At 43.1% G+C, this 72,089-nt stretch overlaps 2 protein-coding genes across 3 annotated transcripts in view; both read right to left on the bottom strand.

The window, feature by feature from the left end:
• The window catches only part of naglu (N-acetylglucosaminidase, alpha), a 23,651-nt gene extending 18,654 nt beyond the window's left edge, over positions 1–4,997 (bottom strand). The window contains exon 1 of the mRNA XM_080873893.1: positions 4,468–4,997. Coding sequence (XP_080730019.1) covers positions 4,468–4,880 — 413 coding nt within the window. The 5' untranslated portion in view covers positions 4,881–4,997. The remainder of the gene's footprint in view (positions 1–4,467) is intronic.
• Positions 4,998–11,513: 6,516 nt separating this feature from the next.
• On the bottom strand, positions 11,514–66,157 carry LOC308390777 (signal transducer and activator of transcription 5B-like). Of its 2 annotated transcripts, XM_080873048.1 has the most exons (19): positions 65,986–66,157; positions 59,427–59,561; positions 59,009–59,165; positions 53,704–53,793; positions 52,644–52,821; positions 42,429–42,559; positions 41,202–41,353; positions 39,746–39,901; positions 38,525–38,704; positions 38,344–38,431; positions 36,447–36,569; positions 36,237–36,329; positions 35,537–35,743; positions 19,946–20,040; positions 19,606–19,748; positions 19,177–19,332; positions 19,033–19,084; positions 17,783–17,890; positions 11,514–16,677 (listed from the first exon to the last, which is right to left on the bottom strand). In XM_080873048.1, the coding sequence occupies exons 2-19, from the start codon at positions 59,552–59,554 to the stop codon at positions 16,554–16,556; spliced, it is 2,361 nt and encodes a 786-aa protein (XP_080729174.1). In that variant the 5' UTR covers positions 59,555–59,561; positions 65,986–66,157; the 3' UTR covers positions 11,514–16,553. The 2 variants fall into 2 exon arrangements, with proteins under 2 accessions (XP_080729174.1, XP_080729175.1); XM_080873049.1 differs by lacking the exon at positions 59,427–59,561.
• Between the last annotated feature and the right edge of the window lie 5,932 nt (positions 66,158–72,089).

Here is a 72,089-nt window from a genome sequence, read left to right as displayed (position 1 = left end):
TGATGCCATCGGGGGCTGTGACTGCAACAGGTCCACTCTGTGGAGAGCAGTTCCCATGAACGACTGAGAGGAGCTGGTGAACATCCAATGTAACGGGTGTGAAGTGGATTTGGTGGGAAAACATTTTTCTTAGTTATGTACATGTGAACTGTAATTTCATCTGACAGCAGGACTGGGATGCTCTGTAACATCACCAGTGGTGAACCTCCCAACCAGCTGTCTGTGACTACATGGAGCTTAAACCTGAACGGGAAAATGTGACATGACATGTTTGAGGATTTTTGTTTGTTTTTTTAATCCAAGTCTAAAATATATAGTGAATTAAAAATGTAAAAACTCCAGTAAAGTAAAAAGTGGACAATGGCTGTGTCAACAACAAATAAAGAACTGACAGACTGAGATTTGTTTACCTTCCTGTTACATGTTAATGGAGCTGTGACACTATGAGTGCAGCGGCCTAAAACCTCTGTCCCCCTCTGTAGGGACCAGGGCCCGTATCCCTAAAGAATCTTTGTGCAAAAAGTGGCTCCTAGCGGCCAAATTCTAAGAAAATTCTCAGAGTCATGACGTTTTCTTAGAATTTCCCCTAAAAGTGACACGACAATCCCAGTTAATATAAAAGCTATTCCTCAAGATTCCTAGCGCTTAAAAGGGCTCCTAAGGCGAGATCTGCTAAGAGCAGGGAAGAGGACTTTTAGTGGCTTAGGAGTTCCCCTAAGCAGCTGCACAAAATGGCCAACAGAAGAGGCAGGAGAGATGTCCTGCAAACACTGGATGACAGGGAATTATTGAGATGCTACAGATTGGATCGTGCAGGAATCATGTTTGTGGTGGATCTCCTTAGAGATGCAATTACTTCACCAACTCGACGCCACAACGCTATTACACCGGAGACGAAAGTAATCACAACCCCGAGGTATTTGGCAACCGGGAAAATGCAACAATGCAGCAGTGATGACTTGGGTCTGCAATCACAGACATTGCTAAAAGCTGAGCCATGTTACCCTCGTTAAGACCACACTGGACTTGTAACGTTGTGATTTCTACTTCATTAAGGACAGCCTCTTGAGATAGGCCATCTTGTTTTCAACGGGGTCCATATGGGAGTGAAAGTACAAAATATGCCAGCTAGGATATTAATATGAGCAAATAAGACACGAATCATTATTTGAACAGGGTGTAATGAGTTTAAGTTTTCACATATTTTAGATTCTAATGGCTATAACCCCTACAGCTTACTATTCATTTTCCAGATATTTTCTTGAATGTGAAATATTATTTACAATTACAGTCAGCATAAGATTAGAGTATATAATATGTTTATTGATTTGAGGGTACATCCTTTGCTCATTATCACCAAAAGCTCATTTCCATCAAACTTGTAGGATCAACCAATCACGGCTTTTGAAATGATGACTCATACCTAGCAACGGGGTCAACCACACCTCCTCACTAAGATAGGATTTTCCATCCATTCCTTGCTCAGAGTTCACTGAAAATGTTCTGGAATCACTTCTAAGCTAAAACTCCTGGCAAGGAATTTTTAGGTTAAGTTAGGAGCTCTCTGAGAGGATTCTCAGAATCTTTAGGGATACGGGCCCTGGCCATTATTTTGGGAAAACTAAAAATATTTAAGTCACGTAGCCAATGACCTGTGAATGAAATAATGTTTTATAGCTTCTTATACTCTCTCTATACTCTCACTATAAGGCTTTCAGGAGCAAAGTGAAGGAGGAGATGAAAGCAGCACAGAGGGAGGTGAAACGCTGCCTGAGGGAAGCAAAGGACACCTACAGGAGGAAGGTGGAGCAGAAGTTGGAGAGGAACAATATGAGGGAGGTCTGGAATGGTGTGAAAACCATCACAGGCCACAACACCAAGAAAAGCACAGTGGGGGGGACTGTGGAGAAGGCAAACGAACTCAACAACTTCTTCAACAGGTTTGACCAGCCCACAACCCCCCCACCCTCACCCTCACCCTCACCTTCACTACAAAGTCCTCTCCCCACTCTCCTGCCTCCCTCGCTTCCCCCCCTTCCTGACACCATGACACCCCCCTCCTCCAATCCCTCTCTCAGCAGCAAGACATCTCCCCCCCTCCCAAACATCTCCCAGTGTCACAGTGGATCAGGTCAGGAGGCAACTGAGGAAGCTTCGCCCCAGAAAGGCAGCAGGCCCAGACAAGGTGTGTCCTAGGATGCTTAAGGCGTGTGCTGCTGAACTTGGGAAGCCGCTACAACGAGTCTTCAACCTCAGTCTGCGACTGGGGAGAGTGCCCACCCTATGGAAGACATCCTGCATCGTCCCGGTCCCTAAAAAGAACCGGCCCAATGAGCTGAATGACTTCCGACCGGTGGCACTGACGTCACATCTTATGAAGACTCTAGAGCGGCTCTTCCTCAACCTCCTCCGACCACAGGTACAACATGCCCAGGACCCACTACAGTTTGCATACAAGGCGGGTGTCGGAGTGGAGGATGCCATCCTGTACCTCCTACACAGAGCCCACTCACACCTGGATGGGGGAAAAGGCACGGTCAGGATCCTGTTTCTTGACTTTTCCAGTGCCTTTAATACCATCCGGCCCTGTATGCTTCAGGAAAAACTGAACAGGATGGAGGTGGACCCCTGCCTGGTGGCCTGGATCTCCGACTACCTCACCGACAGACCACAGTACGTCAGGCTGAAGGACATCACGTCTGACACTGTGGTCAGCAGCACAGGAGCACCACAGGGAACTGTGCTGTCCCCTCTTCTCTTCACCCTGTACACCTCTGACTTCTGCTACAACTCTGAATTATGCCATATTCAGAAGTTTGCAGACGACACAGCCATCATGGGCTGTATCTGGGATGATCAGGAAGAGGAGTACAGAAGTCTGGTGAGGAACTTTGTCGCATGGAGTCACACAAACCACCTGCAACTCAACACCTCAAAGACTAAGGAACTGGTTGTGGACTTCGGGAGGTCCAGAGAAGGTCCACTACCGGTTCAGATAGAGGGGGAGGAGGTGGAGGTGGTCAACAAGTACAAGTACCTCGGGCTGTGGGTGGACAATAAACTGGACTGGTCATGCAACACAGAGCACCTGTATAAAAAAGCCCAAAGCCGACTGTACTTCCTCAGGAGGCTGAGGTCTTTTAACATCTGCAGGAAGCTCCTGAGGATGTTTTACCAGTCGGTGGTTGCTGGAGTACTTTTCTATGCTGTGGTGTGCTGGGGGAGCAGCACAGCAAAGAAGGACTCATCCAGGCTGGAGAAACTGATCAGGAGGGCTAGCTCTGTGGTCGGCATGAAGCTGGACACTCTGGTGACAGTGGCAGAGAAAAGGACATTAAAGAAACTGATGGACATTATGAACAATGCTGGGCATCCTCTGCACACGGCCATTAACAACCAGAAGAGTCTGTTCAGTGACAGGTTGCTTCTCCCCAAGACAAGAACTAACAGACTTAAAAACTCCTTTGTCCCACACGCCATCAGACTGTTTAACTCCTCTCTGGAGGGGAGAGGGAGGGGAGACAGGAGGACAAAGGAGGGGGGAACAACTAAGCTGTAGTGCCTCTTCACCTCACTGTGCAATACCTTGTGCAATACTTTTTGTAAATAGTCAACAGTGCAATAGACTCAATACTTGAAATGTGCAATTCACTTGTATTTTTATTTTTTATTCCTATTTATTCTATTTATCCCCTTTGTATATTTTATTTATATTTGTCTCTGTATATATATATATATATATATATATATATATATATATATATATATATATATATATATATATATATATATATATGTGTGTGTGTGTGTGTGTGTGTGTGTGTGTGTGTGTGTGTGTATATATATCAATTCTGTAACTGTAACTTCGGTCGTTGCTGTGCTTTTTGGAAGTCGAATTTCCCAGAGGAACCCACCCGAGGGATTAATAAAGTTCTATCTTATCTTATCTCTTATCTTATACTCACAAAACACACACTTCTAGGAGTGAGACAAACATTTCACCTTTAAAATAAGAATTCTTTTAAAATGCATGTTTTTTTTTGTTGCGGTTTCTTTGTTTTCCTTTTGTTTTGTTTGTTTGTCTCTTTTTTTTCTATGTGGTTGTATTTTTTTTTTGTACCACGTTCAAAATAAAGATTCAATTCATGTAGCAGATGTTGCCCACACTTCAAGTTCTGGGGGTCTAAACGCATTACAGCTGATCCGATGTCTGTGTGGGGAAAGCACACACACTTTCTTTCCTCCTGTTGTTTGCTGTGTGTGAGGTCAGGAAGTGTCAGTTTGTTGTCTCTGACATGAAAATGAAACGTGAGCTGCTCACAGTTTGGACACACGGTCTAACCAGGTGAGACAGTCACAGAGGGCTTTGACACCAACCTTTGTAAGGACTTGGCGCATTAAACGGGTCCCTCGCAGGTCTCTTGTAAGCCTGCAGAAACCTTTGTGAGGACGGTGCGGGTCACTGACCTGTGCGGGGTGCTGATGCGCAGGACGCCGGTGAGCTTTGGCAAAGGTCTGGGCAGATCCAGCTGACTCCCGGACCAGGAAACGTGGCAGTTGCAAAAATACTTCAAATAATTATAAATCCCGGAGGCCACGGCCACCCCGGTGCTGCCTGTGGCGACGACCTTGTTGTTTTTGGTGGACCTGAGCTCGCACACGTCCAGGCTGTCGTTGGAGAGGCTCCCGTTGATCGACACGATGAACTCGGCCGATCTGTTCCCCAGCAGCCGCCTCAGCAGCTCGGTCACCGCTCTGCCCTGCGCTCGGTCGCTGGCTCTCGGTCTGATGTGGTCCAGAGAAGGAAACCTGCAGCGTGCGCTCACACACAGGCTCCAGACGAGCAACAGAGCCAAGCAGCAGCCGCTTCCGCCTGACATTTTGAGCCCTGTCCACGGGAGACACTTTCCCACCGTTGCATAAGTTTAAAAACGAGTTTATTTGTCTATTTGCGGAGAACCCGGAAGCGTCGCTTTACCAAAAGCCTGCTGGCCAATCAGAGAAAGCGCTGCGGCCTCCGTTGACTGTCAGCCAATCGAGTGTTGTTTCCTGAAAGCTTTTTGGCACGTGATCAGTTTGTCACATGACAGTAAACTTAGAGAAGTGTTGTGCGAGTTACTGTTAAACTGTTAAAGCCAGTGTTACCGACGGCACCGACGCTTTAAACACAGCTCAGCAGACTCACAGCGGTCATAGCAGCAAATATACAACAAACATCAAGCACTCAGAAAATCAGTGTAGAAACAGATATGCTGGATAAATAGACAAGTATAGAGATATAGGTGTAAATATAAAAAGAATAGTATGTGTCGTGGTGTACAGTGACAGTGGGCATTGAGGTGTTCTTAGTTCTGTTCCAAATGTGTGGATCTGACCCAAGTGGGTGAATTAAAGAGTCTGATAGCAGCAGAAGGAACGACTTCCTGTAACGCTCCCTCAGACAGCCAGGCTGAAGGAACCTGTTGCTGAAACTGCTCTTCAGATTGTCCAGTGTGTTATGGAGGATGGGAGTCACTGTCCATGATTACCAGCAGTCAGCAGTCTGTCACCGATCACCTCCTCCAGGGTGGAGAGCTTCACGCCAACAACAGACTCGACCTTCCAGATGAGTTTGTTCAGTCTGTGTCCTTTGCTTTGATGCCTGTACCCCAGCACGCCACAGCAAAGATGATGGGGTGGCTGTAGCTCAGGTGGCAGAGCAGGTCAGCCACTAATCAGAAGGTCGGTGGTTCGATCCCAGGCTGCCTCCTGCCTGCATGCCAAATGTCCTTGGGCAAGAGACTAACCCCATGTTTGCCTACTGGTGGTGGTCAGAGGGCCCGGTGGCGCCAGTGTCCGGCAGCCTCGCCTCTGTCAGTGCGCCCCAGGGTGGCTGTGGCTGCAATGTAGCTGCCATCACCAGTGTGTGAATGGGTGTGTGACTGGGTGGATGACAGGATGTAGTGTAAAGCGCTTTGGGGTCCTTAGAGACTAGTAAAGCGCTATACAAATGCAGACCATTTACCATGGTGCTCTCAACAACAGACTGATGGAACATATATCAGCAGCCTGCTGCACCATGCAGGGAAGAGCAGCGTGTTGTGATTCATGAGCTGAATCATCATTAATGTGTACATGAACACTGAGTTGAACTTTCCATAATGATTAGAAATTTGTTTTGACATGTTTCAATTTATTTTAGTTTTTTAGTTATTTATTTTATCTTATCTCATTTTAATTTTCTTTACTTATGCTTTTAGCATGTACAGAACTTTGTGAACTCTGGTTTTATGTTAAAGTGCTTTATAAATAAAGGTGGTATGGTATGGTATGGTATTAGTCAACACAATAAAACATGCTTCAGCTTTTCATGCAAAACAAAAAAGCAGCATTTTTGAATCAGAGTGCAGCATCAAGGCAGTTAAACGTGCGATACTGATCTGCTCAGCAGAGGCATCACCTGTAATGGTGTAACAGGTGGAGGCCTGACACGTTTCCCCTCATCTTTTCTGACATAGAAATAAATAATCACCAGTTTTGCATTTAGCTAAACAGTGAGCCCAAGGATATTTCAGCAAAATAGTCCACGTCATCAGCTTTTTACTTTTCAGGATGTCTTTGAATTCTCTCTGTAGGTTCATCATTTTCATTTCCATCAGTCATAGCCAGTCTGCATCAGCATGATACAGACATTGAGATCTGATGTATTGTCAACGTGTTCCTTTCATTTTTTTGAGCAGTGTATTTAGAAACTGGGTGTTCTGGAGACCCACATTTATAAACGTGGCTGTTTTAAACCTCTTTCAGCTGAACGTTTTCCTGCCTCTGTTTAGTACATCAGGACTTGGTAGGGTAGCTCAAATAATTCAAAACATATCGACCATAAAGTCCATTACACAGGAAGTAAATGAACCGGCTGGGTCTCAGCGGCTCCAGCACTTTGGGTCAGCTTCTGTTTTAAATGTGTTATTTAAATAAAACAGAGTAATAACAAATGGTCTTTCTATTCAGACAATGTTCATAATTCCTGTTTGAGGTATATTTATTAAACACAACTTAGTGGGCTTAATATAATATCTGAGTGTATGAATATCGTCTAAATGTAATCGACTCAAGTTCAAACACAGCAGAATCATTTCCTTCCACAGAGTAAGGTGATCCATATTTGACCATGATATCTTTCAGAACATGAGCTGCCAGCTAGTGCTGCTTGTTTTTTCAGTAACGTTCAGCTGGTTGACGTCTTAGCTTGGTGATACTAGGAGGCTAACATATGCTGGTTAGCTTATGAAACAAGCGTAACTTTATCAACCGCCAGCAGGCTAACACTCAGTTACTATCACTGTTCAAAGGTTTGTTATCATCACACAGCCATCAATGATTCTCCAGTGTTGTTTGACCTCAGCTCGTTGTGTACTTAACACAGACACACATGGACAGCTCAACTCTGAAAGAGAAAACAAGGTCAGATTTGAAGTCGTCCATTTAAAAAGAAAGAAGTCGTATGAACTCTGGAGAGGATCAAAATTAACTCACCTTACTTGTGGAGGTGAAAAGAGGGCGTGTCAGACAGTCAGGAGCCAATCAGGAGAGGGAGAGAGGTTACAGAGGGAAGGCACAGACGAGTAAATGAATAAGAGTCTTTACTTCGATCACTGTCACCTCAAATATGACTCATACCCCGTAGTTTTGCTTTCTCTCATCATGACTGATGTAACAAAAAGTTTGGGGATAACTCCGACGTGGGGACGAGCACAGCATCTGTCTTACCTGAAAAGACTGATTGTTGTGCAGCCATGACTTTTGATCCCAAAAGCAGGTCGAGCAGCCACAACGTGTCACTATGACAGTAACACAAGTACACACAAACAGCTAACCACACACAAACACTTGCGCAGCTCTGGTCCATATCAGGGAATCTCTTGGTGAACTGAGTCATTTGACTTGTTGTAACTGCTCAGAATCAGTTCAGACTTTTTTTAGTCTCCAAATTTTCTCCAACAAAAGCAAATCTTGTCCGACTGTCCAACAGCAGGAGACGATGGAGGAGCTGCTGTTGTTGCTGACCTCAGTCTGCACAGCTTATGCTCAGCACCAAGGTGAGCGAGCCGGTGACTGAAGGTAACGAGGACACAGGTTCTGACTTTGTACTTTTAGTGCTGCACAAAATAATGAGAGTAAGAATGGACGCTATGACGTTTGAAGAATATTTGTAACAGGTTTTCCTCACTTTACAAGCTACAGTTACCACTTTAGATTTTTATCTACAATTTTTTTGTTTCTTTATTGATTCTAATAAAAAGAAATAATCTCCGTCAGATTCAAACAAACACAAAAAGGACATAATGATGTACTTCAAATGCTGAACATTGACAGTGCAACATAGAAAGCTCATCACAGGTTTAACAGAGAAAATGAACCGTTTGAAGCAAAACATTTAAATCTGAGGGTCGGCAAACAGCAGGCAAAGACATCCTGGCGGCGCTGAACTAACCCTCTGAAGCAGCGGGTAACGTCTAACAGTAGCATTTGTCTGGGTAACATTTCAGTCGTCTGCTGCATCCCAGTGTGCGCCTGAAGTTGGTTACCATGGTCCCGTCGTTACCAAAGTCAGACTCCGCCCCACACACATCACAGATAAACTGAAAATGTGGATTGACACATGTGAGAAAATTCCACAGGAGGCACGCGTGTTTGTTGCTTTGAAGACAGCATTTCTTTTTGAATGGAACTCCACTCGCTACGTGGAACTCAAACGGGATGACAACAATGTGAGTCAATGGAAAGCGCAGCGACCGGAAAATCCTTCAGCATCACTCTGACCCGCTCTCCGAGTATCATTCTGGGTCAAGATCAAGACACTTGCGGTGGAGGCTTCAATGCAAAACAGTCCTTTGTAGGAGACCTGACAGATGTTCACCTCTGGGACAAGGAGACCTCTCTGTGTGATGTCAGCTCTGATATGCAGGGTCACTCCTTCACTCCTGGTCAACTGGAAAAACCTGCAGGACCTCATAAATGGCACTGTGTGTGGAACACAGTGACTTTGGTACCCTGTCCTGTTAAGAGCAGTGTTGGTCAAGTTACTTGAAAAAAGTAATCAGTAACTAATTACCGATTACTTCCCCAAAAAAGTAATCCCGTTACTTTACTGATTACTTATTTTCAAAAGTAATTACTTAGTTACTTAGTTACTTTTTAAAAACACGATTTACAACCTGAGTAGGTGATAAAGCGATAGATCTTTCAGCCCAATTCTACTTTTTCTACATAATCCATCATACAAAATGTAATCAAATGGAAAAGTCTATTTTTAAAACTTGTTTTATTAGTTTTAAGCTTTTAACTTTATGCATCAAGCAAAAATTTAATTATCTGCAACATTCTCTGACTGGAAGAAATTAGTTTAACATTTAAACCTATTTTCTGCACATTCCAGCACATAATTTTTTTTTTGTGTGTGTTTACACTCAGTCTTTCAAATAGATGCAAATAAAACACAGCAGAAAATAAATAAAGTCACAGTCTCAGCGGTCCTGTTGCTCTATTTTCACCTGTAAAGCAGGAGTGGGGCAGGCGGAGGTTTACCCTGGTGCAGGTGTGCCGCGGTCAGTGGAAGAATCCGCGAGTTTCTCTGTGAGTTTCCCATTACGTCGTAGCTACTCGGTGCTTGTTGGAAGTTTAGGGGTTTTTCGCTGTAAAAAGAAGTTTTCTTCCCACGCACAGCGGACACTAATGTTTTTGTCACTTTGTATGGAATCAAACTCAAAGTAAGGTCAGTACTTCCACGCTTTAAACGCTGCACGCTCATACTCTCCCACACTCGATATATGATCCATTGTTGATCTGCACACAGCTGTTGTCACTAACAGCGCACTCGCTTACGTCACTGTCGTGAGACACTCGCAAAAAAAATCACGGTTTTAGTAACGCAGTAACGCAGCGTTCCTATGGGAAAGTAACGGTAATCTAATTACCGTTTTTGCATTAGTAATCCCTTACTTTACTCGTTACTTAAAAAAGTAATCAGATTACAGTAACGCATTACAAGTAATGCGTTACTGCCCATCTCTGGTTAAGAGTGCAGTCAGCCTGCACAGACGTGCTGCACGGTGACTGAAATCCAACCAACCCCTCGCACTCTCACTGTCAGGCTGTACACGAGGACCTCTCGCCCAGCTGGGACAGAAACCCTGATACGTGGAAGAGGATGCATGGACTGAAATCTGTCATCAAACTGCTTTTCATCAGTTACCAAGGAGTGACGTGCCATTTAAAAAGCAGTGTAACATTTCTAAATAACACATGATTAAAAATGACTTTCTTCTTATTGTGCAAATTAATTGCATTATTATAGATTACATTTTTTCTGTTTCTGTGTAGCTCGAAGTTCCATTGAGGTGGAACATTAAAGAGTTATTGTATTGTATTAAGCACAAAATAACTTGCTTTGCCGCAGTACTCAGAAGCTGTTCAAAGTCAGAGAGAGTCAATATGACTTAAGGGGAACAGATTTCTTTAAGAAAAACAAGATGAGGACAAATATAAAGCAGAGATGTGTTTAGAGGAGTTAACCTGTGGAATAGTTATGACAGTGATTTAAAAAGGTGTAGTTCTATTTTTAAACATATTTTTAAACAAGGAAAATGAAGTATTTTAAAAATGTAAAAATATAGTATTAGAAAAATATATAAATCAAGAATGAAAAGACCAAAAAAACAAAACAAAAAACCTCTTGATTCTTTTGCTTTGATGTAGTTACTTCTCTAAGGTGGAAAGTTTTTTTTCTTGTTTGTTTGTTTGGTTTTTGCTTTGTTTTATTCTTTGCTTCGAGCCCTGTGTACAGGAGCTGCATGCAAAAAGATCTTTTGTTAAAGGGTTGGCGTAATAAGCAAATGCTTCAGCCAGTACCTTTTGATTAGCCTTGTCTCGTGCTTTCTTGCTTTGTGGCAGATCTTTGTTCTGTCTTCACTGAGATATTTGAATGCTAATCAATAAAATCAAATCAAATCAATCAAAATCAAATCATTGATTTATCAATAATCATGATCCAATACTACAAAGTACTGAATATAAATTTGAAAAGGGTCTACATAATAAACGCATGTAAAAATCCCGTGATTAGTTCGTTATCTCTAGAAACATGAGACATGTTGAGGACGTCATTGAGCCATTGAAATCGGCTGTGTTGGTTTTAAAGCACGGCGACTTTCTCCTCTGTGAACTTCAGATCTCTGTGAAGCTTGAACACATCTAATGGTAATGTCTTTGCTGCTGCCATTGGTTAAAACAAATAAATACAGTCAGATCTACTCCACGCCCTCATCTTTTGACTGTGACCCATCTCGTAGTGACTGCGCTCATGTTTCTGCCATTTTTTTCCACAACAGAATCAAACAAGAAGCCACAAACACTTTATTTCCCCAACAAACATTTTGGTCAAAAAACACTCGTAAGAGGCCAAATCATTTCATCAAACCTGCACACAAACATCTCTGATGTGTGCCAGGACAAGAACAGAAAAACACGACGGAAAGATTCATTAAAAAAAGTTTATTGTCATATTTCCAATCCCAACATCAAAGTTCCAGTAAACTGTAGGACAAATTCAGTAAAACAGACAGAGCACAGAGCTAACAGAAGCCAGCAAACACACAGACAGATACACTGATTCAGGACGTTGGAGAGACTGTTGCATCAGTGATCAGGCTCAACCACACTGACTCACGTGACTGATCCAACTAACGTGGACTCGGCTGAGGTTCAAACCGTTTCAAGAACAGCTCGGTGTGGCCGGTATTTCTGCAGAATTATATAACAATCTAACACAAACTAAGGTACGACTCAGTGCGAGTTGAACATACCGAGTCGTACCTCACACTGTTGCCCCATAAAGAAAATGAAGACTTCCCAAAAGCTACCTGGAGTCGGACGTTTCAATAAAGCAACAGTGGTCCAAACTGAAGAGAGGCTGCAACGAAACAGTGACCCAAAGCAAACGAGTCAAGAAGAGCGACCTGTGACAGCCTGAATGCTCTCCACACATTTTAAACACCCACAAACACCCAATTTGTTCTTGAAGCTTGAAAGAGAAAGGCAACATACGAGAGCTACAACATCTGAACAGAAACTACGCACACGGTTAAAACTGCTTAGTAACAATCCGGGCAGTTCATCATCTACCTGGGCCCGCATTCACAAAGCTCTCCTGCTCTAAAACCTCTAAAGTTTATCTCTTTAAAGTTTGGACTGAAACCTGGGAAGAAGTGAGAATAAACTGTGACAAGGTCTGAAAGAAGAAACACTTGGGAGTGGAGGAGACATGGCGTGAAGATGGAGCGCACACCTACACTCGACAACATTCTGCACGTTCTTCCCTCGCAGGGGAACATGTATGCATTCGGTATCATCTGGGTTACTCACCTTTTTACACTTCAGAGCATTCAATAATAACTGAAGGACGACATGCCAGAGAGCAGTCTCGAAACGTTGGAGCAGCTGCCGATTACCCGCCAGCGCCACGGGGAGTTTACTTCTTCCTGCGACGTGTACAGCGGCTGATGGACACGTGGATACACTGAGGACTCGTCTGCTTGTCCGTCTAACATTTGACTGCGTGCTTGTAGCCTATACAAACATCATACGATAAAGGCAGCGATTAACTAACTGTGCATGCATGCACATGGGTGCTGCACAGGTCCGATATTTACTGGGATAACATTTCTTGGGTTCTCATTCTAGATGCAGTGAGCTAGAGAAATGACAGTGAGCGCCACGCCACTAACACGTCACTAACACGTCACTAACACTCCAGTTACTGTGACAAACAAACATGAAGAATCGGTCAGCGTGAGAAACGGAGCGATTTACAAATAATCAGCTAGACGAGGTGATGGTGGGTAAGCATTAGAGAACTATCAGCCCTTTTCAGATGAGTGTGCAAGCTTACTTATGGCTTTTTAGATCATTGTACAGAGACGCACATCACATCAGATAATATTTAAAATTATATGCCTAAGAAAAGTTTAACAGTATGAAGAGGTCGGAGAATTTCACCATCCATCCTTCTCATTGTCACAAATTTATAATGAAACAGTACATCTCACACACACACACACACACACACACACTGAGGTAAGAGTAAGTTTTGTCCCTTCTTTGCTTTCAGGTCCTCGGTGAATGTTCCCAAATCTACGAGTCGTCTAACAGGACGGCTGCGATGGTTGTGATTACGAGCCGTGGTCGTAACAATCACTACGGTGGCTTCACTCTCTACATGGGTACCGTTTAAACGGGGACTGAAAACACTATTCATGTGAAAACATCAGATATGTAAAGAGCAGGCCTGAGTACCAGTTGCTGAAATAGCCCTCATAGAAATGCTGTCCAATCAGAAGCCGACCAACACCTTTGACACGGCACAAAAACGTCCGTTTTCTTCGTCCACAGAAACACAGAACGTCTCCACCATGGAAAGAGTTTGAATCGCTGTTTTTTCGGACGCGGCTTCAAGGCCACCACACAGAAAGCTGCGTTTAGCACACATTAACATGTGTGTCACTGATTAAACGTCAGATGTCATTAGTTAAACATGCCAACGTGCTCTAAGGCTACGAGTTTGTTACAATGAACAGATCCGTGCACACCTCCAGATATCAGTCCCAGTTCACACACTGTGAGAACTTTATCAGCTTTAAGAAAACATGCTGTGTGACTGCCTACATGTATCTTACAGCCAGAGTGCTATTCAAACCCATGCTAAATGGCACAACTTGGTTTATAATTAGACAAAGGCACTGGTTAGACTTGAGTGTGATCAGACCTCCAGTTTGAAAAAGGTGTTGGGCTGGAGACTCCAGCTCATACAGCCAACATGTTGTTTGTGTCACTCACCGCGGTATCCTCTGTGTGACAGTACAGTGGCCATCAGATCTCTGAAATATGGACAACTGTTTTCTCTGATTTATAATTGATGAATGCAGAGTGTGGAGAAGCTGTGTTTGTGTGCAGCAGGAGCGTCTGTGATGAAGTTCACTCAGGGAGACGTTTCCATGGACGGGACAGAGCACATTTTGCTTGCTGATGGTTTAAAAATGGTAAATGGTCTGTATTTGTAAAGCGCTTTACTTGGTCCTAAGGACCCCAAAGCGCTTTACACATCCAGTCATCCACCCATTCACACACTGGTGATGGCAGCTACATTGTAGCCGCAGCCACCCTGGGGCACTGACAGAGGCGAGGCTGCCGGACACTGGCGTCACCGGGCCCTCTGACCACCACCAGCAGACAACGGCTGTATTGTCCAAGGACACAACGACCGAGACTGTCGGAGCCGGGGCTCAAACCGGCAACCTTCCGATTACAAGACGAACTCCCAACTCTTGAGCCACGATCGCCCACGATCGTTTAACATACATGCCAGGTGTACTTTTGATGAAAGTCAAGCTGAGCAGATGAGGAGGCACAAAGTGAAACAGAGACACATACAGTCCACATGAAAGACTCGCTGCTATTCGCTCACTTTGTGAAACACGTGGCTGCTTTAAAGCCTTGATGGCCCGAACCTGCATCCCAAACATGAACCCTGCCTGCAGGCTGGACTAGTGTCCTGTCATTAAATCCACCAGCCTGGAGGTGTGGAGATGCTAACAAGATGTTTTGGAAAGTAATTGTTATCACCCTTTAAATATGAATGAAAGTGGAAATTACCACAAATAAATTTGCACTGTTGAAGAGCTTTGGGTAAACAAACTGTTTCTTATTCAAATGGCATTAAAGTTCTCAGGGGTCTCAGGCCACTCTGTACATTTAAAACAACAACAAAATATCATAAAAAATAAAATCTGTCTGTGTTCATCTCATTGCTATAATATAAAACTCCATCTGAGAGAAGACAAACAACAAAATTCAAAGCAGTGAGCAGTTATAGTGATAGCACCTAAGTGCGCTGTGCTGTAAGGCAGCTCGGTTCAACGTCGTCACAGAGAAACAGATGAATTGGTAGAAATGTTTTAAACACGCCTCTTACAGTTTATTGTCAGGACTTCGAGGAAGACCAAGTAACCTCTGAGGGAAGAGATGCAACAAACCAATCGACATTCACAATTTAGAGTCGGTGCCAGCAAGCCCCACAACTACCCCACACTACAGGGTCACTTTACTAACGTTCAGTCTGCAGCTGCTCTCAGGTGTGTAGCATGTTACAGAAACAGCAGCTGTTGCAGGTTCAACCAAACACTGAAACAGCTGCGGCCCACAGACGCTGGCTCACACTGAGCCAACAGGGAGCTTTAGCCTCGTGAGACCCGAACTCTTCCACAGCAGCATTTTTAATTTCTCTTTGATATTTGGTCACATTGTTTTTACATTGATCGGGCCCCAAAGAATTACCAGATTTCTTTTTTTTTTTTTTTACCTTATTTTTGTTTTTAAGAAACATGAGAGCCACATATGAGGATATTCGTTTAAAATGTTGATAGATTAGTAGCAGTATAATGTCCTCGTGAGTAGATATCAGGCTCCTGTACAGCACAATTCAATATTTTGGTCTAGATAACCCAAAATGTGATGTCCACATATGTGGACGGCAGGTCCTAGGAGGGTAAACCTGTCCTCAAGCTTAGGCCACAGCTAAGCTCAGGAGCTAATTATAAATAGGTACCTTACTAGGAGACAAGTTTGTTTCCTTCTGGCTGTCCCTTTCTACTTTAAGCTATTACTCAAGATTTGGAATAAGTTACATCGTCTTTCTTTAAGTCTTGATTGGAAATCTTCTCATTTTTCTTGACAATAATAAAGAAAATCATCTCTGTAATACAGAAAAGAATACATTTGTTAACTATGCGTCACAGTAACCAGTACTGCCTGTGTACTGGGAGAGAGAGCTCCTCACAGTGATATTAAGGCCCTTTCAGACACGCAGTGAGGTGTAGCTGAACTTCTCCACAGTGAGATCAGTGTGTGAGACAGCTTCAGGCTTCCTGATTGGGAAATGCATCAGTCTAATCATACTGTAAAATAGAAACAGGCGAGCAACAACAAACAGGTCCAGGACACAGAGTCATTCCTCCAGCTGTGCCCGTGTGGATTCAGACGTTACTGTAAATGAGCCGGCCCTTAACATCACAATGCAACAGAAAAGTGAGTGCGTGTCTGAAAGGGACTTAAGCTGTGTGTTATCTGTGTCGTGCACGTCTCCTGATGCTCAGCGTGCGCATACAAAGGCAAAGCTTCTGCTGAGAACGACCCGTCTCAGTCTTTAATAAAAATCCAACTGAAGCAAACTGCCTCCAGACAGCAGCAGTGAGAAACTACAGGAAGCAGGAGAGGATCTAAAGCTTGTTGAATGGCAGTAACATTGACTTTACTTCTTTAAAAAGTCTTGGGCGAGTAGACAAGGATTCGACACCAGGTGTATTCTCATTTTGGACACAGCTAAAGAGAAACCTGAATAACAAAATGTGACGCAGATCTGCCCGACCACCTGGACTGGTTGCAGTCCAGGTGGTTTTGCAGGCGTGAGTGTTTCCAGATGGAGATGACCTCGGGGTGTGCCGCAGGTGCGGGTGTCTGGTTTAGGACTGCTGGCTGTTCCACTGGTTGGCCATAGGCCTGCGGAGCAGCTCCTCCACATGACGAGCCACATCCATGGTGTCCTCGAGATCAAAGTCCCCATCGGGATCCAACATGCCGTCAGCCCTGACAGGACAGCAGCGAAGATGGTCAATGGAAAACAATGTTATAGCATCATCATGGATGGTTTACATTCCTGAATGAAGCAGTGACAACAAAGACACCCAAAACCAGTATTGATAGTTTGCATTGTTTACAAACTGTCTGGACTAGGCTGCAGCCTGTAATTCATTATTATCAGGAAGTCCTAAAAACTCACTGAAAAGCCTTCAGCTAATCCAAAATGCTGCAGCAAGAGTCCTGACAGGGACTAGAAAGAGAGAGCAGATTTCTCCTGTTTTAGCTTCCTGTTAAATCCAGAATTCAAAATCCTGCTCCTCACATACAAGGTCTTAAATAATCAGGCCCCATCTTATCTTAATGACCTTGTAGTACCATATCACCCTATTAGAGCACTTCGCTCTCGCTCTGCAGGCCTACTTGTTGTTCCTAGAGTATTTAAAAGTAGAATGGGAGGCAGAGCCTTCAGTTTTCAGGCCCCTCTTCTGTGGAACCAGCTTCCAGTTTCCACTCCTGCCTGAGTTATGCTGCATTATGCGTAGGCTGTTTCTTCTTCAGTCACCTTTTTCACTCACTACGTGGTTACATGCCACTCTGCGTTTAATCATCACCATTATTAATCACTGGCTCTTTTCCACAGCGTGTCTTTCTCCCGTCTTCCTGTAGATGGCGCTCCTCCCAGAGCCTGGTTCTGCCACACAGGTTGTTGGTTCAATCCCAGGCTGCTCCAGTCTGCATGTTGCAATATCTTTGGACATGATACTGAGCACCAGCTTTCCCCTGATGCATTTACTGAATGCCAATATTGATCATGTATAATATATCCATTACATATCTATTATAAATATTATTGTTTTAAATATCAGCATGATGATTTTTACCACAGAATTTTGTTGCATGAAGCAATGATCATGTGTACATGCTGTGCTGCCAAACCTCAGTGTTCTTGGTGAATCTGACTTAAGAACAAAACGTTTCCTGGATTTATGAAGGTTATGAAGTACTACTGCACAGCACAAATGTCAAAGGCATTCTGACTAATTTTGTGTTTTCACATGTTTATAAGAGTTTTATTAAACATATGCACACGTGCAAAAAGAAAGCTGCTTACATGGGAGGGTAGACGTTGAAGTTGTTGGGGTGGGTCACAGAGGGAGAAGCAGTCTGGTCCATGAATGCAGTAGCTCCTGCACTGGGTTCAGGGTTCGGGGTGGTGAATCTATCAGAGACATGCCACACTTCACTTTAGCCTACTGCAGCATTACTAAAAGAGCACATTTTACAATGATATTCGTTTTTATTTATATTACTAATATATTTATATTCAGGTTAATATTCAGATAATATTGAGTTGAGTGTTTATAAGTTTTGAGTGCAGATATCAACATTATTCTTATTTTGACTGCAAAAAAAGAGCGAGTGGAGAACGGAGAGAGAACAACATGGTTAAGAAACAGCTGCTGCACATCAACTCTCTTCCACCATCTTCACAGCCAGCAAGCTAACGCCAAGCTAGAAAACCAGTGATGTTACTGGTGCAGTGTACATTTTCACCACTAGATGTCAGCAGACTACAATCCAGCTACTGTAGCTGCTGTTCACCTGTAGTGAGTGCAGGCTGTCAGTCAGCTGTCAGCATATATCCTATTTACTGTGGTGGACGCTGTTAATGTAAGAAGTTTGATACTGAGGTGAGCTGCTGAGGAAATCCTGAACTTCAGGTGTTGCTGTTCTTGCTTCTGTTGAACATGACAACCGTGCTCTAAGGTCACATTTTGCCGTTAATGCAACTTTTTTTGATCTAACATTGTTTGGCTTGGACACTTAAACAACAAACTCTCATACGAGGTGAATGTAATCAGTGTCTCGTTGCCAGCTGCCCAGCAACAGCAGGGACACATGTCTAAACTGGAGGTAATTAACAACAAGTAACGGTAACGGTATGAAGATGTTTCTGCACGGTTTCATGTGTTAGAGCCTCAGGTAGGCAGGAATAACACGGAGGTGTCAGTGAGCGAGGAGGCAGGTGAGGAAAACGGAGACATGATGTCATAACTATCACTGTGCAGAACTATAACTTATATTTAAACCTAGTTAAGTAACGTAATGCATTAAAGGAACGTTTAAGAAGATTAGTTTTACATTAAATTATAGTGTTAGCGATCTTTATAGCTGCTAGTAAAGTTATGACTGACACAGAAATACTCTGCTGGGTCGTAGCGTTTTCTGCTTGAAATTTTAATCCTGCTCAACAAAAATAAGGAAAACAAAAGGTGCAGATACAAAGCTTCACATGTGGGAGTGACAAACTGACACAAAGGTAGCAGATTTCCTGTGGCAGTTTGACACAGAGACACTTACTCTGGCACGACTTGTTTGATCTGTGGTTTCACATATCCATCAACTGCTTTTGCTGGTAAGAACAAAACAAAAGATAAAATAAAACAGTAGATATGTGTTATGGTAACAGTGAAGTGTCGATGTTAAAAATGAGCTGACACATACAAAGTGGGGGGGTGTAGTACTTGGCGAAGACTTCGTCTTTGGGCCGGTCAGGATACAGATACAGGAGATGGTTCAGGTCACTGATGCGGTCAGCCAGCGAGCGAATAGAGAAGTCCTTGGTTGTGTAAGGCAGCAGATTCCAGACCAGCCTCTCACCTACACAAAAGAACCGAGGATTGCAGTGATCGCATGCAAAAGGACGGACGCAGAGACAGCGTCTCATAATCATCAGTGGGCTTTGTGCCACGCTGAGTGTTTCTGTGTGGACATGACACTCAAGGACAAGTTCACAGGCTGTGACTGACAGAAGAAGATCAACCTGTGTCTCCAGCAGAGCAAAAGCTTCATGTGGACTTTTTGAAAGTGTGTTTTGTGTGGCAGCAGTGCATTGTATATGTAACAGAGCCAGAAAGCAGAGCCACTGCGTACCTGATTTGTTGGGGTTTTCTGCCACCCAGGCGATGGTGATGCCTCCAATCTCAGAGTCGCTGAACCGCAGCAGGAAAGTGCCGTTGGGTTTGGACATCAGCATGTCCTGTGCCTGCTGCTTGTTTACAAAGCCCAGAATGGCCCTGCGGACACACACAGTTACACACTAAAACACCACCGGTGCACTGTCACAAGTGCACTGTGCTGCCCTCACCCCACCAGCTCTGCTACAGCACAAAGCTCGTTTAAAGCTGACAGTCGAGATCATTTTTCAATCTATCATGCAAGACAAATCTTCATTCCAGATTCTCGCAGAAGGAACATAAATAAAAGTGATTACCCATCATTCCAGTGAGGCTTCAGGTGTTTCTTCATAAGCTCTACTACTCCATCAAACCACTGCCAGAAGGTGAAGTTGCGTCCAGGTAAGCTTTCCTGTGTAAAACACATTTCTTCAGTGGGTTCATATGCACACTGCTTATGACCTTTATGTTTCCAATGATATGATGCTGCTTCCTGATTGTCTCTGCAGCCTTAAAAAGGAAACCTCTCCAGTCTAAAACTATGGAAAAGTCCACTTTTACTTAGGAAGTAAGAGAACAAGTAGCAACCAGGTGCTGCTAATCAAATGTGCGTGATTAAGTGATGACCAGAAAGTGTGAGCACCTCGACAAAAGCAGAAGATTTGGACGTATGCTGGTCTAGAGCATCAGGGTGTGTGCTAATACAAACACAATCTTCCCAGGAGCGGATGTCCAATCAAATTCACACCAGGCCCAGACCACGCAAGAATCACAAAAACAAAACAAAACAAACCCAGAGCTACGTGTCCGTCAGCTTGTTGCTCCAACTCTTTTATTTACACGTAGTTTACACTGTAAATATACTTTTATTCTTTGATTTCGCTCGGTTGTGTTCTCATTCGTTTTGGCTTCTAAACAGAGAGTGTTTTACCTTGTGTGAGCACGTGTGCTGAAATTATAATAAAAATCCTCGTATCCTTGAATCATGATGATGGATTGAGGCAGCTTTTCACAAAAGCGCACGCACGCACACTTTAAAGCAGTGGTTCCCAAACCTTTTTTGCTGCGCCCCCCTTTCTTTTCAAGAAAAATGTTCGCGCCCCCCGCCTGCACGTGCGCACGCACACATCCTCCAACCACACACGCCCATATTTTGCTCCATTGCGGTTTATTTCACACCTCAAACATGTAGTAAACAATTAAGCAAATAAAAGTAAACTGCAATAAATGACAGGTAGTAATAAAATAAACTACCAACTCTTTTACGCTGCGTCCGCACCTACACGGGTATTTTTGAACACGCAGCTGTTTCGTCCACGTAAACGATGTTTTGAATCACCGAAAATGGAGGTTTTTTTAAAAAAATCCTTTTTTGCGTTTCCGTGTGGACGAGGAATACAGAGTTCATCACGCAACGTCAAAGGTATGCGCCTTTATTCACATCACGCTGTGGCCACGTTATTGTTTACAGGAGATGAATCGCAGAATGGCAGATAGAGACCAAATACTGTTAATCTGACTGTCTGCAGGTTTTACACGCAGTTACTGTCCTTCCATTTACAAAGGCAGTGTGATTATTTTACCTGTAGTTTTTTTCCTGAGTAATAATGTTCAACATTGCATCAATACATTTTTCAAAAAATGCCTCTCTGTGCAAAATGGGTTTAAAAACATAAACAGCTGTGGGATCCTGTTTGTCTGTGATTTGAACAATCGTGGCAGGATCAGCCTGATGTTATTTGTATCCCGCTGTAACTTTACTGTATAAAGTATAGTATAGTATGTATATCTCCAAAATGTCAGGAGTAGTTAGTCATTACAAGAAGTGTTTGTGAACTAAATCAAGAATGTGGGATCCTGTTTGTCCGTGATTTAAACAGCCCAGCGCTGCTCCCGACGCAGGGAAACCAACCCTGCAGGGAGACCTACCTCGGCACCTGTGCAGGTGAAATCAAAGGGCAGATTTGCTTCACCATATCTTCTAGTCTTTGGCTTAGAATGAAGTTGGTTTGGAAACATATTCAGCGATGCTTCATCTCCTGCTTTGCGTTTCTGTAGGCGCCCGTGCTAGCAGTGTCCAAGCGTTTTGTCCCCCCCCCCCTTTTCATCCCGCGCCCCCCCTGCCATGGCTTTGCGCACCCCCCCCCCCCCCCCCCCCAGGGGGCGGGCCCCACACTTTGGGAAGGTCTGCTTTAAAGCATGCTGAAGTCTGTGCACAAATGAGGGTTGTCTGCAGACCCATGCATGCCATGACACGTGTGTTGCAACATGAAACTACAGATTACATTTATAATGACGTTAATTTATTAGAATAAATAGCTAAAAAAAAGAATCACCTTCATTGCCGAGCAACCACCATTACCTTTGACCCCCATCGTCCATCAGCACTGCCCTTGGACAGAGTGGGGAACACCTGCATTTAACTGCTATTTTATACATATCGACACATCAGACACGTCAGAGTGCGCCGATGCCTGCAACCCATGTCCTCAGTGTCTCAAACAAATACGCCTTACTAAGGTCTGTGGCTGGGAAGTTACTACAAACTGCACTAAATTCTACGTAAAAACATTTCTTACTTTGTGCACATGGGAGATGTTAAGTAATTAGCACAGGTGGCTCTGTGCTGTGAGCACGGTGCCAGGATTCTGGCTCTGTGCTGCAACTCATTGTGAGTGTTCAGAGCCTCACAGTAATGCTGGGATTACGCCGTGCACACAGAATGACCTTTGTGCTTCTCTCTTTACCTCCCTCAGTAGTGCTATTACATAACATGACAGCACGCAGCTATCAGCAGGTGTTGGTGTGCTAGCTTCATGGCTGAATGTCACAACGTGTAATATGGACTTGAAAAATAAGTCCATATTACATAAAAATGTAATATGTGTCATAAAATAACGAGACACGGTATTATTCTGTCTACATCATTTACGCGTTACAGCGTTTTGGTGAGCTTTGGTGTGGGAACACAGCTTCACAACAAACGTGTGATTTAAGAGTCAGAGGAGCGATTTGTTTTTTAAAAGATGGCTCACAGCGGAAGAGAGCAGACGTGTGTTCATGAGCTCGGCTGTAGGCCCAGGAATCTATCTTTATCCTGACTTACCCTCATATAATTCTGGACCATAGCAAGAGGCAAAGTTACTAAGGAAACTTCTGTATGGCAAGTTATAATTTACGACACTCGAAAGAAAACGGCTAAAACTTCAGGGCACCTGCACATATCAGCAACAAGAAATATGGCAGATGGGGAGGAGGAACTGACAATTAGCAAACTACTCAATGCTATCAAGGAAACTAAAGAGGACCTCACGAACCACGCTGACAAAAAAAACAAAAACAAAAAAACAAAAAACGGCCGACATACAAACAACCCTGACGAAAACTGAATCCTGTCTCAATGCGCTTTCTGAGCAGGTTGAGGAGACGGAGCGCAAACAAAGACGACATTAGAGACGCACATAACCGTGTCGATAAAATGGCTGCGAGAGAAGGAGATCGAATATGCGCTGATGTACCCAGCTCAGCTTCGCATCAGGCACCAGGGATCTATCAAAGTTTTCCCCACTCCTGCCGAAGCACAACGCTCTCTAAAAGATCTTCCGAGTCAGTAGACTAAAGTGATCTAATGTGATTTCAACAAAGCAATTCGCTCTTATAGGTACTCTCAGATGAGAAGCCCTCCACTGTTAACTTTGGGGGTGGGGGCGACATGAAGGAAGAAAAGACTACATCAATCATTGACATAGAAACTCTCCATCCTCTATTTTTCAGACGAATTGGAGATACAACTTATCCGGTATTAGATAACTAATAGAAATAATTGCTCGTTAGTCAGTTAAAATAATGTGTACGAATTCATAAAAGTACAGATTTTGTGAGCATTTATGATCATGATATCAACCCCCTACTAGATGAGTGTGATCACATCTTGATCAACCAGTTTATTTGTCTCTTATACAGTTATGTTCTATATCTGACTGTAAAATTCAGTGCTTAGCTGTAAATATTTCACTGAGAGTGGCTAAACCCATATGGAAACGATATATATAAATCTTATAACGTTTGTATCTGTCTTGTGTGAAACTTGTATGAAAAGCATATAAGAGTGAAAACAGATATAAGATCCCTTGAAAAATTATATAATGAAACTTGTATGTTTTGGATACTTACTAAAACAATATATGAAAGTAATGAGAAAGTGGCCACTTTCATGAGTAATCACCTAAGTTTTTACTATTTCTTTTCCATATGGGAAGTTTGAACCTTAGCAGCTGCCTGGGCCTCCACTACTGTCACCTACCTAATGTGGTTTTGTTACAGGGGTTTTATTTTAACGTTTTGGGGTTATGTTTGGTCTCTTACCAAACATTTTACTCACACAACTGTTCACACAGCTCCCTGGTCTAGGCCGTATCTTACTATTATACCCATGTGCAGAGCTTCACCACATTGAAACTCAGGAAAGCAGGAATGTGTTCAGAAATCCCCAGAGTTGAATACCATGACACTTACCCGTCCAGGATATTCATATAAAAAAATTACAGTTCATCTAACTTGTATATCTTGGAATATTAGAGGATCAATTCACCCATCAAGAGGAAGAAAATGCTGACATCCTTAAAGAGGCAGAGTGTAGATGTCGCTTTTATCCAGGAGAGTCACCTCACAGACGCTGAACATTTAAAATTACGTAGACCTGGGTGGGCAATGTTTTTTACTCGTCATATACTTCCAAAGCAAGAGACGTCTCCCTGCTTATTAATAAACACCTGAACTTTCAACTAAACTCAGTTGAAAAGGACAAAAATGGCAGATTCTTACTTGTAGATTGTGAAATAAACAGAAATAAGATAACTTTGGTAAATATATATGGGCCCAACTACGACGACCCTTTATTCTTTAACAACTTAATTATGAAACTGGCTACAATTGAGGGCCAGTATATTGTGGGTGGAGACTTTAATTTGGTCCTAAATCCTTCTCTGGATCAGTCCTCACCCAAAACATCTTTATTATCCAAGGCAGCAACAGCACTGAACCAAGCTATGAAGGATATAGGCTAGAGCTGGGCGATAGAACGATAACGATATGTATCGCGATATAACTTTTACTCGATAGAGAAATTAAGCTATCGCGATAGACCTCGCTGCTCTTGTCCTCAAAAAAAAAAAAAAAAAAAAAAAAGAGCAGCCAATCCAAATTAAGTAGCGCAGAGCCGAACCAATCACAGCCGCAGCGTCACGTCGCGTGACTTGTTACGTACAGCACAAGTGCCAAGCCGCACGTGTGTTTGTTTGGGAAGCAGCCAGCGGGTAATGGAGGAAATGAGTGTGCCGACTAGAAAAATCAACCGAGCGTGACCGAAGAGAAAACAGATGATGGTTCCAACGCCGGAGAGATTGTCGAACGGAAGAGCCATAGAAGTTCCGTAGTGTGAAGGTATTTCGGCTATTTCAAGTCTGACAAAAAACAGAGTAGCGTGCACTGTAAATTGTGCCGAAAGCAAGTCTGGAAATACAATAAACTGGTGCATGCGTCACACTGTGCGCCACGTTATTGTTTCGGTGAAATGAATTTCTACAATACTGTTAATTCTACTCTCTGCAGTGTTTAAATGCTTACATATACACACAGTTACTGTCCCCAGCTTTGTTTACTTTTTCCCACCGAGGCTTCTAGACTTCTGATTGGCCAACATTTCTGCACGGTTAGGAATCTAGCGCCACCTGCTGCTTTGGCATGTTCATAGCAGCGTTTTCCTTCATTTCTGCCTTTATGTGTGGACGGGATTATTTTTAAAACGAAAACGGAAAATCTCAGTTTTCAAAAACACCCGTGTACGTGTGGACGTAGCCTCAGTCTCTGACTGGAAGCGCTAATTCGTCATTCGGCTTTTGTCAGACTAAAGTAACTGTTACAACTGTTTGAAAAGCTCAGCTATACAACAAGGAGAGATTGAGAATTTCCTTTTAGTTCTCAGTTTATTTGATATTGACAAAAGTTAGTCAGTTTTGTCTGTTCTTCTGTAAAACAAACTAAGATTTATTTTTAGAATTAATATTTTGTTTCTAAGTGGAATTGACAGTTTAGTCTGTTTCGTTTGTTCTATTTTGAAACTTAAACGCTTTAGCGGCTGCCTTTTGTGTAGTTTGCAATATTTGCCTTTATCTATCTGAAAAAGTCTCATGTTCCTTAAGTACATCTACTCTGTTGAACTTATTATGGGAAATAAATATTTAAATAAAAACAAGCTGCTGATTATTTCACATTTTACTTGTGAGCAACGGCACATTTAAATCTTACAAATATAGTTATTTGGCTGATATCGTGATAGATATCGTTATCGCCTGAAATGAAAAAAACATATCGTGATATGAAAAAATCTCATATCGCCCAGCTCTAATATAGGCATAACTGATGTGTGGCGAAACCTTCATCCAGGCCAGAGGGACTTCCTTTTTTCACCAGTACATAATACACGCTCTAGAATTGATGTTTCTTGTACCACAACATATGACGGCAACAGTGATAGATTGCTCCTACTTAGCAGCTACTTTTTCAGACCATAATCCCATCAAACTCTCCTGGGCTACTAACATGTCACAACCTGTAACCCACAGGTGGAGGTTTAAAAGTTACATGCTACGAGACTATTTCATATATGAACACTAATATTGAAATATTCCTAGATGCCAATTCAAATTCCTCTTCACATGCCAATATCTGGGAAGCTCTCAACGTCTATATGAGAGGTTTGGTTATGTCATACGGTGCCAATAAGGTTAAAAAAGTTAGAGAGAAGATAACTAAATTGGAGATTGACATTAAAAACTTGGAGCAGGAATATATTGCTACAAAAAAGGAAGAATACCTCAATACATTAACAAAAACAAGGATGCAATATGATAATTTATGCACCAGCAGAGCGGAAGCAGCCATGGCAGGAACTAAATATCACTACTACGAATATGGAAACAAAACAAGTAACTACTGGCCTGGCAAATTAAGAAAGAAACATCTGATAAATTTATACGGACAATATCAACAGAAGATGATAAACTTCTTGATGAATCAGCGCCCATAAAGGCCGAGTTTAAACGGTTCTATGAAGATTTGTATAAATCTGAGCGTGGGGTCGACAGTCAGTGCGCCCCAGGGTGGCTGTGGCTACAATGTAGCTGCCATCACCAGTGTGTGAATGAGTGGATGACTGGATATGTAAAGTGCTTTGGGGTCCTTAGGGACTAGTAAAGCGCTATATACACCGAACAAAAATATAAACGCAACACCTTTGTTACTGCTCCCATTCCCCATGGGATGGACGTAGAGACCTAAAATTCATTCCAGATACACAATATAACCATCCCTCCCAAACAGTGGTCACAAATCAGTCCAAATGTGTGGTAGTGGGCACATCTGCTATATTGAGATAATCCATCCCACCTCACAGGTGTGCCACATCAGGATGCTGATCTGACATCATGAGTAGTGCACAGGTGTGCCTCAGACTGCCCACAACAAAAGGCCACCCTGGAATGTGCAGTTTTTTGCGCTATTGGGGGTCTGGGGACCCAGAACCGGTCAGTATCTGGTGTGACCACCATTTGCCTCATGCAGTGCAACACATCGTCGCATGGAGTCTATCAGATTGTATATTTTGTATAATTGTATATTTTTATATATTTTATTTATTGTTTACTCTATTTAATTTGTAAAATATGTGTACACACACACACACACACGTAGAAAAATATTTAGTATACACATCCAGAAATGCATATACTATTATATATTGTACATATATTTATTAGTTTCAGATGTAGCCATTCTTGTATTTTGCTTGTTTACATTATTGTATTTTGCACAACTCTGTTGCTTGTGAAGCTCGCACACAAGAATTTCACTCACATGTGCTGTACCAATGTACCTGCACATGTGATGTGACAATAAAAGTGATTTGATTTGATTTGATTTGAGATTGTCAATTGTGGCCTGTGGAATGTTGGTCCACTCCACTTCAATGGCTGTGCGAGGTTGTTGGATAGTCGTGGGAACTGGTACACGCTGTCGTATACGCCGGTCAAGCACATCCCGAACATGCTCAATGGGTGACATGTCCGGTGAGTATGCTGGCCATGCAAGAACTGGGACATTCTCAGCTGCCATCTGCCCTGAACAATGTGAACCATGATTCATCCGTGAAGCGCACACCTCTCCAACGTGCCAGACGCCATCGAATGTGAGCATTTGCCCACACAAGTCTGTTACGGCGACGAGCTGGAGTCAGGTCAAGACCCCGATGAGGACGACGGGCATGCAGTTGAGCGTCCCTGAGACGGTTTCTGACAGTTTGTGCAGAAATTGTTTGGTTGTGCAAACCAATTGTTCCAGCAGCTGTCTGGGTGGCTGGTCTCAGACGATCTTGGAGGTGAACCTGCTGGATGTGGAGGTCCTGGGCTGGTGTGGTTACACGAGGTCTGCGGTTGTGAGGCCGGTTGGATGTGCTGCCATATTCTCTGAAACGCCTGTGGAGACGGCTTATGGTTGAGAAATGAACATTCAATGCACGGGCGACAGATCTGGTTGACATTCCTGCTGTCAGCATGCCAATTGCACGCTCCCTCATTGCTTGTGGCATCTGTGGCATTTTGCTGTGAGACAAAACTGCACATTCCAGGGTGGCCTTTTGTTGTGGGCAGTCTGAGGTACACCTGTGCACTACTCATGATGTCAGATCAGCATCCTGATGTGGCACACCTGTGAGGTGGGATGGATTATCTCAATATAGCAGATGTGCCCACTACCACACATTTGGACTGATTTGTGACCACTGTTTGGGAGGGATGGTTATATTGTGTATCTGGAATGAATTTTAGGTCTCTAAGTCCATCCCATGAGGAATGGGAGCAAAAACAAAAGTGTTGCGTTTATATTTTTGTTCAGTGTAAATACAGGCCATTTACTGCTGCAAAAAGATTTATAGATGGAATAACTCTTCCTAAATTACATAATGAGGACAAAGAACGGCTTGATGCAGATATGTCTGAGATGGAGGTTCTCCGAGCCCTCAAGTGTTTACAAATTAATAAGATTCCCAGTCGATTATTATAAGGCTTTCTCTAATAAATGATTGACACCACTTACAAATATGATTAAAGAAGCTTTAGAAAATAATAAATTACCAGAATCATTGGAAATCGCAACAATCACAATACTCCTGAAACCGGGCAAGGACAAACAGATGTGACTCTTACAGACCCCTCAGCCTCTTAAATGCAGATTATAAAATATTATCTAAAGTAATTGCACTGAGATTGGAAGACATCATGACTAAGATAATACACACTGACCAAACAGGCTTCATTAAAAACAGGCACGGAGCAGATAATGTGCGACGTTTGCTCCATATACTGAACACTGCTCAAAAAAACCAAGACCCCCTGCTAACAATCTCCATGGACGCTAATGAAGCATGTGACAGGATTGAGCCAAGCTTTCTATTTCAGGCGATGGAAGCTATGGGCTTTGGAGAGAAGTTCACCTGTTATGTTAGGACACTTTTTAATGCCCCCAGAGCCAATATCACAACAAATGATGTGCTCTCAGGCACTTTCTCTTTAACCAGAGGCTGCAGACAAGCCTGTCCAAGCTCCCCTTGCTCTTCGCGATTGCGATTGAACCACTACCCGCTGCCATTCGTACTAGTGCCTCCATATCTGCAATCAAATTTGGCACAAGTGAACTTTCTCTATACGCAGATGACCTCCTACTGTACATAACGGACCCTCTTAAATCAATTCCCTCCTTAATGAAGTGTCTTAAAGAATAAAGTGCAGCCTCAGGATACAAGTTAAACTACACCAAAAGTGAGATCGTGCCATCAAATATACAAGACAGCCGTATTAGAGCTCTGACTGACCCATTACAGTGGTGTGATAATGGCTTCACGTACTTTGGTATACAAATTGGTAAATCCAAGGATCAAATATTCAAACTAAATTATATCAAACTGTTGAGCAAACCAAACTTAATATTCAGAGATGGATGGATTTTCCATTATCTCTCATAAGCAGAATTAATGTTATTAAAATGAACACGTTGCCTAAGTTCATTTACTTACTTCAATGTCTCCCTACAAAGGTTCCTAAAAGTTTCTTCAAAGAGCTTCATAAACTTATAACTTCTTTCATATGGCAAAAGAAAAATCCAAGACTCAAACTCTCCTCTTTACAGGCCCCATATTCAAGGGCAGGACTTAATTTACCAAACTTTAGGAACTGTTATCTTGCCTCCCAGTACCGATCAATTTGGATCTGGCTGCATGCAGAGAGCAGTGAGGTTCGATGGGTTCCAATAGAACAACATGAGGTGAACCCCCATTAAAAGATGTTCTATTTTTAGGTACAAAAAATGTCCAAGCTCACAAACTATTTGATATTAAACACCTTCTGCGTCTGGCAGGAATCCCCCTCACTTCTGAAAATAAATATCTCCTTTCTTAGAAGGACACCCCTATGGGGCAACCCTGACTTCTCTCATCATATTCCTGACCCAATACTGCAGGGATGGAAGGACAGAAATATTCTAACTGTTGCCGACTTATACAGTAATGATTCATTTATTGACTTTCAACAACTATCTACCTCGGGAGTTCAGTCATGTGATCTGTGTGTGTGTTTACATCCCTCCGAGGGCCGACGCAACAGCTGCCTGTGAGAAAATACACACAGTCACAGCAAGACTTCAGACACAAAACCCCGAGGCTTTCATTATTATATCTGGAGACTTTAACCATGCCACACTGGACTCTACTCTGGCTGCTTTTCACCAGTTTGTGAATTGTCCCACAAGGAGCAACAGGACAATTGACCTACTGTATGCTAATGTGAGAGATGCATACAGAGCCACCCCCCTCCCCCCACTAGGGAAGTCAGACCACAACCTGGTTTACCTACAGCCACAATACACACCCCTCGTCCAAAGGCAGCCTGTCACAACGCGCTCCATCCGGAGATGGACCCCAGAAAAGGAGGATGCTCTGAGAGACTGCTATGACACCACAGACTGGGATGTGCTCCTGAGCCCACATGGTGAGGACATAGAGGGGGCGACACACTGTCTTACAGACTACCTCAACTTTTGTGTGGACACAGTCGCCCCTGCTAAGACGGTACGGTGTTATCCTAATAACAAACCGTGGGTAACACAGGAAGTCAAAGCTGTCCTCAACATGAAGAAGAAGGCTTTCAGGAGCAAAGTGAAGGAGGAGATGAAGGCAGCACAGCGGGAGGTGAAACGCTGCCTGAGGGAAGCAAAGGACACCTACAGGAGGAAGGTGGAGCAGAAGTTGGAGAGGAACAATATGAGGGAGGTCTGGAATGGTGTGAAAACCATCACAGGCCACAACACCAAGAAAAGCACAGTGGGGGGGACTGTGGAGAAGGCAAACGAACTCAACAACTTCTTCAACAGGTTTGACCAGCCCACAACCCCCCCACCCTCACCCTCACCTTCACTACAGAGTCCTCTCCCCACTCTCCATCTCCCAGTGTCACAGTGGATCAGGTCAGGAGGCAACTGAGGAAGCTTCGCCCCAGAAAGGCAGCAGGCCCAGACAAGGTGTGTCCTAGGATGCTTAAGGCGTGTGCTGCTGAACTTGGGGAGCCGCTACAACGAGTCTTCAACCTCAGTCTGCGACTGGGGAGAGTGCCCACCCTATGGAAGACATCCTGCATCGTCCCGGTCCCCAAAAAGAACCGGCCCAATGAGCTGAATGACTTCCGACCGGTGGCACTGACGTCACATCTTATGAAGACTCTAGAGCGGCTCTTCCTCAACCTCCTCCGACCACAGGTACAACATGCCCAGGACCCACTACAGTTTGCATACAAGGCGGGTGTCGGAGTGGAGGATGCCATCCTGTACCTCCTACACAGAGCCCACTCACACCTGGATGGGGGAAAAGGCACGGTCAGGATCCTGTTTCTTGACTTTTCCAGTGCCTTTAATACCATCCGGCCCTGTATGCTTCAGGAAAAACTGAACAGGATGGAGGTGGACCCCTGCCTGGTGGCTTGGATCTCCGACTACCTCACCGACAGACCACAGTACGTCAGGCTGAAGGACATCACGTCTGACACTGTGGTCAGCAGCACAGGAGCACCACAGGGAACTGTGCTGTCCCCTCTTCTCTTCACCCTGTACACCTCTGACTTCTGCTACAACTCTGAATTATGCCATATTCAGAAGTTTGCAGACGACACAGCCATCATGGGGTGTATCTGGGATGATCAGGAAGAGGAGTACAGAAGTCTGGTGAGGAACTTTGTCGCATGGAGTCACACAAACCACCTGCAACTCAACACCTCAAAGACTAAGGAACTGGTTGTGGACTTCGGGAGGTCCAGAGAAGGTCCACTGCCAGTTCAGATAGAGGGGGAGGAGGTGGAGGTGGTCAACAAGTACAAGTACCTCGGGCTGTGGGTGGACAATAAACTGGACTGGTCATGCAACACAGAGCACCTGTATAAAAAAGCCCAAAGCCGACTGTACTTCCTCAGGAGGCTGAGGTCTTTTAACATCTGCAGGAAGCTCCTGAGGATGTTTTACCAGTCGGTGGTTGCTGGAGTACTTTTCTATGCTGTGGTGTGCTGGGGGAGCAGCACAGCAAAGAAGGACTCATCCAGGCTGGAGAAACTGATCAGGAGGGCTAGCTCTGTGGTCGGCATGAAGCTGGACACTCTGGTGACAGTGGCAGAGAAAAGGACATTAAAGAAACTGATGGACATTATGGACAATGCTGGGCATCCTCTGCACACGGCCATTAACAACCAGAAGAGTCTGTTCAGTGACAGGTTGCTTCTCCCCAAGACAAGAACTAACAGACTTAAAAACTCCTTTGTCCCACACGCCATCAGACTGTTTAACTCCTCTCTGGAGGGGAGAGGGAGGGGAGACAGGGGGACAAAGGAGGGGGGAACAACTAAGCTGTAGTGCCTCTTCACCTCACTGTGCAATACCTTGTGCAATACTTTTTGTAAATAGTCAACAGTGCAATAGACTCAATACTTGAAATGTGCAATTCACTTGTATTTTTATTTTTATTCCTATTTATTCTATTTATACCCTTTGTATATTTTATTTATATTTGTCTCTGTATTTATATATGTGTGTGTGTGTGTGTGTGTGTGTGTGTGTGTGTGTGTGTGTGTATATATATATATATATATATATATATATATATATATATATAATATTCTGTAACTCTGTAACTTCTGTCGGTGCTGTGCTTTTTTGGAAATCGAATTTCCCAGAGGAACCCACCCGAGGGATTAATAAAGTTCTATCTAATCTAATCTCTAATCTAAGAATTCAAACTCCCAGGACAAAGTTTCTTCAAATTGCTACAAACAAGAGAGCGGGTCAAGGAGAAATCCAAAGGGTTATTCCCCGAGATACCAAAAGAAACTCCTCTTGAAACGCATCTTTGCACCAAACCATGGAAGTCAATAAAAGGAATAGCATCTTCTATATATACTATTATCAATAAAAAGTTACCTGACCATAACAAAGCGTCGATAAAAAGAAAATGGGAGACAGACCTGGGCCATGTCTATGAAGAGGTAGAATGGCACCATTTATTGGAACAGGCACAGACCATGTTAATTTCTACAAAACAGGCAAATGCAATTTAACATACTTCATAGGATATATTACACCCCTTATACAGTGGGGCAAAAAAGTATTTAGTCAGCCACCGATTGTGCAAGTTCCCCCACTTAAAATGATGACAGAGGTCAGTAATTTGCACCAGAGGTACACTTCAACTGTGAGAGACAGAATGTGAAAAAAAAATCCATGAATCCACATGGTAGGATTTGTAAAGAATTTATTGGTAAATCAGGGTGGAAAATAAGTATTTGGTCACCTCAAACAAGGAAAATCTCTGGCTCTCACAGACCTGTAACGTCTTCTGTAAGAAGCTTTTCTGTCCCCCACTCGTTACCTGTATGAATGGCACCTGTTTGAACTCATCATCTGTATAAAAGACACCTGTCCACAGCCTCAAACAGTCAGACTCCAAACTCCGCCATGGCCAAGACCAAAGAGCTTTCGAAGGACACCAGGAAAAGTATTGTAGACCTGCACCAGACTGGGAAGAGTGAATCTACAATAGGCAAGCAGCTTGGTGTGAAAAAATCAACTGTGGGAGCAATCATCAGAAAATGGAAGACATACAAGACCACTGATAATCTCCCACGATCTGGGGCTCCACGCAAGATCTCATCCCGTGGGGTCAAAATGATCATGAGAACGGTGAGCAAAGATCCCAGAACCACACGGGGGGACCTGGTGAATGACCTGCAGAGAGCTGGGACCAAAGTAACAAAGGTCACCATCAGTAACACACTACAATGGCAGGGAATCAAATCCCGCAGTGCCAGACGTGTTCCGCTGCTGAAGCCAGTGCATGTCCAGGCCCGTCTGAAGTTTGCCAGAGAGCACATGGATGATACAGCAGAGGATTGGGAGAATGTCATGTGGTCAGATGAAACCAAAGTAGAACTTTTTGGTATAAACTCAACTCGTCGTGTTTGGAGGAAGAAGAATACTGAGTTGCATCCCAAGAACACCATACCTACTGTGAAGCATGGGGGTGGAAACATCATGCTATGGGGCTGTTTTTCTGCCAAGGGGACAGGACGACTGATCCGTGTTAAGGACAGAATGAATGGGGCCATGTATCGTGAGATTTTGAGCCAAAACCTCCTTCCATCAGTGAGAACTTTGAAGATGAGACGAGGCTGGGTCTTCCAACATGACAATGATCCAAAACACACCGCCCGGGCAACAAAGGAGTGGCTCCGTAAGAAGCATTTGAAAGCCCTGGAGTGGCCTAGCCAGTCTCCAGACCTCAACCCCATAGAAAATCTGTGGCGGGAGTTGAAAGTCCGTGTTGCTCGGCGACAGCCCCAAAACATCACTGCTCTCGAGAAGATCTGCATGGAGGAATGGGCCAAAATACCAGCTACTGTGTGTGCAAACCTGGTAAAGACCTATAGTAAACGTTTGACCTCTGTTATTGCCAACAAAGGTTATGTTACAAAGTATTGAGTTGTATTTTTGTTATTGACCAAATACTTATTTTCCACCCTGATTTACGAATAAATTCTTTACAAATCCTACCATGTGGATTCATGGATTTTTTTTCACATTCTGTCTCTCACAGTTGAAGTGTACCTCTGGTGCAAATTACTGACCTCTGTCATCATTTTAGGTGGGGGAACTTGCACAATCGGTGGCGACTAAATACTTTTTTCCCCCACTGTAGGTTACATAAAATTGATAATAATTATTCCCCCAAATGTCTGAGATGTAAGGTGACAGATGGTGATCTCCTGCACATGCTGCCCAGTGATAGAAGAGTCCTGGAGACGGGCCATTGAAACAATCTCAAGGGTAATGGGGACCCAAATCGGACTGGACCCAAAACTATGGATTATAGGTGACACAGGTTCTATCAACGTGAATTATCATAAGAAATATTTTATTTTAACTTGTGAGTAGTGCAGTGAAAAAATGTATTCGGCTACATTGGGAAGCTGAAAATTTGATGGGTTTTCTGTTTTGCTCACTTTTTTTTTGAGTTCTTTGTTTTTAAAATTCTTTCTGTAATTATCAATGTTGTTATGTTATTGTTATTATTATTATTATTATTATTGTATTTTCTGTGTTTGGTTTTCGGATGTCTGAGGTTATCCTTGAAAGGCCCTGAGTGCACCTGGGACTGCTTCTGTGGTCACAATGACCTGCCATGTTGTGGTTATTTGTTGATACTTGCTCTGTCCCATAGTTGTGAGCTTTCTGTTTGTTTGTTTTTGTTTGTTTTCCCAGGAGGGACTCACCCTGTTGAACTGGGCCCAGGATATGGTCATGCTGCGGTAGTCGTCAGAGTTGTTGCTGCTGCTTGAAAAAGCCTTCTGTGCAAGAAAGACCAGGTTGTCGTCTGACAGGCCACGCCCACTGTGCATCTCTGCCTTGTATTTCATATCGAGGGCCTCGCACAGCTGGGGCCACAGCACCTTCTCTGGCACAATGAACGGCACTCTGCCCTGATGAGAGGAGGAAAAAAGTTCAGCTTCCAACTGCATTTTATTTGTCTCCACATATTCACTGTTTATTTCAAAATATGTGGATTTATTCCAGGTCACAGAATAACACTGAGGCTGCGTGAGGACACGTCCGAGTATTTGGACAGCAGTGGAGCTCTATGGCAGAAAGAAACAGGACGAGATGGGTTAGTCAGCCTGGCACAGGTTCCACAGCATCATTAGTCTGTACAGAACATAGTTCTGTAGGCGTGAGGCCTTCCCTTCAGCAGAACCCCCAGTTTGTTGGCATTTCAGCTACATCTTATTTAATATACAGGCTGTAATTCTTAAGCTGTTCAAGTGAATTTTTTGTAAAATTCATTTGAACAGCTCAAAGCCTGCTCTTCAATCACAAGTCTGCTGTCGTGGCCTGCAGAGGAAAAACAACATAAATCGTGCTCAAACATTAAAGAAGGCACTGAGGTCACCAGCCAACGAGGGGCGGCCAACCTACCGGCTCAGCAAAGGCGTTGTCCCACAGGACCGTAGCTGTTGCGTTGTTGTCCTGGCTGCCGTGCACAATGACGACCACAGGCAGGGACAGAGTCTGCAGGTTACAGAAACACACCACAATTCAATTATAAACTCCAGTCTACTCTAGTAAATGTGGCTGCTCATGTTTAACTCATGTTTAAAAAAGATCAGACACGGAGACGGGGTTTACTTTGACGTGGAAGACCAGCTCGTTGCCCCCAATGCTAAACTGGGACTCAAACAGAACGGTAAACTTCTCCTCTGTCACGGACTCTGCACCTCGACGGTCCGAGCGTTTGATCCGCTTCAGTGACTGTGACACACAAACACGAACATTTAACCAGATTATCTGATTACAGTAAATGTTGTGACTCATAATCACATTCAGTCTGTCATTTATTTTGTCAGAGTGGATCTGTTACAGATGGATTTCCTCTATGCAGTCACAGTGAAGAGACAAAAATAAAAACATGCATATATCACATTTACATCTTCTGTTATGTCCTAACAGTCATCAACATTTATGCATACTGCACTGTGCCATAGAAACCGTTTAGTTTTAGAGTGACATTGGTCAAGAAAAGGAGACGTGTACCATCTTTAATCTGTGCTGTGTCGCTGTGGTTGCTCCCCACAAGATTTCAGACCGACAGGTGAAAAAACTGCAAAGGGCCGCTGATGGAGAGCTACAAACCACCGGGAATCAGCAGCTACAATTGTTTTAAAGTGCAGTAAGGCAGCGGTCTCCAACCTTTTTTGCGCCACGGACCGGTTTATGCCCGACAATATTTTCACGGACCGGCCTTTAAGGTGTCGCGGATAAATACAACGAAATAAAACTAGTACCGGTGCCGAAAAAAAGAAGATTTATTCATAACACACGTGAAAAGACCCAGGAAAACAGAGTTAATGATAAAAAACAATAACAAAATAACGCTGAAAACCAGACATTTCACACCTGAGCCTCAACTCTCGTGGCCCGGTACCGGTCCGAGGCCCGGGGGTTGGGGACCGCCGCAGTGAGGCACTCAGCCACCAAGACTCCACTGCTGAAGACAAACATGTTGAAGTGTGTTTAAAGTTTGCTGAACAACATTTAGACAAGTCTGTGTAATGCTGGGAGAATATAGTTTGGTCACATGAGACCAAAACTGGACTCTTTGAAGGCTGTAAACACACCGTGTTTGGGTGGCTTCACCCCAAAAACACCACAGCAACACTGAAGTCTGGAGGTGGGAGCATCCTGGTGGGGGGCTGTTTATTCAGCGTACAGCACTGAGACATTAAGTATACGTAACTCCAGGAAGGATGAATGGAGACATTGTTGATTAAAATCTGCTGCCATCTACCAGGATGATGAAGATGAAACAAGGATGGATGTTTCAGCAAGACCATGATCTCAAACACAGCCAATGGAAACTGTTGGTTTCAGAGAAATCAAGTAAAGCTGCTGGAACGGCCCAGCCAATCACCTGAGCCGAATCTGTGGGAAGGATCCACGGAGCATTCGGGATTTAGAGACCGTTTGTGTGGTGAGTGGGTCAAAGTCATGAGCAATGATGGGACTGGTTTCTCCATACAGAAGCTGCCATGAACTGTCATCACCAACATTTGTATAAAGTAATAAATAAATGTCCCTGTGTCACTTTGTATTATTACACAACTTCATCTGTGGTTTGATTCCTTTGCACGTCTGGATTGGAAGTGTTGTTACCGACATCTGGTGATAATTTCACATCAAAGCACCTTTAGAAATATATTTACTTAGAGAACTGCTGACGTGTTCAACGTTATTTTACCTGCTGTATATATATATTAGTTGAACTACGTAATCATGTCTGCTTCTTTTCATAAATCACTAAACCAACGTGAGCCTTTTTCAAAACGATCAAACGTTGAAGTATTTTCAGGACTTTAACCCTTTAAGTGCCAGATTAAACATTTGAACTACTGCATTATTTTTTTACCAAAGTTAAAAGCTTGAACACAGCCATCATGATCCCCAAATCAAAACAAAGAAAAAACCAAAACGTACAAAAATGCCCGAGAAACGCACAAGTGTAACAGCTTTATTTAGAGAGACTCACCATGTTTCTGAAGTGTGCACTGAGGGTGCCCGTGGCCTGGTGATACTCCATCACACAGTTGTTATTGAGGATTTCTCCACTGCTTTCACTGTTTAGGATTGAACATATTCTCACTGACTGTTCTTCAAAGCAATGATGATGACGTTAAAACGACATGTTTATGTCACCTGTACAGCCTCACCTGTGCGTACTCTCATTCTTCAGCAAAGCCTTGGCCTGCTGCTCACTAACAATGACAGCTTTGACCTGAGGTGGGTTCATGTGGACGTTGAGCTTCCCGCCCACCAGGAGGCAAACTGTGGCTGCAAATTTGGTCTGGGTTTTTAACACTTGGGGCGGCTGCTTTTCGATGATGAAGGTGCTGTGAAGAAGAGCGATAATGACATTACAGACACCATGCAGGATAAGCAAAGGCATTAAGTGACACAAACTCGGTATGTAAACGTGGGTTATGTTTCAGAAAGTCACTGACAGATGGTGAAGTACGAAGGTCCCAAACACACGTCAGTCTTCTGTCCTGAGACGTGCTGTGTTGCTCCTGGAGTCAAGCTGAGCCTCTCTTCCTGTTTGGGCCTTAAGGCTCGTGACGCTCCTCTGAACATGACGACCGCTCTGGGCTATACTCTGCTTCAGGTCTTTCAGCCTCAGATTACCCAGCTCCTTACTGAAGCTGACGTTGGCATGTCTGTCACAGCGCTGAGTCTTGTCAACCATCAATTTGTCTGGCAGTGTGAAGCTAACACTTTCACAGGTGGACCCTACGCTATGTGACACATCGTGTTGTGGAGAGACGCGTATAACTCTCCAGTAGTCAGCAGATGTTTGTGTGGATCCTTCACTGTTAGGATTCTTTGTTGTCATTTTCAGTTTCTAGATCATTAGTTTCAGACGTCCTGTTGTACATCTTTTCCATCCAGGACCTCTCTGTCAAACTGCCTTTCTGCACCTGTGAGCCAACCAACACTCTTCCAGGTCACCCACTAACTGGAAGGCTGGTGATACCATCCCAGTCTACTCCAGTCTGCATGCCAAATATCTCTGGGCAAGATACTAAGCCCATGTTGCTCTCCGATGCAAACATCGGCGTATGAATGTTAGCTAGGAAGCGCTGAGAAACAGTGTAGAGTGCTCAGAGTAGAACACCACTACGGAAGAAACGGTCCATTTACCAATGCTTCATCTTGCCTACCAGCCTTTTTCTCCATGGACAGCTCTCTGCAAACATTCTTTACACAGTATACTTGGACATATTTTTTATTTTAATTAGTTTGAAAGTGGTGTTAAGAGTCTGTAACGCCAAGTCTCCACCTCTTACAATTGTCACCATATCAAGCTCTTAAGTTTCTCCTGACCACATCTGAAGAGGATGGAGCCTCTGTAATCTGGTTTGAATTTTCCTCACCTGGTAACCAGGGCAGAGATGATGTCAGTGATGTCAGCATTCAGTTTGCTCAGCAGCTCTACCATGGGCCCCGGCAGAGGAAGCTGCTGGGTGAGATGTTCACAGCGTCGGATCTGCTGTCGGTTCTGCCAGATCAGATCAGCCAGCTTCTCACACCTGAGCAACAAGGAAGCAGAAGGATCACCAGAGATCACCGGCCACATACATCGAGTGGGGCGAACCGCTGATACTGTCCTTTACATCAGCGTAAAGGCATTTATCATAACATTTAACAGATGTTTGTAACATCAGAAAAATAAGATCAATTTCAACAGTAAGTCTCAGTTTCTTTCATGATAAATGTGTAAAAAGACAGAAGTCTGAGCCTGTCCTGTATTCATTCACACGTTTTTGTGGATTCACAGATTTATTTGTAACTGTAAATGGTAAATATGCAGAATCTTATAAAACATATTCTACTCCACCTGAGCCCTCAAAGAGCTTTGCACAACATTCACCCATGCAAGCACTTGTTTCTACGTTTAAGTGCTCATTCACACACAGTCACACTCCAACAGATGCACTACAGAGCAACTTGGGGTTAATATGGACAGAATGTCTTTTTTATATCATGATGACCTAAAAGACCTGCCTGACAGAATGAAACAGGTCACACCACGATCCAAAGAAACAGATGAGAGCCAATCTATGAGTCTGGAAAGAGTGAAAAAGCCGTCTCTAAGGCTCTGGTACTTCACTGAACCATGGATAGAGCCATTATCCACACATGGAGAAAACGTGGAGCAGGTGTAAACATTCCCAGGAATGGTTGGCTAACCAAAGAGCACACCAATGACTTATCCAGGAGGTTACAGAAGAACATCATCTAAAGAACGGCGGGACTCACTGTCTCAGTGAAGGTTAGAGCTCAACAATAAGAGACTGCGCACAAGTTGGAGTGGCCTAATAAATAAAATCCAGTCTCAAATACGACCAAGATGCTTTAGCATGAACCATTCAGCCATTCATGCTGAAGAAACCCTCCAGTGTGTCTGTATTAAGATAACTCCAAAACTCCTCCACAGAGATGTGAAAGGTTAATTGGCCGTCAGCACAGATCTTGCTGCAGAGGCTGGACAACCAGTTATTAGCTTTAAAGTGCCAGCTACTCTTTTCCTACAGGGTCAGTTTGGATAAATCGAATCATCTCTATTTTGTACTTACTTATTTTCTGATATATATCTGATTATATTTGTCTTACATCTACATTTGTTTGATGACCTGAAACATTTATGTGACAAATATGCATAAAACTAAACAAACAAAGTAAAAAGGGGGAAAATCCTAAACTCGTGTGTTATGTCCTAATCACTGTCATTACTGAACAACAACTCTCCACATGTTTACACTATTACAAAAACAGCTGTTGGAGTTGGTAAAATTATATTTTAATGCGTGAATGTAAAACAACAATTACCAGGACTGCAGAACATCCAGCCCCCCCTCATTAGGACCCCCATTGCCAGCCAGCTGTTGCCTCCTCTTCCACTGAATGAGCTCCTCATCCAGGATCACAGTCTGCTGTTTCCTCAGCAGGCCCAAGGTCTTCTGGTGCTGTTCTGCCAGGTCCTGCCAAAGTACAGCCACACACTGAGAAACAAGTGCGTATGAAAAATATAACTCTGTAAATTACAGATTAACATGGCGCCAGTGTGTCTTTTATAGTTGTGTGCTAAAAGCTTGACCCTTCCTTATTCCCCCGTTTTGCTTATTAGGAAGCAGACTTTGAAAGAATTGTTTAAAGACCTTTCAAATGTGTTCTTTAGACTGTTTTTTCACTTATCTGGATCATTCACTCCTAACATGAGAGAGTGTTGTCTCTACATATAACAGACAAACAGTGTTAAGTTCTTTCTTTAGGTGCTTTGCTACTGGCAGCCAAAGGTGGTCCTACCAAATCTCAAGCATCGTAAAACTGTAAGCTCAGTTTTGCCTTATCAATTGTATTAGGCTGATATTTATTGATGTAGAGTCACACAGGCCTAATGGAGTTATTTTGTAATTTTGGCTTAAAGTTTAAAAGATAATTGTTCCTTTCAGGAACACTGGAGTTTTCCTTCTAGCCCACAATGATTGAGGAGTATCATTGCGCTGAGCGCACGTGGTCAGATCTAAGCAGACATCTGACAGCAGTTCACTGAATGGGCCGTGGGAGTCGTCTTCAAACCAGAGACAGCATTTTTTCATTGTTGTTATTTTTTAACTGTAGAGATTATCACAGCACTTACACAACCTGTATAGAAAATGTTGCATCTGGTCAAGTTTCAACTGCATTTTATCTGCATGTGTTTCTTGTGCTTTGCTACAGGCTGCTGAAGCAGAAGCTGTTTTAGGTAGTAAAAGTCACTGCAGGCTGCCATGTAGCTGCTGCTGCAGCTCTTTCAGACGCGCCCCAGCTCGTCTCCTTGCACCACTAGATATATCAACGATATCATGGTATGACATTTTATATCAGGGGTATTTTCATACTGGCATTACCGTGGATGTGACACAGCACGACCCTAGCTTACACAACTAAATGCACTGAGCTGCTGCCAAATGATTGCCTAATTAGATACCAAGAGCAACAAGAAATGGAGGGAGGGAGGGGGAGGGAGATCTTCTGATACCCATTCTGAAGTGTATGTGTGATGTGTCTCCATACAAGCCTGTATTTCTGTAGTGTGCTGGCCTCTCTGGCGAGCCAGGCCTCCACAGTGGCTCGCTTGCTCTGCAGGGTTGTTTCCCGCTGGGTGCGCTCAGTTGGAGCCAGTGAAGACAAGCTGCTCAGCTGGGCTGACAAAGCAAGACGTAGGAGATGTTAAACACGATCACAATTAATCAACACATGCAGCTTTGTACAAATGTGTGTGACGCAGCATCTGTTTCCATAAACCTGCTGCTACTTAGTCACCGAGAGCTGATTAAGATTTAAGTCAATTTATAGCCACAGATCATAGAACAAATGTTAGGACACTTTATCAAATTTAAATAAAAACAGAATGCAATGTTTTGGAAATCTAAATCCACATTTTATTACAAATAGAACAAAGAATATAAATCAAATGTTTCAACTGAGCAAATCTATGAAAAAATTAGCTCATTTTGAATTTGAAAAAACCAAAAACCACGCTGGACTTCAGAGAGGACTGTTGTCCCTTTCTTCTCTGAAGAGGCTTTTCGCTGCTTTGCCATATTTTTCATTTCATGGTGTATCAGATGTTTCGGGTCAGTCAAAGGTCTGGACTGCAGGCAGTTCAACACCTGCACTCTTCTATGAAGCTGTGCTGCTGGAACAGCTGCAGTATGTGGTTCAGTATTGTCCCTCCCACCTTTATTTCAAAGGCCTCGGTAGAGCAGCTCATCTACTAATCAAAGCTTGGTGGTTCAACTCCAGGCTGCTTCAGTCTGTATATCTAATATCCTATAATATCCTTAGGCAAGATACTTCAATGTACCCATCATTGAATGTGTGCACATGTTAGCACTTCAGCATAGAACAAAAGGACATGTATGAATGTGTGATGCCTTGCAGTTCTCCAGAGGCCTGGTAATGAACTCATCATTTGATTCAGGTGTGTTGACCCAGGGTGAGATCTAAACCTGCAGGATACTGGCCCTCGCGGCCTGGAGTTGCTCACTCCTGCTTTAAACCCTAACCTGTCACCGGCGATGGGTTGGGGTTTAAAGGGGTATAAACATGCTATATAAGAAACAGTCAATAGAGTCAGAGACAACAACACACAGACAACTTCTGCAAGTGTTCCTGAGTTCATGACAGTTTTATGACAGAATCATGTCTGTTTTTAATTCAGTGCTGTCTGAAGATCCACCACCCGTCTGATTGGCAGACAACCTGTTCTAGCACCTGAGCCGAATCATGAGTCTTTTGACAATATTATTACTAGAGATGGCACGATACCACTTTTTAATGTCCGATACCGATATCATAAATTTGGATATCTGCCGATACCGATATGAATCCGATATATTTTGTGATCAATAAAACTATTTTTTATAAATATATTGCTGCATTTTGTATAAGTTCATACTCACGTTTTAAAAAAAAAAACAAGAGTCTGATAATTTCACCTCCTCACTACGTACGACTCTGGATACTGTAGCTCCTGTGAAAACTAAGGCCTCTAATCAGAAGTACCTGACTCCGTGGTATAATTCTCAAACACGTACCCTAAAGCAGATGACTCGTAAGCTGGAGAGGAAATGGCGTGTCACAAATTTAGAGGATCATCATTTAGCCTGGAGAAATAGTTTGCTGCTTTATAAGAAAGCCCTCCGCAAAGCCAGAACATCTTACTATTCATCACTGATTGAAGAAAATAAGAACAACCCCAGGTTTCTCTTCAGCTCTGTAGCCAGGCTGACAAAAAGTCAGAGCTCTTTTGAGCCAACAATCCCTTTAATGTTAACTAGTAATGACTTCATGAACTTCTTCACAAATAAAATTTTTATCATTAGAGAAAAAATTACCAGTAATCATCCCACAGATGTAATATTATCTACACCTACTCTTAGTACCATTCATGTTAAGTTAGACTCTTTTTCTCCAATTGATCTTTCTGAGTTAACTTCAATAATTACTTCCTCCAAACCATCAACCTGTCTTTTAGACCCCATTCCTACAAAACTGCTCAAAGAAGTCCTGCCATTAATTAATGCTTCGATCTTAAATATGATCAACTATCTCTAATAATCGGCTATGTACCACAGGCCTTCAAGGTGGCTGTAGTTAAACCTTTACTCAAAAAGCATCTCTAGACCCAGCAGTCTTAGCTAATTATAGGCCAATCTCCAACCTTCCTTTCATATCAAACATCCTTGAAAGAGTAGTTGTCAAACAGCTAACAGATCATCTGCAGAGGCTTATTTGAAGAGTTTCAGTCAGGTTTCAGAGCTCATCACAGCACAGAAACAGCTTTAGTGAAGGTTACAAATGATCTTCTTATGGCCTCTGACAGTGGACTCATCTCTGTGCTTGTCCTGCTAGACCTCAGTGCAGCGTTCGATACTGTCGACCATAATATCCTATTAGAGCGATTAGAACATGCTGTAGGTATTACAGGTACTGCACTGCAGTGGTTTGTATCATATCTATCTAATAGACTCCAATTTGTTCATGTAAATGGAGAGTCCTCTTCACACACTGAGGTTAATTATGGAGTTCCACAGGGTTCAGTGCTAGGACCAATTCTGTTTACATTATACATGCTTCCCTTAGGCAGTATCATTAGAAGACATAGCATACATTTACACTGCTATGCTGATGACACCCAGCTCTATCTGTCCATGAAGCCAGATAACACACAGACATAAAGACCTGGATGGCCGCTAACTTTCTGCTCCTTATTCAGATCAAACTGAGGTTATTGTACTCGGCCCTGAAAAGCTTAGAAATATGATATCTAACCAGATTCTTACTCTGGATGGCATTACCTTGGCCTCCAGTAACACTGTGAGGAACCTTGGAGTCATTTTTGACCAGGACATGTCCTTCAACGCACATATTAAACAGATATGTAAGACTGCTTTCTTCCATTTGTGCAACATCTCTAAAGTTAGAAATATCCTGTCTCAGAGTGACGCTGAAAAACTAGTTCATGCATTTATTACTTCAGGCTGGACGACTCATTATTCATTATTATCAGGAAGTCCTAAAAACTCCCTGAAAAGCCTTCAGCTAATCCAAAATGCTGCAGCAAGAGTCCTGACAGGGACTAGAAAGAGAGAGCATATTTCTCCTGTTTTGGCTTCCCTTCATTGGCTTCCTGTTAAATCCAGAATTCAAAATCCTGCTCCTCACATACAAGGTCTTAAATAATCAGGCCCCATCTTATCTTAATGACCTTGTAGTACCATATCACCCTGTTAGAGCACTTCGCTCTCGCTCTGCAGGCCTACTTGTTGTTCCTAGAGTATTTAAAAGTAGAATGGGAGGCAGAGCCTTCAGTTTTCAGGCCCCTCTTCTGTGGAACCAGCTTCCAGTTTGGATTCAGGAGACAGACACTATCTCTACTTTCAAGATTAGGCTTCAAACTTTCCTTTTTGCTAAAGCATATAGTTAGGGCTGGACCAGGTGACCCTGAATCCGCCCTTAGTTATGCTGCAATAGACGTAGGCTGCTGGGGATTCCCATGATGCACTGAGTTTTTCCTTTCCAGTCACCTTTCTCACTCACTATGTATTAACAGACCTCTCTGCATTGAATCATATCTGTTATTAACCTCTGTCTCTCTTCCACAGCATGTCTTTTATCCTGTCTTCCTTCTCTCATTCCAACCAATCACAGCAGATGGCCCCGCCCCTCCCTGAGCCTGGTTCTGCTGGAGGTTTCTTCCTGTTAAAAGGGAGTTTTTCCTTCCCACTGTCACCAAAGTGCTTGCTCATAGGGGGTCATATGATTGTTGGGTTTTTCTCTGTATCTATGAAGCGCCTTGAGGCAACTTTTGTTGTGATTTGGCGCTATATAAATACGGACGATCTGATATCCTCGTGTTGGCGTTGTTCCCACATCATCATAATAAATGTTGTTCCAAGTTCAACATTGCAAGTGACCAATCACCTTCTTGTGACGTCATACTTCTGCGACTTCGAAATACCCACCTTAAAACAAATTTTCTTCACTTGTGCCCGCCTCTGTCTGTCAATCCAGCGCTCCGCTTCACTTGCGAGAAACCGCCGCCTGTCTGCCGAATTTGTAGTTCTTTTAGGATACGTTTTAAACGGTAAGCATTATACATATGTTCCTCACTTGGCTTGCTGTTTGTTTGCTAGTGATAGGCTACTTGACAACAGCATTAGCTAACCAGTGTTCTCTAGACCAGCGTTCCCCAACTTTTTTGGTGTTTCGTGGCCCGGGGGTTGGGTCAGGCAAAATTGCAGGGACACTGTGTAATTGTTGTCCCTGGGAGACTGTGTAATTAAAACATTAACACGATGGCCCAGGACAAATTTGTAAATTTCTGGATTACTGTTAATCTCCATAGAATCAAGAACTCATGTCCAGTTTCACAGCTATGGACCAGTTAATTATGTTTCCAGGTGATATTTTGATTCACAGAACCATTGGTCTAGGCCTTTTAGTTCAAATTCTATTCACTTATGTTTGTAAAATGATCAGGGAAGCTACTGCAATGTTGCCTGACAACATTTTTATGACAGCTATATTCACCTGTACATTTATTATATATTATAATACATTGACACGCAATTCTCTGGAGAACACTGGTTCGCAAGTAGCCTATCACTAGCAAACAAACAGCTATCCATTTCAGCCATTTCAAGGAAAATATATGTATAATGCTTACTGTTTATTAAAGAAAAGTATCTTGAGTGGAATTCAAATTGCTGGATCGGCGGACAAAAGCCGTTTTCTCGAAGAACATTTGTTTTTGAAGGCGGGTATTTTTTGAAGTCGCAAAAGTATGATGTCACAAGAAGGTGATTGGTCACTTGTAATGTGGACCCTGGAAAAACATTAATTATGATGATGTGGGAACAACGCCAACACGAGGATATCAGATTGTCCATATAAATACAATTGAATTGAAATTGAATTGAAGCTATTCTGTTATACCTGCATGCAAAAAATACACTGCACCCAAAACATTTTATAGTTCAGCATCACTGATCAATCTAATAAATTTAAACCTACACCATCCTCCCTATTCTGGTATTTTAAAGAGTACTTACCTACCTAACTAATAGGGTTAACTAATAGTATTAGGGAACCACCCCCCACCCTTAATTGATGTAATCAACTTTAATTTAATGCAAGTGTAAAACAAATGGACAGAAATAAATTATTTTTCTACAATAATTAAATAGATTCAACATCTTTCTTCAACAGAACTGCAGACTGCACAGATGGTATCTTCCCAAAGGAAAAAGTACTATAGCTTACTAGGGTATATTAGACTTAACAGTTACTATATACAGTAATGGACTTCTATACATTTAATCAGATAACCACTTTTGTTGTAAGATTCAGATAATTATTTATTCAAAGTTTTAAATGACATAACAAAGAAAAGTATTTCCTTGTGCCCCCCTCTCCCTGTTAATGCCCTACCTGGGCCCCTGGCAAAACTTTGCTAGACCCGCCCCTGCACAGTTGCCAGCTGTCAGCTACATAGAAAAGGATCCTGGTGTTATTTGTCTCTCAGAAACAGTTCATAACTTCCTTTCAACTCATTCATGTCACCTAAAAGGTAAACCTGTTTCTCCATCACCAGTTCAGCTCTGATGATCCAGTAAGGACATCTCCTGGTTTCATCTTCATGTTTCCCTCTCACCACATAAACAAACCGACATCATGACCAGCAACTTTACAGCTGTGGCTCCAGCAAACATCAGCTGATACTAGAAAGTAGTATTAAATAAATTCTAACAACAGCTGATCAAGCTTAAACGTGCTGCTGTTGTCTATCCGCTGGTCTCCTCTTTCTAGAGAAAAGTGGGCGATAAACAAACAAGAAAGACTGGACTTGCGGCAGAAAAGCCGATCAGCTGATCATTGATCAATTTCTTGTTTGAAGTAATAAAAGTAAGAGGGCAGCACGGTGGTTAGCACTGTTGCCGCACAGCAAGAAGGTCCTGAGTTCAATTCCACCATCAGGCCGGGGTCTTTCTGTGTGGAGTTAGCATGTTCTCCCCGTGTTTGCGTGGGTTCCCTCCGGGTACTCCGGCTTCCTCCCACCGTCCAAAGACATGCAGCTTGTGGGGATAGGTTAACTGGATAATCCAAATTGCCACTAGGTGTGAATGTGTGAGTGAAAGTGAGTGCGAATGGTTGTCTGTCCCTGTGTGTTGGCCCTGCGACAGACTGGCGACCTGTCCAGGGTGTACCCCGCCTCTCGCCCTATGACAGCTGGGATAGGCTCCAGCGACCCTGAAAAGGATAAGCGGAAGCGAATGGATGGATGGATGGATGGAAGTAATAAGAGGAGAGGGAGGGGAGAGAATGAGAGAAGTAGATACAACTGCGCAGCAAAGGCAGAATAACTCCAGCTTTGTGTCCATTTTTTAATTCTAGCTGAAGTCCAGGACAAATCGCTTCCTTTTCACCTCAGTATGGAGCTCCGATGGCCAGTCCAGCTGTGGCTCCATATATCAGCTGTTAAGCTTAACATGGAAATACTCTGCAAACATTCAGGGATGAACTTACACACTCGCTTCACTTCTCTGGGATAGTCTGTGAAGGTTCTCAGTCATCCAGGTCATCGTAGTCAAAGGAGCTTGCAAAGAAAAGCGTCTGGACTTCTTTAAGTTACTTGAAGACGTTTCACCTCTCATCCGAGAAGCTTCTTCAGTTCTAAGGTCAAATGGTGGAGAGTCCCAGATATAAACCTAGTGGGAGTGACCCCCCACAGAGGGACAAAAGGACCCCCTGATGATCCTCTAATCACCTGAGCCAAGGTGTGAAACTGGGTGTGGGTCCCAATCAGCCAGAGTTTCGGGTGAGCTCATTGTGAAACCTGGCCCCACCTTATCATGCGAATTCCTGAGGTCAGATGGCCCAGGATGTGAGTGGGCGTTAAGGCGTCTGGGGAGGATCTCAAAACTGGATTATAGATGGCAGAGAGTTGGTGTCGTAAACCACCGCCTCTGTTCAAAGATGGTCGCTCACAGTGGACATAGATGCTTCTTTCACTCCTCTTTCAAACCATCTGTCCTCTCTGTCCAAAATGTGAACATTGGCATCCTCGAAAGAGTGTCCTTTATCCTTAAGATGCAGATGGACTGCTGAGTCTTGTCCTGTGGATGTGGCTCTTCTGTGTTGTGCCATGCGCTTGTGAAGTGGCTGTTTTGGTCTCTCCAATGTAGAGGTCTGAGCATTCCTCGCTGCACTGTACAGCATACACAAACTTAACAATGTGGTGTATGTGCTACACGGCGCTCAAAAATCTGCCAAAAATGTTTTAGTACGACTTTGGTTGCTATGAAGTCGCACCGCTTGTTGGATTGTTGGAGCTTTACGGCTGCCATAGTCAGGAGGTAGTCAGGAGCCTCGCTGAGGAATCTGAGTCCTAAACTCCGTAAATTCAGGTCCCAAAGTCAAACGAACACTGCAGCATCACTGAGAGTTAAAAACTGTCTAAATTATTTCACCTTAATAAAATGATCAGCATTGCTGCTTTACCAGGTGTAACAAGTAAGTTTAACATCCAGGCATCCATGAAAACAGGATTTATTACATTTAACAGAGTTAGAAGTTAGCAGGAAGTTAGCTCGATTCCACCTAAACATGATGTAGCATGTTCTGACCAGTGTTGGTCAAATTACTTGAAAAAAGTAATCAGTAACTAATTACTGATTACTTCCCCAAAAAAGTAATCCCGTTACTTTACTGATTACTTATTTTCATAAGTAATTAATTACTTAGTTACTTAGTTACTTTTTAAAAACACGATTTACAACCTGAAGAGGTGATAAAGCGATAGATCTTTCAGCCCAATTCTACTTTTTCTACATAATCCATCATATAAAATGTAATCAAATGGAAAAGTCTCTTTTTAAAACTTGTTTTATTAGTTTTAAGCTTTTAACTTTATGCATCAAGCAAAAATTTAATTATATGCAACATTCTCTGACTGGAAGAAATTTGTTTAACATTTAAACCTATTTTCTGCACATTCCAGCACATAATTTTTTTTGTGTGTGTTTACACTCACTCTTTCAAATAGATGCAAGTAAAACACAGCAGAAAATAAATAAAGTCAAAGACTCAGCGGTCCTGTTGCTCTATTTTCACCTGTAAAGCAGGAGTGGGGCAGGCGGAGGTTTACCCTGGTGCAGGTGTGCCGCGGTCAGTGGAAGAATCCGCGAGTTTCTCTGTGAGTTTCCCATTACGTCGTAGCTACTCGGTGCTTGCTTGGAAGTTTAGGGGTTTTTTCTCTGTAAAAAGAAGTTTTCTTCCCACGCACAGCGGACACTAATGTTTTTGTCACTTTTTATGGAATCAAACTCAAAGTAAGGTCAGTACTTCCACGCTTTAAACGCTGCACGCTCATACTCTCTCCTGCACTCGATATGTGATCCATTGTTGATCTGCACACAGCTGTTGTCACGAACGTCGCACTCGCTTACGTCACTGTCATGAGACATTCTCGCAAAGAAATCACGGTTTTAGTAACGCAGTAACGCAGCGTTCCTATGGGAAAGTAACGGTAATCTAATTACCGTTTTTGCAATAGTAATCCCTTACTTTACCCGTTACTCGGAAAAAGTAATCGGATTACAGTAACGCGTTACTTGTAACGCGTTACTGCCCATCTCTGGTTCTGACTGAGAGATTTCTGAAAAATTCAAACGTACAGCTCTGCTATCACTTCCAACATAAATGAAGACAGGAAACTAAACAGCAGTGACGTTTGTAGGGTTACTGAAGTTGGGCTAGCTGGTATATAATGATGTGCTACCTGATCGCTAGCGACACAGCTATGTTAGCATAAACAGTGAAGCTGGAGGATGAACACTAACACTTTTCCACTCGATAAAAGTTAACGTGAAGGTTCCTGATGGTTAGAGACAAATGCAATCGCATGGCAGGATGCTGTAAACGGACCAAACTTCAGTCAGGAGAACAACTGAGATAATCCATCCACAGTACGAAGTTAGTGATTCATATACTACAACAACATGGGAATAGAGCAGCTGTGATAGAATACAGCGTTAATGAATCAGTGGTACAGAAATGGAGGAAGCACGAAGAATGAGTTGGGGAAAGTTTGACTTATCTGACTGTTTTGTTTTGCTTTATGCGCCTTATGGTCCAAAAAAATACGGTACCTCTGACAAGAAAGGCTAATTTCTGCTATTCAACACCGAAGAAATTTCAACTTTCACAAAATAATGCCAAATTGCAACACTTAGCTCTTTCTCTAATAAAAACAATGTAACTTTGTGAAAAAGAGAAAAGTTTCTATTGAGATTTCAGTTTTTTTACAACTACAAAAACAAAAAAACTGGACAGTCAATGAGCTACCAGAACATTTTCTGTAATTTTACACGTTTATTTCGTACAGTCCAAAGAGTCGTGCTGACAGATTTCCTTCTTTGTCACAGCAGATTTACCTTCATCATGTAGAAAAACAGTTAAATATGTGACTTCTTTACAATGACAGAAAACAGAGTCATGAGTCCGGCCCGCTTCAGATCAAATCGAGCTGTATGTGGCTCTCAGTGTAAATCCTGACAGCCCTGCTGTAGATGATGAGATATGAAAGTCTTTACAATTTTACACTGAGGACAATTTTTGACGGGTTTTTTGGCGTGGAGCTTCAAAGATCTGATTCTGATTCTCTCAACTTTTAAGAATTTCAGCTTAGCAAAAATTTAATATGAGGTCAGCAGTACACTGTAGGTGTCCTGTTTTAGGATCATATATTAAATTTTAGAACTAGAATAACAAAATTTATCACTGATGTGAAAGACAGACTTTGGGCCCTCCTGTTATTCACGGAGGTCAGAGCGATGGTCCAGTGAAGGTCATAGCTGCTCCGGAGCAGGTTAGGTTCAAGTCCAAAGAGTCTAATTAAAATGAACTGATATTTTGTTTTAATTACACATTTTCTCCATTTAAACATCTGATATGCTGTTTATGTTTGATTGAGCAATGTGGTTGCAGTTTTCTTTAGTCTTCAGTAAATTAACTTTTTGTGGATATTGTCTAAAGAGAAAGAGACAGGGATAGGGAGAAAGAGCTCCGAGTGTGATGCAAACAGTTACAGGTTGTTGTGTTCTGGTGGGAAAACCAGCAGAACTTAAAGAATAGATTCAAATCTAAAATGGTTCCAGTTGTACTGGTGGGCTTATTTGCTTCTACATTCTTACCACTTGTGTTTCTCTCTCTCCTCCTTACCTTGAATGCGCATGTTCTCCTGGTACTGGATGATGAAGTACTCCTGGCTCTGCTGCAGCTTTCTCAGTTCATTCTCAGTTTCCTGTGTGGCTAGTCGGAGCTCCTCAAAGGCCTGGTTGATCTGCTGGTGGCGCTGTGATAGCGTGTCCATGGCCTGGCTCCCACTTCCACTGCTGGCCTAGACACCAAACAGATGATGAAGGCTTAAAACAAAATCAGGACAAAATCTGCTCCCAAAACTCTTATTTACACCTTCTGTGTACGACAATAACTAAAGGCAACTGAATATGAACACCTGCAAGGAAGACACTATGAGTGGGGTGAGTAGGATGTGGGATGGCGTGCTTTCTGGTGAAACTGTATGTACCAACTACAAACCTTTCCCCAGAAATTTGCTATTTATTTATTTTGCATGAAATATAATGCAGTCAGTATGATGCTATTGTTTATTGCTCTACATATTAGCTTAATGTTACTCCTGCAGAATAAGTGCACATACAGATGTTTCTGCACTCTGTCCTCCGCTGTATTTTTGTTTGGGGACGTATGCTTCAAACTGAAAACACCTTTTTAATCGGATCAATCGACCCCTGGACTGTCAAGTTTTCATATCACAGTCAAACTGTCTGCACATGTATCATTCTGCTCTGTCTTTTGCCGTGATTTCCATCTTGAACATACTGATGACCAAAACAAAGCGAGAAGCGCTTTCACATATTATTAGTTGGCAACTGAACTGTGCATTAACCTGGTAACTTCAAACATGCTGGTTTAAAGACTGAGGTTAGGCACTCCACACTGTGAGCTTCTCCCGTCCTCCTGCTCCCTCTGGGCTCCACCGTGGTTATCAACCTGCCCCTATATCTAGAACAAATGGGGATACGTATCCTCTTACTACTCAGGAGGACTTGTTTCTTCTTGTGCTCCGAGTTGTTGGTATATGCAGCCTAGCAAGCTGCAACAGGCCAGATAGACAAAAGCTGTAGCTGTTATGTATGGTTCCTAACCTACCCACAACCCTGATTCCTGCAGTATTAACGCAGCAATTTCTTCGACTTACATTTGTAGCTTCTTGAACGAGCCTCTGCTCTGACTGCAGGATGTGTTTAATGCAGCGGACCAGTTCCAGAGGACAACGGTCGTAGGTGCTCTACAAAACAGACACACACTTAATCACATCAGGATGCAACGTTCTTTATGTGTAGTTGATTCATGCCTTTGCTTATATTAAAGTAATACAGGCTTGATTTTTGACATTATCGTTTAAATATTTTATATGCATGAAAGATCCAAAATCTTTTAACTACACATTAAAAACCCACCAAAAACAAAAAACTCCAGACACAGAGTTAAGCATACAAACTCAACAAACTAATGCCAGTTCAACCTCTTCAACCCTCCATGGTCGTGGCAGATAGCTGCCCTTCCCTGGGCCTGGCTCTGCTGGAGGACAGGTCAGAGTGCTTTCTCAGACTGTGTGACTGATTAGTTTTCTCCTGTTGGGTCTTTACCTAACAGCATAAAGCCTCTTTATGTGGTCATTGATGTAATTTAATGTTATATGCATAAACCCAAACTGAGTTTATTACAATAGTTATTATACACATCTTTCATTCTGAGAACACATGCAAGGCTTCTTTGAATTAACTGGTTTGACAAAACCTGACGCTCGAGTCAGAGATAACAGGATAACAGGTGTCACAACTTTTTCTGCTTCAGCTTGTATATGAGCTCACATGACGAGCAAATGCAGCACACACACACACACACACACACACACACACATATATAGTGCTATCAAAGTCTTCATAATCTACAGTGATGATATCAAAAGATTCAAAGACTCTGGAGAAATCTCTGTGTGCAAGGGTCAAGGTAGAAACTCAATATTGAATTGAATTTCAGAAGTAGTCGTAGAAGTAGTAGCAGACACTCTGCTGTCTTGTCTGGGCCAAAGTTCATTTAAAATGGACTGAGGCAAAGTGGGAAACTGTTCTGAGGTCAGCCAAAATGAAATTTGACGTTCTTACTGACAAACGCGGCTGCAGCGTCGTCCGGACTAAACAGGAAAGACACCAGCTAGCTTGTTATTTGTGCTCAGTTCAAAAGCCTGCATCTCTTAAATGGAGGTAAAGTTATTCTCTATTAATCAGTGATGAAAAGTATGTACGGGTATATACAGATACTACCATCCAGACAATGTGGGGTCAAGGGTATAACTGACCATTTTGACTATTTCACCTTTAAAAACTGTTTACATTAAGATGCAGCCTCTGTGGTTTTTGCACAACTATTTGCAGATCAATCAGGAATCGCTCCTGTCAAGACAGAAGCACATCACATGTCTGACAAACACGAGGGCGCATCACTCCTGTGTCTACCTGAAGGAAGCGTTTACACTGCAGTCTGCTTTTGTCGTATTATTGTGTTGACACACAAAAATGACTACACAACATTCCAAACGTGCCAAATGTCTTAAATTTCTAAAATCTCAAAACTTGCTGCTGATATTGCCACTCTTACTTTTGCCATCGCTCCCACAACTTCTCCCTTTTTCTCAGTAACCAAATGCTTCGTGACGTGGTGCATTTTTCCACCAATAGGAAAGGGACAGCGTCCACAGTATAAAGCATTAACACTAGCGAGCCATGGTACTGATTATGTTGAGGACGTTTGTATATGTTCAGATAACTCCATCATCAGCTGTTTTTAGGTCATTCTTTCTAATACTTCCTGAAAATGAAGTGCAAGCTCAGGAATAACAGTTTTGACAGACCGTAGAACATCGAGCAGTCATCAGAGACACGGACAACTGAGCATGATGAGACTTGTACACAGAGATAAAACCACAGCTGTACTGAAAATTGTGAGGAGGTGAAGAAGAAGAAGGTCTTTACTTTTATTCAGGTCATGCTTTTGATTATTTTAAAGGCTGTTCCTGGAACTTCCTGACCACAATTCATATATAGTCTCCAAGAAGGCTTTGGAACCTAAAACTAAAGCAGCTGTTGTTCTTACCAATTTCATAAAGATGCTGTATTGTAGTAAGAAATATACACATTGTAACTTAAGATGTAAGAAGCCAGAAAACAGTCAGTGTGCACTTAAACACAATCATCTATTAAACATCAGAACATCCATCCATCTTCATCCACTTTATCCGAGACCGGGTCGCGGGGGCAGCAGCCTAAGCAAAGAGGCCCAGACCTCCCTCTCCCCAGCCACCTCCTCCAGCTTATCCGGGGGAACACCAAGGCGTTCCCAGGCCAGCCGAGAGATATTATCTCTCCAGCGTGTCCTGGGTCTGCCCCGGGGCCTCCTCCCGGTGGGACATGCCTGGAACACCTCACCCAGGAGGCGCCCAGGGGGCATCCTTGTCAGATGCCCGAACCACCTCAGCTGGCTCCTTTCGATGTGGAGCAGCAGCTGCTCTACTCTGAGCCCCTCCCGGATGGCCGAACTTCTCACCCTATCTCTAAGGGAGAGGCCAGCCACCCTTCGGAGGAAGCTCATTTCTGCCGCTTGTATCCGCGATCTCGTTCTTTCGGTCACTACCCACAGCTCGTGGCCATAGGTGAGGGTAGGGACGTAGATCGACCGGTAAATTGAGAGCTTCGCTTTTACACTCAGCTCCCTCTTCACCACGACGGACCGGTGCAGCGTCCGCATTACTGCAGCTGGAGCCCCAATCCGTCTGTCGATCTCCGGCTCCCTTCTCCCATCACTCGAGAACAAGACCCCGAGATACTTGAACTCCTCCACTTGGGGCAGGAACTCATCCCCGACCCGGAGTGGGCACTCCACCCTTTTCCGGCTGAGAACCATGGCCTCAGATTTGGAGGTGCTGATCCTCATTCCCGCTGCTTCACACTCGGCTGCGAACCGTTCCAGTGCGAGCTGGAGGCCCTCACCCGATGAAGCCAACAGAACCACATCATCCGCAAAAATCAGAGATGAGATTCTGAGGCCACCAAAGTGAAAGCCCTCTGCCACTTCGCTGCGCCTAGAAATCCTGTCCATAAAAATTATGAACAGAACCGGAGACAAAGGGCAGCCCTGGCGGAGCCCATCACCCACCGGGAACGAGTCCGACTTATTGCCGGCAATGCGAACCAAGCTCTTGCAACGGTTGTATAGGGATCGAATGGCCCGTAGCAATGGGCCAGACACCCAATACTCCCGCAACACCTCCCACAGGACACCCCAAGGGACACGGTCGAATGCCTTCTCCAAGTCCACAAAACACATGTAGACTGGTTGGGCAAACTCCCATGCACCCTCAAGTATCCTCGAGAGGATAAAGAGCTGGTCCAGTGTTCCGCGACCAGGACGAAAACCGCATTGTTCCTCCTGCATCCGAGGTTCGACTAGCGGACAAACTCTCCTTTCCAGCACCCTGGCATAGACTTTTCCAGGGAGGCTGAGGAGTGTGATCCCCCTGTAGTTGGAACACACCCTCCGGTCCCCCTTCTTAAAGATGGGGACCACCACCCCGGTCTGCCAGTCCACAGGTACTGCCCCTGATCTCCACGCAACATTGCAGAGGCGTGTCAACCAGGACAGCCCTACAACTCGGGGCGGACCTCATCAACACCAGGGGCTCTGCCACCAAGGAGTTGTTTAACTGCCTCAGTGACCTCACCCCCGGAAATTGGCAGGTCATTCCCCTCATCCCCAGACTCTGCTTCCTCCTCGGAAGACGTGTCAGTGGGATTAAGGAGGTCCTCGAAGTATTCCTTCCGCCGCATAACAATTTTCTCAGTCGACGTCAGCAGCGCTCCACCAGCACTATACACAGTGCAGGTAGAGCACCGCTTTCCCCTCCTGAGACGCCTGGCGGTTTGCCAGAATCTCTTCGAGGCAGTCCGAAAGTCTTTTTCCATGGCCTCTCCGAACTCCTCCCACACCCGAGTTTTTGCTTCAGCCACTGCCCCAGCCGCATTCCGCTTGGCCTGTCGATACCTGTCGGCTGCCTCCGGAGTCCCACAGGCTAACCAAGCCCGATAGGACTCCTTCTTCAGCCTGGTGGCTCCCTTCACCTCTGGTGTCCACCATTTGGTTCGGGGATTACCACCACGGCAGGCACCAACCACCTTGCGGCCGCAGCTCAATGCAGCAGCTTCGGCAATGGAGACGCTGAACATGGTCCATTCAGACTCAATGTCCCCAGTCTCCCTCGGAATGCTGTTGAAGCTCTGCCGGAGGTGTGCGTTGAAGATCTCGCGGACTGGGGCCTCTGCTAGACGTTCCCAGCACACCCTCACTACGCGTTTAGGTGCACCAGGTCTGTCCAGCGTCCTCCCCCGCCACCTGATCCAACTCACCACCAGGTGGTGATCAGTTGACAGCTCAGCCCCTCTCTTTACCCGAGTGTCCAGAACATATGGTCGCAGGACTGGTGATACGATTACAAAATCGATCATCGACCTACGGCCTAGAGCATCCTGGTGCCACGTGCACTTATGGACACTCTTATGTTCGAACCGGGTGTTCGTTATGGCCAAACTGTGATTAGCACAGAAGTCCAATAACAAAGCACCGCTTGGGTTCACGCCCCTCCAGGTCTCGCTGTCGTTACCCACGTGAGCATTGAAGTCTCCCAGCAGGACAACAGAGTCTCCAGGTGGAGCACCTTCCAGCACCCCCCCCAGGGACTCTAAGAAGGCTGGGTACTCCGAACTGCCACTCGGCGCATAAGCGCAGATGACAGTCAGGACCCGTTCCCCGACCCTAAGGCGCAGAGAACAAACCCTCTCGTCCACCGGGAAAAACCCCAACGTACCGGCAGCAAGCCGAGGGGATATTAGAATACCCACCCCAGCCCGCCGCCTCTCACCAGGGGCAACTCCAGACTGAGACAGAGTCCAGCCCCTCTCCAGGAGACTGGTTCTAGAGCCCAAGCCATGCGTAGAGGTGAGCCCGACTATATCTAGCCGGTACCTCTCAACCTCACGCACTAACTCAGGCTCCTTCCCCACCAGAGAGGTGACATTCCATGTCCCTATTGCCAGTCTTGGCAGCCGGGGGTCAGTCCGCCAGGGCCTCCGCTCCTGGCCGCCACCCGGCACACATCAGAACATTAGATTAACATTAATGAAAAAAGACAAACCGACAGGAAAGAAGCTAAATGTTCTGCAACCCAAACACACATGTAGACAAGAAAATCTGAGGGCTTCTCCTCAGCCGTATTAGAAAAGACTGAAGTTTAATAAACACGACCCAGGGTCTAGATCTGAGCTGTGGAGATGTGCTTGTATAAAAACTAAACAACATCAGCACAAGTTTACACAAAATATATGAGGGAAATGTTGGGACAAAGGTTCCAGTAGTAACACACCATCATTTTTCTTGTAGCCAACACGTACCTTTAGCTGGCTAGCATAGTGACCTAGCTTGATCTTGAGCAGAAAGCCGTCCTCTCCTCCCTGGACCTGGGCTTTCTTTTGGAGCTCGGCCACCAGATTATCCAACAGACGCTTGGCTTTGGTTTCCTCTGCTGGGTTATCCAACTCCACTGAGTCCCTGTGAACGGTACCATTGTTTTTAAACTGTTAATAGAATGCACAGCCTTCACCAACACCACTCACTGATCCAGGTCTGGTTTGTTATATAAACACACACAGAAACACACTGATTACAGTTAGTTTTTATTTATTTATTTACTGAGTATCGTGTGTGTGACCCTATTTTATGTACATGACATTGGTTAATATTGCCGTTTTAAATGTGCCATCTAAATAAAGTTGGGCAGGACTGGAAAGAGACTGGTGTAATTCTGCATACCAGAGTTGGCTTTCAATCCACTGGGCCAGGTAGTGCCGCACCTCAATGGGGAAGTGCTGGCCGTACAAGGCCTGCATCTGGTGCAAGGCATCACCCTGCAGCTGCTGGGCCTGGATCCACATTGCCATGGTTATCCTGTGAATCCAGGAACACAGGAGGAAAAAAGGCCAGGTCAGCAGATTAGACAGAGTGAAAAGAACAGCAATTAGCAACTAGAAAAAGTTGCATTTCCTGCGAAAATGCAGTGTGAATGCCGTGTAGTGGAATCTGCTGAAAACAGCTGAAAAGCAGAATTATCTGCTGAAAAGAGGTGTAGAAGCAGAAATGCTTGCTGAAGATGGCTGTATGTGAAAGGGTACAATGAAGAGTGTCAAGAAAGCAGATTACATGCAAGCAGGGAAGATGTGCAGCATCTGTCACATGTAGGACTCGAACCCTTGCTACCAGATCTCACGGCAGCTGCGCATCCGACTGCGCCAAACCAGTTCTGGTCTCAACCAAAGACATGATGAGAGAAAAAAAATGTGCACTGTGCAGAAGAAGCTAAATTATGCTGAAAAGAGGTGAAAATGCTGAATGTTCAGCAAAAAGATGAGATAAGGAACCTGAAAATCGTGTTGAAAAGAGCAGAAGAGACTAAATATTGTGCTAAAAAGAGGTGAAAAAAAGCTAAAAATTGTTCTGAAAAGAGGTGAACCAGCAGAATTTTTTTGCTGAAAAGAGGTAAAGAACCTGAAGTTTGTGCTGAGAACAGTTGAAGAAGCTGGAACTTTTGAAAATTTTGCTAAAAAGAGGTGAAAAAGCTGAAAAATGTGTGGAAAAGAGTTTAAACAGTTGAAGTGTTAACTGATAATGTGGTCCCATTCAGCAAAATGGGCCAAAAAAATGGCATAAAAAGCTTAATATCTCAAAAAGTATAAAAGTTATGAGCACCAAAAGATATAGCAGGCATTAGCAGAAGGAGCAGAACAGTTTAAAGTTTGAATGGTGAATATCGGCTGAAAACTGAGGGAGGAGTTAACCAGCAAAGGTTGGAACAACTAGAATATGGTAGAAGAACAAAGAACTAGAAAAAGTTGCATTTCCTGCGAAAACTGCTGTGTGAATGCCGTGTAGTGGAATCTGAAAACAGCAGAAGGAGAACCTGCTGAAAAAACACTGTGTAGAAGCTGGAGTCTTTGCTGAAAATGGCTGTCTTTGAAAGGGTACACCAAGCAGCGTCAATAAAGCAGAGTACATGCAAGCAGGGAAGATGTGCAGCAAATGTCACATGTAGGATTCGAACCTTTGCCACCAAATCTCACGGCGGCTGCTCAACCCATTGAGCCAAACCAGTTCTAGTCTCAAACAAAGATATGATGAGAGAAAAAATGTGCACTGTGCGGAAGAAGCTAAATGGTGCTCAGAAGAGGTGAAGAAGCAGAATGTTCAGCAAAAAAAGAGATGAAGAACCTGAAAATTATACTGAAAAGAGAAGAAGAGGCTGAGATTTCTGCTGAAAAGAGGTGAAGTTGTTGAACTTTATGCTGAATAGAGGTGAAGAAGCTGAAAACTGCTGAAAAGAGAAGAAGTGACTGAAATTTGTGCTGAAAAAGAGTTGAACATTTAAACTTTCGGCTGTAAAGAGCTCAAGGAAATCAAACTTCTGAAAAGAGCTGAAGAAACTGAAAAGAGGTAAAGAATCTGACGTTTGTGCTGATATTAGCTGAATAATCTGGAATTTGTGCTGAAAAGAGGTGAAAACACTGAAAATTATGCTGAAAAGTGGTGAAGAAGCTGACATTCTCGTTGAAAAGATCTGAAAAGGTTGAACTATTAACTGAAAAAAATGTTGCCATAAGCGGGATTTGAACCCCGGCCTCCCACTCTGAGAACAGCTGCTCATCTCACTGAGCTAAAACATGGCTCAGCCCGGGAAGCAAAACTGGTGATCACGGCATTCACACAATAATGACAGAAGAGGACCGGGCGAGCAACACTAGGCAAACAATATCAGCTGATGCCATATGACAGATACGTTACTGATTTTCACACAATGAAATGCAAAAAATATATCCTACAAATAATATGAGTTAAGTCCATAAGTTGGACAATAATACATTCCATGTTATTTTGCCTCTGTACACTGTAGCAGTGGACTTTAAATCAAACAATTATGACGTGACTCAAGTGCAGACTGAAAGACTGCACTTGAGTCACTCAAGGGGGTTTGACAAAAGTATTTTTATAAGAGTTCCAACTTCCAGAGGATAAAAAGTAAAACGCTTTGACAAACAAGCACGCTAATACTGAAGATGAGGTTCATTACTTGGGTGAACAAGCAGTCAGTGACTACCCTAAGCCCCATGGACATCAAGTGCTTAGTCTCTGAGATGCTCTGTCAGGCCTGCAGCCACTTCCAGTCTGTGCTTGTCTGTAGGTCTCTCTGCCCTCACTTTGGACCACAGTAACTGAAAAGTATGCGCTACTGGGTTGAGATCAGGTGGCTGACTTGGCCATGGGAGAATATCACATTTCTTAGACACCCTTACGTTGCTGTTGTGGTATGCTTTGCTATGCTTATCCATTTGCATTATACAAGTAATCTAGTAGCATCCACCCTTCCTGTTCTTGAGTGTAACCAGTGGTTTGCACCTTGTTGTAAATGTTCTGTATTCACATTCATGCCAGTGTCTAGACCTGGGTGATAAAACCAAATAATTATTCAGAAAACATGGTCAATATATATAGTCAATAGAGCCCATCCCATCCCTATTTTGACAGACAACATGAAAGCCCAACGACAATAGTGCTGCACAAATCATTCATGTGTTTGAAGTAGAATTGGAGCCCTGTGAGAGTGGAGGAGGAGCAACCGGCAGCTAATGTTCCTAATGTTTGGGCTGCTACACAGTGGTATGTTAGGACTGAAGTTTGTTTCCCCAAAGCCAGGTAACGCCGTTATAAGACAAGAATCGCAAACATCGGCTTTATGCAGCTCATTAAAGTAACTGACCTGCGTAGCTCTGTGATCATTAACATTTCTCTCACTGGGCTTTTCCCCACACACATGGAGGCTAGAGACGCTGCTGAACAGCTGTTTTCACTACAACATTGGATCCATATGAGAGTCTCACTGCCCACGTCATTAACCACACTTTATGTTCTCTCTGTTCCCCTTGGAGAATAACTGGAGTTAGAGCAGGGCGATATGGCCAAAAATATTTATCATGATATATATTTGAAAATTTGCGATAACGATATAACTGACGATATAATTGATGCGAGACAAAATACAACTCCACAACATTACTAGCGCAAAAAGACAACCTTCCATTTATTTTTACTTAAACAAGAAGCTGGTTTTTATGTACATTAAAGCTTTATAAAAATTTAACAGTGCAAATGCAAATTCCTTGCTGAAAGTTTAACCAAAAGGCATTTCCAGTAGAAATGGGCTGACATATCCTGAGCATAACCATGTATAATATCCACTGAAGTTAAAAAGAGGTGCTTTGCAACATTAAACTGCAGTGTGCAGTACGTATTTTTCGGACCATAAGGTGCACGGGATTATAAGGCACATTAAGCGAAACAAAGCAGTCAGATAAATCAAACTTTATTAAACTCATTCTTCTTGCTTCCTCCACTTCTGTACCATTGATTTATTAATGAATGAATTCTGCTCTATTCCCATGTTGTTGCAGTATATTAATGACTAACCTTGTATTGTGGATGGATTATCTCAGTTGTTCTCCTGACTGAAGTTTGGTCCGTTTACAGCATCCTGCCATGCGATTGCATTTGTCTCTAACTATTAGGAACTTTAACGTTAACTTTTATAAGTGGAAAAGTGTTAGTGTTCGTCCTCCAGCTTCACTGTTTATGTTATGCTAACATAGCTGTGTCGCTAGCGATCAGGTAGCACATCATTATATACCAGCTAGCCCAACTTCAGTAACCCTACAAACGTCACTGCTGTTTAGTTTCCTGTCTTCATTTATGTTGGAAGTGATAGCAGAGCTGTACGTTTGATTTTTTTCAGAAATCTCTCAGTCAGAACATGCTATATCATGCTTAGGTAACTAGCGAAACTAGCGAGCTAACTTCCGCTAGCTTCCTGCTAACTTCTAACTCTGTTAAATGTAATAACTTTTGTTTTCATGGATGCCTGGAAGTTAAACTTCATAGTTACACCTGGTAAAGCAGCAATGCTGATCGTTTTATTAAAGATGAAAGAATTTAGACAGTTTTTAACTCTCAGTGATGCTGCAGTGTTGTTTGACCTGAAGTCAAATATACGGAGTTTAGGACCCAGATTACTCCCAGATTTAAGAGCATCTTAGTCCGACAAATACGACAATAACGACGGCCGCTTGCATGTTCTGCAAAAAAATGTGCTTTGTCGTGTATCTGACGGACAAACACCAAACCAGTTCCACATCACGGAAGTTGCACCATTTTTACAAACCAATTCTGGTTCATCTGTTTCACTCAACAATCGGCCATGTGCGTATGAAAACAAAGGCACTGCGTATGCGCGTTTTACTCATATTCTATCGCGATATTTCATTTTCCTATCGTTGCCTAACATTATACCGGTATTACCGTGAACGGTATAATATGGCCCAGCCCTAACTGGAGTGTCTGTTTTGTTTATGTTTAAAGAGTTATTGATCTTCTACTGAGGAGACAAAATATGTTCTTTTTCCTCCTTTATCTATTTGTGGAATTGTTCCCCAGCAACTTCAAACTAGCTGTTTTTACACCAAAAACAATACACTATCAGATTTTTTGTTTAATAGCTACTTTATTTTATTGGAACAGACCAAAATACTCCGTTTTCCGGTTCATTGGTGTTCTTCTGAAACACATGAAACTTTTGCCTAATCACAATAAATAATTTTGTTTATTATACATACACCGCTGTTATTTATTTAAAATACAGTAGTAATACATTACAGTTGATTTATGTATGTTCATGTTCAACCTCTGACAGAAAATAAATAATGTTTAAACCAAAATTAATCTTAGATCTTCCCATCTCAGGAGTAAAAAGGGACCTTTAAGTGTGACGGAAATGATGATTTTTTTTTTTTAATGTATTAAAAAAAAAAATACATGATGATTTTCCACACAGGCCTTCCAGGCCATTCGCTGAGGTGCCAAATACATTTATTTTTTTTAAGAATTTACCAGATCGCTGATTTGGCCACTCTTAAAGTTTTATCTGCCTTTCTCATAGGTTTATCTGTTCTTCATTCTCCCTAATGATGGGCTCCTTCACTTGCACTGACAAATGTTTGGACTTCAAATTAAAAGTACCAATGTAAAGATACGAAAAGCAAGTTCAAAAGTGCATTCAACTCCAGATATGGGTTACCTTATATAGCGACCAAATGAAGGTGTTGTGTCAAAAAGTGATCTACTGCCAAAAAATGATTCCCGGTAAGTGACTGCCCATATTTAAACTGCTAAAAATATTTTGTTGGCCTACAACATATGAAATATGTGTCAAATGTATCCCTCATGAATGATATGAAGTAGGCACAATCAGTTTTTGGCAGACTGGCTTTTATACATCCTTTATTTACTCAGTTAAAAAAAATAAAAGTCTCATTGACATTAAAAATGACTTTTTCCAAGGTAGGTCTGTCAGAAATTGCAACAAATATAACAATACTTCTCTAAAGATATTTTAGATGGCCAAATGTATAATATGGGTGAAATAATACACAAAAACACTTAAAGAACAGGTAATTTTTCAATTTTATATATAACTACTTTGTAAATCCTGTTTACTTAAGTCTACTTACCAACATAAGTAAAGACATCACACATGGAAAAAAAAACGTTGGAAATCAGTTTTTGGCACAACAAAGGAACAGGCCTTATCTGACCATGAAACTGCTAATCAGACAGTTTTTATGAGCTATGCAGATGAGCTGTTAACAACTCTGGGGCATGCATTCCCGAAAAATAAGTAAAAACTACGATTCCAATTTTCCTCAAAGAAAATGACAACATTAAAAAAGAAAAACATCTTTGATGTAAACAATATGAGCTCACACCCCCAAATCAGTCTGACTGGAACTTTCTAAGAAACATATGACTAATTTATCACTGAGGCATTGCCTTGTATTACCAACCAATGTGACGTGGACGACAAGATAATGAACCAAAGCGTGTGTTTAAAAAATAAAAACAAGAGTCAAACTGAGCGGAGAACAGCGGTGGTATCGACAGAGCCATATGTTTACATCCTTGGCACTTGACTAGCGAGCGGAACAGGGAAGTTTAACAGATAGCTTAGCTTGCTAACTTAAGTGTACATTCAAAGCGGCTCGCTGAAGCCTGAAACCGTAAATATGGCGCGAGTGTTGCTGAACAGATGCGACTATAGTGAATGAAAAGGTGTTGAGTTTACGTTGGCTTCGTTATTTCGGTGTGGCCAACGCTCTATTACTTTAGCAGGCTAGAAAAGGTAAGCTACTAGCTAGCAAAGTAGGGAAGCTTGCAGCTCCACCAAAACTTCGCTCTCATGCGCTACAAGTAGTTAACTGCTCCGACTATAACTCACCTTTTACAAGACTGCAGCACTCCTTACCGCAGCACCATTTAAAACAGCGGACAACACACACTGAAAACTTTTCAACCGTACGCAGGTTGGCTGACATACATGTCACATCGCCAAATTACGTTACTTGATCACCTTCTGCTTTCTGGTAAAGCAGCAGTTGTTGACCCGTATAATAAACGAATACGCATTTAAAACAACTTCCGGTGTCGTATTTCAAAATAAGAAAGTCCATAGTAATAAGTCTAATAAAAATTTCAGATTTCATTGTATTTCCTGCTGTAGTTTATCATTAATTAAACAATTTGTTTTAAGCCTAAATACAGCTACAACATTCATCATTTCCGGTTGTATTTACGCTAACTTCAAACATATTTGCCAACTCCTGCCATTTCCAAGAACAGTCCCACCTGCATCCCGCACGCGGTTAGGTACAAACACGGCTGCGCGAGCCTTAAAAATGGTTTTAAGGATTAAATCTGTAAACGGAAAAGAGGAAGGCGGCACTTTGGGGCAGTGGTGTGAATGTGCGTTAATATTCACCTTTATTTATTTCACCTACAATTTAAGGTGAGCTAATTGTACATAAATACCTCTTATAAGAAAGCTGCAGTTAGTCTATTAGTTCCATTACCGAGACTGGGACATGATATACAGAACATAAACAATCCTTGTTAGCCAGTAAGCTGAGGCACCTGGTTACTTGTATAAATGTTCAAAAGAAATGTTTTCCACCGCTGCTCGGGCTTTTGTGTGGCCATGTAGAGTCTGAAATTATTACCTTTCATGCTGTTATTTGATTAATGGCAGATTATGTAAATACCTAATTGTGATGTTTATTTTTACTCCGTGACCTTTAGTACTGAACGTCCTCTTCCTGGCGTCATTTTGACATGTAAAAATAAGTGTGTTTGACCAATTATGTCTTTGCTGTAACGATGCTTCTTGGCATTAAATCTTACACTGTTGGAAAGCCTGTTTATTTTATTAACAGGGACACATTTGTGGGTTGGTCCCATAAAAAAATTGCCAGCTCTTCTCTGCCACTACAAAACAGCAAATTTTTGGCTCATGTTTTGAGCTTCTAGTACCTCATGGGCTGACAATCAGGTGCCTGACTGTCAGGATCTATGAGCATGGACCCTGCTACAGCGGTCAGGTGGTGTCTGCCACGTTTGACTGATGTGGATAGGGCGAATGCCACAGGGCAACTTCAATATTTTCTTCCAACAAATAAGTTGCTGCATTATTTGGAGTGAGCCCTAGTACCATCTACAAATTAAAGGTCAAGTTCCAATGGGAGATGTCAGGGACAGGCTGTGACGTTTGCGTCCCAAGAAGATAATTTCCTCCCTGTGTCAGTACTTGGGACCTGTAGGCAGTCTTCTACAGATTTGCAGTCAAGGATTGCAGGACAATATGGCCCACAGTCAGACAATCCAGAACAGACTACACTGAGCCAATCTTTGGCCTCACAGGGCTGCCAGGAGGCCTGCCATGACTGCCCTTCCTACTCAGGCCTGTTTGCACTGGTGTCAGCAACATGCCACTGGAAGCTGAAAAAGTGGAGGGATGTTATGTTCAGCACTGAGTCCAGATTCTGCCTACAGCAGTTGGATCACAGGGTCAAGGAGTACAGATGTAGAGACCGCTATGCTGAGCGCTGCATGGACACTTGTGGGACCAGTTTGTGTGTGCTGTTTGTGCCAGAGCGACCAACACAACCACATTGGCTGAGTCGAGACAAATAATGGATGAAGAATGGGATGATTAAAGGCTGACCGGCCTGCACTCAAAAAAGTCAACTAAGGCACGTGTTTGGATATAAAAACGATTGTTTAACATTCTTTCTCATTGCTTGTATTTGAATGAAAGAAATTAAGATCAGCTCTATCTCTGTGTTCACCCAATGAGAAGCAAGTACTTCCAAACAATGACTCTTCTATTGCTAACTATTGCGCACTCTCCACACAACAGCGGAAGGTCAAATCAAAGCAAGCAGGAACAAACATTCAAGGTTGTTAAGCTAACAAATCTTTAGAGATATTCAGAACTACTCTTTTTTTGCATCCCTAATATCCAGGTGTGGAGGTATGTAAGGACGACGCAAGAGCTCGTCACATTTCTCTCCAACTTTATTCTCAGCTTACTAAACTGATTTCACAAGGAGGCAAAACATCCCTTAGAACCCAGAAACATCATTCTTCCCATTTCCCTTCTCGCTGGGTGTGAGTGGAGTCCCCTGGTGGTCCGCTACACAGATTAAGCAATACATGTGTGTAAATATAGACCAGAATGTATTTATTTTTGTAGAAGTGATGAGTAAATCTAGTTATTAAACTTTTATAAGTTTATTCTTCTTTTTTTTTTTTGGCCTGTCCCGTTTGGCTCTTTTGCATCAGAATTGTTGTCTAAAGGCAAAGAAAGATGCCCAACGGATTTACTTTACCAAACTGACCATCCCAGCCTTGCCGTAATGGTCCATTTGATTCACCTTTTATTGTTTATTTTATTTTCACTTACTGAACATGGGACAGACTTGACTGGAGGAAAGAAGGGGAGAAAGAAAGAGGGAAAGAGAAACAGCTGAGAAGAGGGACGGGGGAGAAGGGCAAAAGACAAAAACCAACAGAACGGGCAGAGAAAAAAAATGCATATATCAATCACCTGGATCACCTGCTGAGAAAGAAAAAAGAAAACAAGCAGAAGAGAACAAGAGTAATAGAATAAACAACATCACAATGATCTATGGGAATATGACAGTAAATACTAAATATTAAACATTATTGTGCAGCACGTAAGATCAACAGAACACAGTGTGCTTTGAGGTAGGAGCCAAAAAGGGTGTAGTTTGTGGGTGTGATCACCCGTGTGTACACCTGTGAGCATGGACGCGCTTGTTTTTAAAAGGTTCCTTCATGTAATGATCTGCTAGAGGGTGTGGGGGGGCCACAGCCCCGTCCTCCATATAAGTTTATTCTTAACAAAGCTGTCTCAACCCTGTGCTGTGCTTTTGTTTTCTAGAATTCTTCAGGTAAATTTTGCTGTCTCAAAGTGAGCGTGCAGAGAGGGTCTGACTATGTGTGGAAATCTGCCTATTGTTAGCCAGGCTACTGTTAGCCTCTGTGCTATAACTAAGCTAGACTATTACACTCCCCATGAGTGTTATATTCTAAATTCATTTAGCAGATGTTAGCCAGTTCTCAGTGCCCACAGACAACTGTGTCACCTGATAGACGGCTTATTTCATCATTTCAGAAGGTGGAGCAAACTGCAGTTCTCAGAAAGCAAAGAGTCCTGTAATTCCTGTCTAACTTATCTGCCACACCAGGGCTCTAGACTAACCTTTTGCTGTGGTTGCACTGGTGCGTCTTTCTTTTTTTCTGAGACGCACCAGCACCAGTTAGGCGCACCCAAATTTTTCAACCACATTGCTTAAAACCACAGTTTTACATGTGCACTTTTTGGGGGGAAATTGCTGTCCATACAGACACTATTAATTTGTAAATGGTTAACTAACAATCTTGTCAACACAAAGTTCTTTGTTTGGAGCACATTTCTACAAGAAAGATAAGTTACTGAAAAAGTGCTTGTGCTTAAAGAGCGTTGGCACTCTTTGGCAATATTGTAGACAATGTCAAACTTAATCATCACATCGGCCTCTGACGACCTGTTTGCTGCTGCCTGCTGCTGAAAGGCAGTGTTAGAGGGGACACTTGGGCAGTGCATTTATCGCAGCATATACTGTAATGTGTTTTCTGGATACACTGTGCTTTTTCAACGCTCAGAGATTGATGGCTCCGTGTCAGAGCTGGCTATGAACTTCAGACGGATCAGGCCTTAACAAAAAGTTATCAATAGTTCTTTTCATCTTTACTATTACCCACAGCTACCTCCACTTCTGCCGGGCCTAGGCTGCTCACTAGGGCTGGGTATCGTCACTGATTTCTATAATCCATTTGATTCCAATTCACGAGGTCCCGATTTGATTGGATTTAGCCTCAGACAGTCAGAAATATTATAGTTCTGATCATTTATCAGTACTGACACTGTGAGACTTCATCAGAGGTGTGAGCATCACAGCACATGCCTTTGTGTGAAAGTAACTGAGGATAAAACAGAAAAACATGAAAGAGATTTTCCAGTCCTGGCTTTTTATAGCAGGTAACCTTAAAAATATTCTGCAAGTTTGCATAATTTTAAAAAGTTTAAATTTCATCAGTATTGAACGGCAGAAATTAGGATTTCTTGTCCGAGGTCATTTAAGTAAAGTTTTAAAAAAAAAGACAGCGGCCGACAGCGCTGTAAACAACGGTAGACTGACGGGTAATAAGTAGGGGTGCAACGATACTCGTATATATATTGAACCGTTCGATACAGTGCTTTCGGTTCGGTACGCATATGTATCGAACAATACAAAATTTGTAATTTATTTTATCAACTTTCCTTCTGACGATGCTGTCTGTGTGGAGCGCTCAGTGGATCTGTGTTCGACTACTCCGCCTAGGCTGCACTGTCGAGCGCAGATCCACTGAGCGCTCAACACAGACAGCATCGTCAGAAGGAAGAGCGCAGGGCAAACTAGCGAGACAGAAGTTAAGCTCTCCTTGCAACATGGACCTCCCCCACCCTCATTCAGATCTGGCGTTTGGAATTATTTTGGTTTTCATGTGACGTATGCGCGTCATGGACTAAAGTAAAACAGTATGTTGGATGTGCCACGCAATGCTCAATTACATGGGTGGGAACTAGTGTGTTAGCGCAGTTAGCTCGTTAACGTGTTGGCCGTCCAGCCCCACGCACGGTGCGATCAGGGGTAGCTCGTTAACGGAGATTTGCCGTGTTGTGGCGTTAACGTCATTTCAACGAGATTAACGCTGACAGCACTAGTGGGAACACAACGAATATGACTGCACATTTACTCCGACAGCATCCTAGTGCAAAGACAAGTGGAAGCAGACAAAAACAACAAGCATGCATGCTACAAACTTTACCCGAGTCATTTAGACAGCCGTTAGCACATGATTCTCCTTAAGGGGACCTGATATGTTTAATATTGTGGCGAGCTCAGACAAGGAGGAGACGGAGGTGTCGTTTGGTCTTGCTTCCCGTGAGCTAGCCAGGGAGCACAGCCGTTTATTGACATCTGCAGAAGAACACTGCCGCTAGCTAACTGCTCAGCGCGGCAACCGCACAGCAACAACAACAACAACACACAGGGCGCCCTCTGACCCCGGAAGGACACACCGTCGCAGCGAGAGGGCGTCACCCGTCACTATGGCAACATAAACAAAACATAACTGTACAAACAGAACCCCGAACAGCCCTGACCCGCTACAATATGCTGCTGAGAATATAGCCCAGAAGAAGCGTATAGTATAGCTTTTATTTTGGAAAGAGCCATTTCTCTGTAATAAACTCTCTTTTCCAAAGATGAGTGATTCCTCAATCAGATACAGGGCTCGCAAAATTTTTCCAGTTGGGCTACCAGAATCTATCTCTGCCCTGCCCGTCGGCCTATCGCAGGAAGGAAAAATATATGTCAATGCTTTTGCATTCTTTCGGAAATGTAGCTGGGTAATTATGTCATTGGCATTGGTGAGCCACTGTCAATATGTGACATATTGAAGTCGCGTTTGAATTTGCGCTTGTTTTTTTGCTTTCACTTTGCAATCGCGCGAACTGTGTATAGACAGCGACAGCACTGATTGGTGAGTGATGATAATTTGCGCACCAATTCCTCTGACATCGTCTTATTAATCGTTAGCTTACTATGCAAACATGACAAGTGAAATCTCCCGCAGCAAACTTAAACATATGAGAGGTTGATCGCGCAGAGAATCGCTGAGCGTTATGTGTGTGTGTGTAAAAGCAGCAGGATATATATTTTAGTTCTGCTGAGCCAAATAAGACAGGTCAGGGTGAAGAAGTGACAGCCAAAGAAAAGCTTACCACAAAACGGAGAAGTTATGACAAATCAGACTATAAGGCAAAAAGAAAGTGCAGCTTTATGGTTTCATGGACAAAATAATTTCTGTGGCTGCAATATGATGAGCTAAATAACCAGGGCTGCACATAAGTGGTCCGCAGGTGCGCATTCGCTGTCA

Source organism: Rhamphochromis sp. 'chilingali' (assembly GCF_963969265.1).
Source record: "Rhamphochromis sp. 'chilingali' genome assembly, chromosome: 22".
NCBI lineage: Eukaryota > Metazoa > Chordata > Actinopteri > Cichliformes > Cichlidae > Rhamphochromis > Rhamphochromis sp. 'chilingali'.
The sequence above is the reverse complement of the archived record's forward strand: the minus strand, read 5'-3'. Positions and strand labels throughout refer to the sequence as shown.

Coding starts and splice junctions, on each gene's coding strand:
- LOC308390777 (XM_080873048.1), bottom strand. CDS start 59,554: ATGGCAATGTGGATCCAGGCCCAGCAGCTGCAGGGTGATGCCTTGCAC. Junction 53,794..59,008: donor ACTATGCTAGCCAGCTAAAG/GTACGTGTTGGC, acceptor TCTGTTTTGTAG/AGCACCTACGACCGTTGTCC. Junction 19,749..19,945: donor AAGCCTCACTGGAATGATGG/GTAATCACTTTT, acceptor GTGTGTCCGCAG/GGCCATTCTGGGCTTTGTAA.